Genomic DNA, 72,089 nt, shown 5'->3' with positions numbered 1-72,089 from the left:
CTCATTAAAAGTGTTTCCTGCTTAGTCATTTTGGCACTGTTAAGTTTCTCTTAGAACATACTTTCTGTGGTGCATTAACTTCATTGTAAGAGAAATGTTTTGAGTGTTTCTTTTTGTTGGAATGCATTGGTTTAATATTAGGAAATGCCAAAAGGTTAAAGGAGTAGTTTCACATTTAGGTATGGAGACGGAGCCAGCAGATGATAAGCTCAGTGTTGAACAAGAAGACTGGCTTTTCCCCAAGTTAAGAAATCCTGACTCGGTTATAAAACATGTCATATCTTGTTTGTTCAATTTGCTTTAATAAATCTGTGTAAAAATGGCTTCTGCAGTCAAGCTTTCCATTGAATGTAGACTTTAGTTCCTGATGCTGATGCTGAAAAGGTCGGTGGAAGTGTGTTTGTTCTCTGAGTGGCGGGGCGTGCAGCGACACAGAAGATGAAACCAAATTAATAAATGCGGTTTCCTCCCTTCAACACGGAGATCAGATTAAGTATAATTAACCTGCAGTTACAGCAGCAACATAATATTTGCAGCGTTGGTTTGGTGCTGCAGTGGTCGGGGTGAGTAACAGATGAAAGATGAAGACGAGCCAAGAAAACAATAAAAAACACGATGTTATGGAAGAGCGGTGACACAAGTCCACTCTCTGCAGAACTGTCATGGAGCTTAATCATTTGCTTCTCAGTTTCTACTTGCTTGGCTGTGGGGTGAAGCAGTGAAACCTCCTCCTGGTCTTGGATAGACTTATCAGCTGTTTGGATGCTATGGTGTTAAAGAGAAGCACTGTGTGGGCCAGCACATGTTTCCCCGGTGGCATCATCAAATCCCCGTGGCTGGACTCCCCACTCTGCTTAATATCCCTTGTCAACAACTGCTCTGGGTTCAGTTCTTGCCACTGGTATTCTAATCAGAGACTATTATGGGCTAAACAGCTCCACCGGCCCTGAGGCCAGCTGCTGGGCATGTTGGATGTGTTTGGATACATGCCTGCGTTGCAACGGCCTGCCAGCATGAGTCCAACAGTTTGATAGACCTGTGAAGAGCAGAGACACACACAGCGACATGACTGAAACCGCTACAACTTCCTGGGAATAAGTGGAAGCTTGGGATTAACTAAAACATTTTTAATTTATGTCGACGAGTGACGGCACCTTGATGTGGCTACGATCCCTGGAACGCACTCCAACTCTCCACACATCTGTCCTATGATTATACTTCACAGTTTCAACAGCTGGGTGATAATGTAAACTTTAATATACTGTTTATATGCTGCATTGGCTGACAACGGGGTAACAGCCAATCACATCGTAGAAATTCATCTGCTCCTGACCCAGCATATAGCAGACGTTTAGTAACCGACAGCCTTCTTCCCATAATAGGCTCGATGAGGCTGTTTGACTTGGCTAACTTTAACTATCCGCTCTTTGGGTGTTGGATATCAGGCGGACAGACGAGCGCTCTCCCTCTTAAAAAACTTTGTGCCAACAGTCACGCCGGCATTAAACATAAAGAGCTGTTGTGGATAATTGAGGTAAAAGTCGCTGGTGGTGTAATAAAGACCTGTTTGGTCACGTAGTGGACAGGACAGACTTCAGCCAGGTCAGTTCACCTCCTCTAACAGTCAGAAGACTAGAAACGACCAGGACGACTCTCAGAAACACCCTGCAACATACCGTAACATTAATAAGTGCTCTCCTCATGTAAATAAACACTTTACATGTTGTCGCTTTATAAGAGCTTTAAACACAGATTACTGAAGGTTAGGGAAGCAGGGATTTTAATGGATCTGTGATGATTTAGACTGACAAGACTGAAGATTTGTGTTGTTTTGTATTAAGTATTTAAATAGACTGTCTGTGGGCTACTTCTTTAATAATCATTTTGAAACCTACAGTGGCATTTTGGGACACATGAGGGCAGCAGAAACAAACTGTGAACTCAATTTTGACATAAAAACGTCTTTTATGCTGACGTGATGAACTTGTACTGTTTACGCATCCACCATGAACATTAGTATTTGTTGTGTTTCTGGCCACCGGATAGATTTTAAGTCCAACATTTGCTCTCTTTTAGCTCAGCTTTTGGTCTCTACCACTGTCCCTAACCGCTTACTCAGAGATAATCCAAGGGGAACTTTGGATTATTGGGTTCTCTGTTCTGAACTTGTAGCCCTTCACTTTACTGTGTTAACTGCTACGAGACGACATATGTTGTAAAAAATTTCATTCGTTTTTTTAACAGGCACCATGTACAGAGGAACATTAAACACAAAGAAAGGTAGATGTACCGTCCCAGATTATAGTCGTACTCGCTACTTTCCATCTGTTGTCTCTGGAGCAGGAAAGGGAGAAACTAGAAAAAGCAGAAGAAGCAGTACTCAGGCTGTGTGGCGGCTAAATGGTCCACTATGTTGAGCAGGTAGTTATTAGCTGTGTTCATCTGTTGTTTAGTTCTAAGTAGTGTACAGTAGGTTTACTAGATGCTAATTCTCTGTAGGGCCGCCTTCCACAAGCCATTCTTGTTGTATTGTGACTGCAAAAATACAGGAGGTCCTCGGTTTATGACGTCCTCGACTTACGGCGTTTCGCCCTTACGTCGGAACTGTTTCAGTGGAGCTAGTTGGCGAAGAGAGTGGATGAATACTGTATGTAGAGTCATCACGCGGCGCTGTCAGACGGCTTTGTTTACATTTGCCACCACATTGGATTATGCTACATTTGCTAACTTCATTATGGCTCCCAAGCGTCAGTCAGACTTACAGTTCACAGTTTTGCTGGCATTTTCCTTCCGAGTTGTGTTTCAGTGTGAGCTAATGACTGTTTTCGTCACTGTAGTTGTACAAATACGTAAACTGATCATATCGTAATGCACGTAACGGCTTGGTTTACATTTTCACCGGAGTCCTGACTTACAGTGAAAATCAACTTACATCAAACTGCAGGAATGGAACTCTGACATAAGTTGAGGACCCCCTGTATTGATTTTAGTGGCTTTACATTTTAGTTAATCTTGAAGTTTAGCAGAAATGACAAGAAAAGCACCCAGAGAGTGCAGTGCTCTGCCAAGGCTGTTCAGTCCTTCTGATGGGTAAGTCCTGATAAGTCCTCAGCGGTGGATCGCAATCATGTGATCGTCAGCAGGCAGCTGACTTAGTGTTCACTTGTTGTCGGTGACACTGTGCTGCTATCTGGCAATGATACAGAAATCTTTAACAAATCCATCAATCCAGATTATAAGCCACACTGTTTTCGTAATAAAGACAAAGTTTGCGACCGAGCTGCAATGTTGGTTCTGATTAAAATCCAGTAGCAGACATAGTCGATGCGTTTGTTTAGTCAGGGGCAGAATAGTTGGAGAAGAAGGTTGGAGCTGAACACCGGCTACTGGCCTCGAGTAAGCTGGCGATTTTCAGATGTGGCATGTTTACATGAGGGAAAAACTATCTAGTGGACACGAAGCATCACAGTGACGCTGTACAGCTATCTCACAACGATACAGAAATCTTTAACAAATCCGTGAATCCAGACTATAAACCACATCATTGGCAAAATCTAATCAGTTGGTCTGTTAGTCCGTTTTTGAGTAATGTTGCTAACAGACAGACAGTTTAACCCCTTAAGCTTCAGTGTACCGCCGGCGGTACACCTACTAATTTCCATAGGAATTTCAAGAATGTCCGAAGGCTGCAAACACGATTATACAAACACTATACGCCGATGGAAAGCTTAGATTCTCATGAATCCGCCGGTATAAACCACTTTCAGATGTGATTACCACAGCGGGTGAGAAAAATTTGTCCGACAAAAACAAATATTCATCCATCCGTTCTCTGTACACGGCTTCAACGCACACAGCGCGACTCACATTTCTGGGTTCATTATTACACACACAAAAAAAGATTCCATAAAAAACGGCCATAATCCAACCTTTTACATCCAGATGACACAAGCCAGTAAACTATTTTGTCCAAAACATGTCCTGAAGTCGGTATAAAATCCCCGAATCGGTCATTTTCAAGGAAATGCACCTCGCGATGCCCGTCCAATATTCCCTGTATTTTTCGTAATTTTTTTTTATTTAAAAATAGAATATTAGCGATTTTTTGTACTGAAAACGGCTGGAATTGACTGCAGCTTAAAGGGTTAACAGAAGGACAAACACGCCGATCGTCACATAACTCCGTAGTTGAATAATAACTTGATATTGGGATGTATGTAAGATTTTATGTTTCATTTTCTAACTTTAGAGCTCAACATTGGACAAGCACATGAGTTTCTGTTTCTTTGGTGTGTTGTTTGAGAGGCAGAAAGTGGTGGCAGAGGGCAGCGTGCCAGCCTCAGTGATAAGTGTTCCACTGCAGAGCTATGAGTGTGGAGAAACCTGATAGCAGGATGGCAGCTCTCAGCGTGTTAGAGGTGAGGGACAAAGGGAGGGAGGGCATTACACTGACAGCAGCTCTACTTTTAAGTGGACGGCTTGAAGATATTAACACAAGATGCTGTTTGACCGTGCGTGGTGTGTTAATGGCACATCAAGCAGAAGTGGTGCTGAGAGGAAATCTAACTAGACCAGTGAGTGAAGGTGAAACTCCATCACAGAGTCCCCGGCTTCCTTTTGTGCTTTGTGAGCTTTTTTTGTTTCAGATCCGGTGAAGTGTCTGAGAAAGCACAAGCGTTTGCAGCGTAGGTGGTGTATTTATCTCACAGTAACTGCAACGTCTTTAAAACCGCTCCTCACTTTGATCGGTAGGACTTAGAAACATCCTGTGGTGCTGCTTTAAAAGGTGTGTTTAACAGTTAGCATCCACTTAAATAAATACACACAGTAGTTAAAGAATCTCCGGCCTGTTCCAGACTTCTCAATCACCTCATACATTTGAATATTTTTATGAATGATTCAGAGGTCAGATAGTCTAAAAATGGCCGTTAGAAAAAGAAGTCAAGCCTTTGTGAGCAGGTTTGAAACAGCTCGATGCAGTGCAGGGAAGTCTTGCTTTCCTATATTAAAAACCACTACCACAAGCAGTCAAAATAAGTAGTGTCCTTTTATTGTGGGCAGTCTAAGGAACACCTGTGCACTAATCATGGTGTCTAATCAGCATCTTGATATGGCACACCTGTGAGGTGGGATGGATTATCTCAGCAAAGGAGAAGTGCTCACTGTCACAGATTTAGACAGATTTGTTAACAATATTTGAGAGAAATGGTGATATTGTGTATGTGGAAAAAGTTTTAGATCTTTGAGTTCATCTCATAAAAAATGGGAGCAAAAACAAAAGCGTTTCGTTTATATTTTTGTTGAGTGTATTTACACATGAACACTACTGCCATAGCAGTGTAGTCGCCGCCTGCGTGGACTCGAATATTATAGAGCTCTGAGATGATGAAAGTCCCATAATGTGGACCTTAGCAGACAGAACACATGACAATTCAATTCAGTTTCATTTATAGAGCACCAATTACAGTTCAGATTATCTCAAGACGCTTTACGGAACCCAAATGCCTGAACCCCCAGAGCAGCCCTAAGGCGACAGCGGAAAAAGAAAAGAAAATCTCCCTTTTAACAAGAAGAAAGCTTGAGCAGAACCCGGCTCATTTGGGGGGACTCATCTGCCACTGGCCGGGACTGTAGAGGTAGAGGGGATGGGGTGAAATACTTATAAAGTGAACAGAACCCTGAGGAACTCCATAATTAACTTTACCGTGCTCAGAAGAGTCATTGTTGACGTGCACAAACTGGAGCCTGACACTGGCCTCACTGTGTTTGAGGAGAGCTGCAGGTGAGCTGGTGTGCTTGAGCTGCAGCGTGAAGAAGGCAATGGTGTAGAATTCAATCGAAGACATTTTAAGGCAGGAAGCTTCAAGATAAACAAGTAAGTTTGATACACGTAGATCAGTTATTATGGGCTTTATCAATAGCTGGGTTTCCATTACCCTTAGATATGCGCAAAATGTAAACAGCGCAATAAAAAACTGGTAATGGAAACACCTGAATTTCGAAAAAGAACTAAAATATCACAAAAAAGTTTTTACGCTCTCATGAGGTGGTTTTTCAGACGCTTCGATATTGAAAAATATCGCAAAAGCGCAATGGAAACACTTTTTCCGCAATTATACGTCACCGGACGTGACGTACCTGGTCACATGACCAGTTCTCGGAGTAAACATGGCGCGGTACGTGTGGACAGAAGAGGAGACCGAGACTTTTCTTGTCATTATTCTTGAGAAAAACATCACTGCCATACTAGACAGCAAACAGCAGAGGAATGCAGAGTGTTAGAAGGAGATAGAAACAGGTTTTGGGCGTCCATCTTCCTGCAGTGAAATCTCGCGGGATGATTTTTTACGAGAGTTACGATGCTTCTGCCCAGAACAACCTTCAATGGAAACATGTTCAAAGCGCAAATATACTTTGTCGAAATTTTAGAAATATCACTTTTATTTTGCGAAAAACGGTAATGGAAACCCAGCTAATGACCAGTGAAGGGTTTTAAAATACTTTGCCGTGGGTTATGACCTCATTATCCAGATAGATGTCTGTCAGCTTAAACAAACAATGTTTTTCGGTTTCCATCCAACCTGCATTATCTGTAAACTTGCTTCAGTTTGCAGAAATGTTGCGGGGGGAATAGGTGAATCAGTTCAAAATAGGGTGACACAAAGTGGCTAACATGAAGATAATGTCAGACTAAAATGCCCTTTCAGTCTGAATCTGAAGCTGAAACAATCCGTCAGCACCACTGTAACTTTAATGTAATCCAATCAGTGATACTGTATTTCCTCATTCCAGCTCCTTGAAGACAGTATGATGGGTTCTGAATTTATTGCGGTGGGTGGAGCGGGGTAATTAGAGCTATTGATCTGGCTAAATGATAGCCTTCGCCTAGTGCTGAAGGGCATGTGCTCAGCAAGCCCGGTGTTATCTGATGACCCGTGAAATCAATGGCCTGGCTGCAATCTCCCAGGTGATTTACCTCATTCCATTTATCTCGCAGGGCTGAGTGGGTTCACGTGCACGAAAACAGCAAACAGGGCTGTGCATCGTATTGCACTCTTTCCAGAAGCATGCATAAAAACGACACAGCTCCCTCTGAGGCATACATGAGTGCAAACACCTCATCCTGCCTACAGTCCGCAGACACTGAGTGTAGGGGCTTGTTCCCTTGGAAACCACATTTAGCTCCGGTCCACAATGAACTCGGCTCTTCAGTAGCCTGCCGAGCAACTGATGGAGAAAAAAAAAAAGATCATTACATGGAGCAGACGTTCGAAATGTCACAAAGATGTCAGCCTGCTCTCACATACTCTGTACATCCCTTTATTCCTCCTCTCTAATCAAAAGTTTACATTGGAACAGAAAGACACATGATTGAGTGCAAACCTCAGCTAACGATGAACAACTTTCAGATAGACTAACCTTTACTTGTTTTTCTATTCAGAGAATATTAACAAAACTGAGTCAACAGGAGATGCAGTATAATAATGAAAAGACACCAATCATTTTTTTGAAGGAATATGTAATATATGTGTAAATGAGAAAATGGACTCTTGATGTTCTTCTCGAGCACTGAGGAGGCGTTTTTTCATAGTTTACGTAAATAACTTAAAGAGAAACGTGTCCAACATTCTCCAAGTACAGCACATATTTTAAAAAGTGGTCTCAAGTTGAAAAAACAAAATATGTTTGGGGTACCTGGGCGTGTTATATTAAAGTGTTTTCATTGACACTTATATGTTGGTTATCATAGTCAGGATGATCACAGACGAATTTAACGTCCATATATCTGTACACATGATAAATCCTAGTATCCCGGTTATTGATTACTGCATGCTACCTGTGCAGGCGTGTGTGATGTTTACATGTTTGGAATAGTTACTCTGACATTCAAGTCAACAATAATTTGACTGTGAGTATTGATGTGACTTGTGGCATGTCTTTGGATGGCTCTGGATTTTGGTGCTTTTTTCAAATTAAGGATGTTTCCAGCAGATCCTTTTGACGAGTTTTGATTCCAGGTGAATGTTAAATGCAAGAATAAAAGAAGTTCCACTTTGTGTTTGTGTGACTGTCATTTATTGCTGGGTGCATTAAACTAGTTGTTCTCCTGTAGTTCACAGTTGGGCCACAGTGCTGTCAAAATAGGTGCAAATGATGTGCAAATATGAATATTTGTTTTTCTGAAGGCCTAGTGTCACTTCAGCAGTTACTGCTGAAAGTCTCTAATGTTTATGTGAGTGCTTTGTAACAGGAAATGATGTTTCTGTACATCTAAACGACATTCTCAGTTACTTTTTGAGTGAAATGTTTTTTTTTTTTTTTTTTGACATGGTGTTAGAAAGGGCGACATTACGAGGTAGGAGGGGAGGATGGAAACATAAACCAGAAACCCAGACCAGAGTTTGTGTTCCGCGATGGATGAGAGACCGACAGTCTCAGACTTAAGTTTCATTATCTGTCATCGTTTACTCATTTACTTGGTTTAGACACAAAAACAACCATGTCAGGTTGAGGATATTATCCAGCTTTATTAGACACTTCTGCACGTTAGAAGGTTGGTTGAGGTTATGTACTTGAATTTCCCTCAGGATTTATAAAATGATCCACCTACATATCTACCGACCGACCTACCAACCTACCAGTCAACCTACCTACCAACCAACCAACCAACCAAAATTACTTGGTTAGAGAAAATGTCATGATTTGGGTTAAATTGCTCTTTCACTCCAAGTTTGAAGAATATTCTCCATTTTCTGGACTACCAGGGTGACAAGTCCTGCCTCAACTAATCCGTGATTTGTTGGCTAAATGAAATGTCAGTACAGCAGTCAAATAGGCAGCAAAAAGCAACAGCAAAGTGCATTTGTGACACATTACAAACAGAGTTAAGAAAATGTCACCCCCTAGAACTTAACTGAGATGCAGTTTAGTTCTGCGGGACTGTAATTTACTAAAATACCATTCAGGATGATCGATGTCACTCCATTCCCCTGTCTGTAGTTTTATTGTTGTGGTTGATTGTTGTTTACATGCAGCAGTATCCAAGGGCTTATCCAGGTTCTGGAATTGAACTATGATGCTAAACACAACCACAAAAACGGCATACTTCAAAAATCCGATGATAACTGCGACACTCATGTCTGCGTAAACATACTCAGTCACTTGGTGAAGGCAAAGCAGGCTTCGCTGTCATCACCAGGTTCTCTTTCACTCTCCAGCTGAAGGACAGGATAAGGTCAGTGTGTTGACCTGCTTTTTACAGCAGCCACTTGGACGGTAATCACAAAAAATAACACCAACCCACTAAAGAGCCTTCCACTGGGCCGGCCCGTAGACCGGGTCACAATGAGTGGCGACTAAATGAGCTTATTAATCACACACAGCACCAGAGGCAGAGCCATTCTGAATTCATTAATGCTCGGCAGAGCAGTCTGGAAAGGAAAAAAGAGGCTCAAACGTGTTTTCGGTATCAACAACTGTGAACTCATTTCAAATTGACACTGTGTGTTCAGCAAGCACTCAGACTGCAAGAGCGCTTAATATTACATTCTGGGGCAAAAGGTCCACAGAATACAGCAACACTTTACATTTACACAACTCTGCAATTAAATCAGATTTAGTCATGGTATTAAAAACCACCCGTTGTTTAAGCTGTTGTTAATATGCAGTATTATTTAAGTGCATTTGAAGCAGTTATCCGTTAAACTTCAGTGTCCCGCCAGCGGTACACCTACTAATTTGCATAGGAATTTAAAGAATGTCCGAAGGCTGCAAACACGATTATACAAACACTATACGCCGATGGAAAGCTTAGATTCTCATGAATCCGCCGGTATAAACCACTTTCAGATGTGATTACCACAGCGGGTGAGAAAAACACATTTGTCCGACAAACAACAAATATCCATCCATCCGTTCTCTGTACACGGCTTCAACGTACACAGCGCGACTCACATTTCCGGGTTCATTATTACACACAGATGAAAATATTCCACAAAAAACGGCCATAATCCAACCTTTTACATCCAGACAACACAAGCCAGTAAACTATTTTGTCCAAAACATGTCCTGAAGTCGGTATAAAATCCACGAATCGGTCGTTTTCAAGGAAATGCACCTCGCGATGCGCGTCCAATATTCCCTGTACTTCTCGTCATATTTTTTATTTACAAATAGAATATGAGCGATTTTTGGTACTAAAAATGGCTGGAATTGACTGCAGCTTAAAGGGTTATCAGTGATTTTGTGTCTGAGAAATACTGCGTTCCTCTAAAATGTGTCTGAATCTTCCCAGCCTGAAGAAGGCTGTCGTTCAGTTCTTAGTGTTAAGACCCTCAAGTCTCCTAAAAGACAAGAACAAAAGGAAAATTGGTCAAGGCACTTTGATGAGTCTGCTGTCTTTTCTCGCTCCTTCACACCTGTTTACCTTCAGTACCTGAACAAATTGTCCTGATAGACAGCTGTGTTTTCTAAAGCCTCACTCGTCACAGGTTTCCGTTGCAGAGAACAGGGGAACGCTTTCAAGGAGGGATTACCGCAAATCACCAGATAGGATTTTAAAACGAGAAATTCCTCAAGATCCGCTTTTGTGTATTTGAAATTCAGTTCTGTGTAACTCAGCTTACTGTTAATGAATTAAATATACTTTGGGGGATATTTTTACTCCTGTTTTCTGCTGCAATATCGCACCTTTTATTCACCCCTTTGGCTTCGACAAAACACTGTTCGCCTCCACTATCTCTTCTCCAAATGTGAATGTGTGCAGGTTTATATAGACACACATCACAAATACCCTGGCAATAGGACCAACTAATGTGCAGAAGCCTAAAAAAGCCTCCACCTTTTTTGATCAGAGGCTGCTCATGTCTGTGTTTGTCTCCTTTGATAAGGCGCTTTCATCTTGTTTGCATTGATTACAGGCTGACGAGTCACAGTGATACACTTAGGGGCCCTATTCATGTCTGCCCCCGCGACACACACTGGGCCCATTGTGGCGAGGAATGTCTCCTTTCAGGGCCTGAAGCCGCCTGTGAAAGCATGTCAATAATCCCGAGTCAGTGGGTGCTTCACAATGCCGCCGAGACCGTCCCACCGGCCGGACCACTGTGGAGACGGGCCCCAGCGCTGCTCTGCTCCGTGGAAAAGTGACCGGGACGGTTGAAAGAGGGGGCGGCTGAATGGATGAAGTAATTAATCTGGTGCATGCTGATAAATAAACAGCTCCACAAAGGTGAGACCACTCTCCCAAGAAGAAAGGAGCTAATCAGCGTTGGAGCTGTGTGCGATCTCTCTTCATTTATAACTCCACATACCACGCCGAATATCTGGAGAGCTGCTTTATTGCTTTGCACAGCCCCCCGTTGTTTTCACACCGCAGGCCTCCAAAAGGCGAGTGAACACGGTTTGTCCTCTCAGGAAGTATCAAGCTCCTGGTGTACAGCCGAGGCAGAAACCAGCATCGGTCCGCTATAGAAACTGTGGTTTTTGTGCCGAGTATTTGTTTGAGCAGAAAATGTGATATCATAAGCAGAATAAATGGGATTTGAGTCTTTAGTGGCCACTAAAGCCATTAAAAATATACATCAGTTGTATTTATTTTAGAGCTGGTGTGTTGGAGAGGGGAGGGGGGCAGAGGAGGCTGAAGGAATCCACTGGTGAAGCTCTTGTAGAGATGGGAGTGGAAAGAGCCAATCATTGCTCAGTAAAGAATTAAAACCACCTCTGCAAATAGCCTCAATATTTGTGCAGCGCCTCAGAGTGGGAGTTTCACAGCGTCTGGGTTTCCAGTGCAAATAAACAGTGCAGAGGTCTACAAGGGTGGACCGGCCCCCCTCATCCCAGAGGTGAAGCCCACTCCTTTGTTGCTGCTTAATCTAGGCCACTCTCTATTGAGTGGGATGAAAAGTGAATCTTTGTGTGGGTGTTTGTGTTTGTGTGCGAGTGTGCAACGAGCATTCACGGCCCTCGGCGTGTCAGATGAAGCCGTGCGATAGCGTCTGTTTGTATGTGGTTCTTGAATCAGAGGCTCGGGCCTGTGGAGACCACCAGAGTGTTTGCCAGTTCCCAGATAACCCACATCCTTACACTGGGCCTACACATACCGATCCCAGGATGCTCGGCGCAGAGCAAACTGACAAATATCAACACGACTGACCAGCGGTTCTACTTAAACCAACAGTGCGTGCCCACTTGAGTACAGATATGATGGATGGATGATGATGTTGATATTTTGGACCACTTTCACTTCTGCATAGACATCACAGGTCCACTCAGTTCCTACTTATCAAGATCCGACCAAGAACCTGGACTGGGAACGCGCTGAGTTATATTCAGTCTAACTAGCATCCATCCATCCACCCATCATCTATACACCGCTTAATCCTCATCAGGGTTGAGGGGGTTGCTGTCTGTCCCAGCTGACTTAGGGTGAAGGCAGGGGACACCTGGACAGGTAACAGTCTATCACCGGGCTACACACAGAGACAAGCAATCACATTCACACATATGGACAATTCAGAATCACCAATTAACCTCAGCATGTTTCTGGACTGTGGGAGGAAGTCGGAGGACCAGGAGAAAGTCCACACATGCACAGGGAGAGCATGCAAACTCCATGCAGACAGACTCCAGGCTCAAGTTCCTGTAGCCAAAACAGATAATAGAAATGTAGGTTTCTATGAAAAATATTATAAACTCCGAATATGTGACAATGAGAGCTACTCAGATGTAGGTAAGTTCCTCAAACTACAGGGGTTCTCGACTTACATCAGAGTTCCGTTCCTACGGTGTGACGTAAGTCAGTTTTCAATTCGGAACTCCAGTGAAAATGTAAACAAGCCGTTACATACATCACGATGTCAATCAGTTTACATATTTGTACAACTACAATAACAGCAAACAGTCATTAGCTCACACTGAAACACAACTTGGCAGGAAAATACCAGCAAAAATGTAAACAAACAAGCCGTTACATGTTCAAGTATCCGCTTTTTATCACCGATGATAGTCGAGACAGACTTAGTTCAAGCAACCGATCAATGTTCGTCAGTGTTTCACCCTGTTCTGCACATGATAGATAGATGGATAGATAGATGGATAGATGGATAGATAGATAGATAGATACGTTATTTATCCCAAGGGAAATTCAATTTATTCCATCGAGTTTCACTTCCATGGAGATGGCTTTCCTTTTACTTACGCTTGGGAGCCATAATGAAGTTAGCGAATGTAGAGTAATCCAATGTGGTGGCAGATGTAAACAAAGCTGTCTTATAGCACTGCATTACTACTGTAATACAGTATTCATCCGCTCTGTTCACCGCATGATGATGTATTCATCCGCTCCGCTCGCCAACTAGTTCCACTGAACCAGTTCTGACGTAACGATGAAACGTAAGTCGAGGACGTCGTAGGCCGAGGACTTTCTGTAAATTGATGTCATTTTCAAATGTGATGACAATGTAATAACGACGCTGAACCCGTAATTTCTTTATGTTATAAGAGGTTGCAGCATTTTCATTCCTCTTGAGCGGTTTGATCGAACAACTTTACAGAATCCTAAATGATTTATTACACATCATCATTTCAGAGTTCACAGTGATTAATACCAGGATGCAGAGGGCAGGCCTCCATGCTGAGATAGAGACACCTTCAGAGTCGTGCCTATGAGCAGCTCATACACCTGACTGGCATGTCTGTGGGATGTGGGAGGAAACTGGATCAAGCGGTGGAAATGCACACAAACAAACACACAGAAAGACCTTGTGAGGTGAAGTGAACCATTGATCCCCGGTGCCGTCGTGCTCTCAAACAAAATAACAGACGGTGCACAAAGTTGGAGGCTAAATTGCTCCTGAAAACCTGAATTCATTCATGTGCTCTTGTCTGAGTGCATTTTTTTCCCTCCTACATGCTGCCTGGAATGATACGAGCATGTGTGCTGAAGGTCGGAGGTCAAACGGTGAAGAAGCAGAGCGGAAATTACTTCAGTGGAATTTTTTGTTCTTTTGCAGAAAGATCAGTTGATGACAAGAATTTTTTCATAACTCAATAAAGAACTTCTCATACTTTTTATTAAAACATATCAAGCATATTAAAGGTTGAAGTTCTTCACCACATAATAGCTGAACTGATAGAATCAGCTTTAGTGCTGATCACCAGAACATCCTAGAAAGCTCCAACAACTTTCCATAAAGATGTACAACATTATTCATATATTGTGCATTTCAAAGGTGGTCAACATGTCATTTTAGCTGTAATCTAAGAAAAACTGTCTGCTGTTATCTTACATTTTTCCCTTTTTTGTTAATTACAGATAAAATTGCAGAAAGAAGGTGTGAATTTACGTGTCGGCTGTTAAAAAGCATGACCAAAATAGTAAATGTTATCCACATGTAAAATGTAATCTATCTAGAAATGAGATGTTTTTCAATATTAGCTGTAAAATTATACCATTTTACTGCATTTAAATGAACCAAAGATACCATTTTTCTAGAGATATATGCTCTCATTGAAATAAAAATGAAAGAAAAATGGTAAATTCAGCTGTCACTTTACAGGTTTTTACTTGTGTTGTTAAATTACAGATATTCATAAAATCAGCAAGGTGCCAGATTTTCTGTTTTTTTATTTTTTTTATTTTTTACAGTGAACACTTCAGTTCTAACCAACATTTACATCCACATTTATTACAACCAAAGGCACAGCTTGACAAAAACGGTAATTTCCAGTCCATCACGTGTGATTTTTATATGATAATAATAACAGCAGGAGGCCTTTCTACCTGTGAACGGCTGTTTTGTTAGTCAACATGTCAGTGTTACCGACAGTGTGCAGATCAGTGATCGTAAGCAGCTGAGAACTAACAAAGTTCCCTCAGGAAGCTTAGATTTTGGGGAAGTGCACAGTTTTTGTGTGTTGTTAAAAGTCTGTTCCTCGTCAGAGTTCACATTAACTGAGATAATTCATTAGGAGAAGTGTTGTGTGAAAACCTTCCTGAAAGTCTCCCAGTGAGTGTCGCTCACTGACATGCCCTCAGTACATGACTTATTATCCCAACTGATGTCGCCACATCTGCAGGAGGGATGCATTTGTTGCTAAGCAACAGCTAAACCTCGCAGCATGCTAGCTTCGCTTCAGTTTTGGTATACTTTTGACTTTTGTGCACTTTGCTGTGCTACAAATACCATAAAATGTTTTTAAAAACTGATTCTGAGATGTACAAAATGTACCTGAGTGGTTTTATCTGCACGATCCTTGAAGGAAACTTGCTGGTTGGTGACCTCAGTGAATTAATATGTAGGAAAATGAAGCAGAAACTGCATTTTTGAAGAAAAAACAACAGCTTATTATTCTATAGTGGAATATTTGGAGTAGTTATGAGCATTAAATGGTGTTAGTGACATCACGAGAGGGAAAGCTGCTATAAGTCCAGTTTAACAATAAGAAATATGGATCAGAACAGTAGTTTTGACACTGAGTGAGTTCAAAATGTGTATTCATACGCACATGAGAGACCACAGCTTTATAATTACAAGCCTGCTGAGTGTCACAGAAACCAGGAACAGACAAGGATGAAGAGAAATAACAGCCATCACAGGAACTAATTGGTGGTGTGAGGAGAGATTTTTCTATTATTGTGCAGCTCAATCACTGCAAAGTAATATTTAAGAATAATATCTTTTTTAAAATATCTGATTCGTTGCTTTTGTGTCATATTCATTTCATTTGGTAGTTCCCTTTTACATCTTCTTTTCATGTCTGTAAATGTGCCTTCCATGCTTTCACTTTAAAAATAGCTCCTTAAATGTTAATATTTTCTGTAGGACTGTCCCGAATAGTGGTTTCTGGCCTCCGAATATTCGGACCCTATTAAAGACGAATATCCGAATATTCGTTCCGCCCCCGGGCAGCGGCGGCGGCGGCTTGTGGTGGAGACGGCCCGAATATTCCCAAACAGCAGAGGTCTTCAGCATGTGTTTATGCAACGTTTTCGTCTGGGGGGAGGAGGGGGTGATCACATACACATATGTGTATATGTGTATGTGATCACAGGACGAGATGAGCCGATAAGTGCCAATGTGGGCCGAAGGCGGAGGGAATACAGTAACGCCACATATTCTTTCTGCCCGGTAATGTCCGAAGTGGGGGGGGCGGCAAATATTCGGATACCAAAATTAATATCTGGATACCACCGTAGCGAACAAATATTCGGATATTCGGGTCCAGCTCTAATTTTCTGGTTTCTTTGGTCCCTTATGACAGTGAACTAAATGTCTTTGGGTTGTGAGACATGTGAGGACATCATTTTGGGCTTTTCTACATTTTTCACCATTTTCAGGCCAATCAACCCGTCGATTAATGTACGAAATAACATGAGTTGCCACCCTGTTTTAAAATCATCTTCGCAGAGGGGTCTGTTTACTTCGAACACTGTTAAAATGACTCTTCCCACATGTTAAGACATTCAAGCTACTGCCCGCAACATTCACCAACACCCTAATAAATCAGTACAAACATTACAACCATTACATCTGAATGTGGAGGTGCCCAGTGGACAAGCAGATATTCAAATAAATGCGATTTTAGAGGAAATGAGGGCAGAAACAGATGAGTGAAAGGAGCCAATGTTTGAGCGAGGTAAAAGCTTTGTTTTGCAGCAAATGTTTTCATGGAGGAGGGGTTGAAGAGAGAGTGTGTGTGCGGTGGTGGTGGTGGGGGGGAATCAAACTGATATTTAGCCCCTACTGGCTTTTTTTTCCCTGCTTTTGTTTTATGCAGGGCTCTTTTTACCACATGGTAGTGACAGATTGTTTGAGCTGAAAGGAAAAGCCATTCGAAGCTAATTAAGCAGCCATTGCAGGCTCTGTTCGCAGGCAGGAGGGAGAGTAGCGCAGGCATTTGTCAGCGCCGCACCCAACGTGGGTTTAATTGACAACCGGGACTCCTGACTGACAGCTTTTCCAGCGCGCAGCCAATCGCGGGGCCGCGCAGGGAGACAGCCGAGACGCGATTGGACAAGAAGCGGGAGAGGGGGGAGCGGAGGACCCACGTGGGGCCGGGCATAGTGAGCAACACGTGATAGGCTGAGGCGCAGACGTGTTGCAGCCTACCCAGTGCTGCTGATAGCAGAGCTTGTAGATGCTTGAGGTCTCGTTAGAAATAGGTCGATCAATTCAAGTCACTCAAAGGACACTCTGCCGCAGATAAAGCGGCATTCACATCTTTCTGCGCAGTCTTGAATGAATTTCTATGAGCTCCTATTATTCTTGGCATAGTAACAGGATGTATTTCTTTTTCTTGGCATCTTCGCTTCTCGTTCAATTGAGAGCAGAAAGTGTGATTTTCCTGTTTGGGCCTTGTTCGGGGTCACACTGGCTTCTTTTATAATCACTTATAGGCGTAGATTCTTGAGAAACCGCCGTGATGTTTAGATTAGATATAACTTTATTGTTATTGGTCAGAACAGGAGCACTAGGACAACAGTTTAGCATCCAAATAATAGTGCAAAAGGTGCAATGACAGGGCAGTGCGATGCAAAATGTCTAAACTGCTTTAAGGGCAGTATGAATGTGCTTAGATGTAAACAGTGCATGGAAGTATGCAATATGTCTAAATATCCAAGATGAATAAATGCTGTGAAAGCTGTCGGAAATATAAAGATACGGCATGACTAACGATATAAAAGCGGGGATAAATGACAGCATGCTTTATGTAAACACAGTACATGAGTAAATACATAATACATAAATAGATGCAGAAAAGACAAAAACCAATGGATACAAATACACCAAAATGCAGAAAACTATGTGTATGATACAGTGCGAACATGCTAAATATGTAAATGTTTGCAAAATATAAGCTACACCGTATACACATGGTATATACCACTAATAGTGTTGTGTGTCGTCTGCACACTGAACATGTATACAGTTTGTGTGTATAGTTTATTCATTGTGGCTTAACATTGTGTTTCCCTTTACATAAATCGATGCAGAAAAGACACAAGTTTGCCAGAATGCAGGAAACTATGTGACTTAAGCTTGTGTCGTACAGTATGATACATATACACACGTGATAATATAAGTGTGCTCCATGAATACCAGTATAAAGACAGGTAAAATGGGCTCCTACGGAAAAAACAATGCACATGTCAGGTCTGGAAAATGAACTAATAAGTGGGATTACATGACATTAAAACACACAAACTACAACAGCAAAATCAGGCTTACCTCTCCTTCCGAATGCATGAACAAAAGCAGGGAGGTAAGGCGGGAAAATCATGTTTATATGATGCTGTGGGGCGGCTAAAAGTGCGTGTAGAGGTACAGGAGACCCTAGCAAAGGTTCCACACAACCACTGGGAGGCAGACCAAACTTTGTGTAAATATAACAAAGAAAGAATAAAAAAGTAAAATATATATGGTTATGGAATATTATTAATACCATAATTCATATATATTTAGCCCACAACCACTGCTGCACTACTGCTACATGTGCACAGAGTGAACAGAGTTCAAATGTAAATTCATTTTGGCCGAAATAGATGCGGAAAAGGTGCAAACAGACACCAGAATGTGTTTGATGCTCGTGTTGCACATTATGATATAGCATCAACATGATAAACATATAAATGTTGTAAAGTCTGAAGGTAACACAAGTGTGCTACATGAATAACAGTATAAATATAGGGTGTGGTGTGTGTTAACATTGACCTTACTTCATTTTCATTGCAGTTTGGGGTAAATAAAATAAAAATAAATCATAAAAATGCATTATTATTAAAAATTTAAGGTCTATAAACTAAATCTTTAATATAGATAAAACATAAAATTAATATATTATAAAATATATTATTTTTAACACTCTGGGTCCCTTATGGACACATAAATGCATTTATTTTTGTTGTTTTTTTAAAAATTGACAAACAGAAGTAACAAATGTATCTTATGTTATGCTTTATATACTCATTTTTGGCTGAATTGGTGCACATAAATCCTCAAGAGTGCAGGAAAACTTTGCGTTTGATGCTCAGACTTTCCTGCACTGTGTCAAACAAAACACAAACTCATTCTCATAATTGTTCTCACAATGCTTTCATTAAAATAACACACTCTGTCTCCTGGCTAGTTACTTTCCCACCAGCAGTGTGTGTGAGTTTTAAACGATGTAAGAAGTGGTGGGTTTATTGCGCTGCAGTGAGACCGGGTATAAATTATTACCTTTGTTTTGAACAAGTTGTTGAACGCGCTGAATGTCACTTCAAATCCAAGATGGCGAACATGTGAGGTCACACGTCGCGGCGGGCCAATCGGAACGCGTGTGTACGGGGACACCCCACGTGGGGGACAGAGAGCCGCGATTGGCCGGCGCCGCTAAACTCCTCCGGAGAAAGCCGATTGGTCGGCGGCGGCTCTCGGCAGTCGGGTCCTCGTGTCAGTGCACAGTCTGTGTGTGGTAGAGCGCGCGGCGGAGGAACTGGGAGCCCAACGGCAGGCTGGCGGTGTTGTTCACGACGGCCGACATTTTACGTTTTTTTTTTATTTTATTAAAAAACACTAAAAAATCAACCAGTTTACTCGGCCAACAATCGTCTGTGGACTTACCGGGAGAGATTCGCGCAACGCTGCTGGATCTAACACGGGCTTTCTTTGAAGTTGTCTGCGGTCAAACAACTCGTCCCAGTCGAGGAGGTTTCCAGCGTCCGGGCGACCGAGCGACGGAGCGAGAGGAACCGGGACGGAGACGCCGCTCTCCGCTTCGGGATCACCCGGGGTTTGAAAGCACTCAGAAGGGGGCCCAAAGAAGAAGCGACGACGGACATTTTCTGCTCTTATCAGTCAAGGATATTAAGCCGTTTTAGTGGATACTGTTTTTTTCTACCTGTGCAGAGGAGGGGAGGAATCAGTCGAGACAAAGGTAAAAAGGGCTTCATGGAGAGAGCCGCTAACAAGACGGCTGCTGGTGGAGGTGGTGGTGTGGCTGGTGTGGCTTCTTTATGGAAGCCGACTTTGAAAGCAGCAGCTCCCTGTTTTCTGATCTTCCCGGACCACCAGAAACAACCGTTGCGTGTGTTCTCGTTCCCTTTATGGAAGACAACTCGTTAGATTTACGAGAGAGAAAAAAAAACAGCAGCCGAACATCGCGTCAAAATCAAAAGTCTAAACTTTGGGATTTATTTGATTTGTGGGATCAAACACATTTCACTGCCTGTTCCCCGAACCTCATTGTAATGCAAATAGAGGCGACAGATTTAGATTTTATTATTATTTTTGGACAGAAAGTGGAAAATGTTTTAATCAGATCTTTTTTTATGCTACAGAAAACCCACTTACTTTTAATTTTTTATGTCATAGACAGTGGAGCAAGTTAACAAGGCTTTAATTGGTGGTGTTTTAGGTGCCGTGAACGTGAACCAGCTCCGTTTTCTGTTTGCTTAGGTACAAAGAAAGGGCCGGGGAGGTGATCCGTCCCGCGGTAGCAGTCCGACTGAGCGCCTCGGAGCCGAAAAAGAGGCTTTTTTGTCCGCCGCCATCCTGCGTCTGTACCGGGGGAGGGGTGGCGGTGATTCAGCGCACCTTCACCGGGATTAACGGAGGGAAAGAAAGGGAGAGAACACGCAGATTCCCCCCGAGGGAAAACACTCGACATGTATCCGCAAGGCCGGCATCCGGTAAGTAGCTGCCTTTGTCACTGTTTGTAAATTGATGCAAATGCACCTCCTTTCAGAAAAGAGTCTAATCAGCTGCTGATCCACACCTTACTATTCATGGTAGGTGCTTCTGTCTGCCAGGAGATGGTGTTTATTGAAGGTTTTTATCAGCTAAGTAAAGCAGATCATCACCCCCTTCCATAAACTGGCTGAGTTTCTCAGTAGTAGTTGCATTTATACAGCTCTGAAAGGTTAATTGTGCTCTGAAATCCCACAACTGCTGTGCATGATTTTTTTTTTTTTTTTATCATCCCGTGCATACTGTGTAACACCACTTTGCGGACAGATTAAGTGATCCACCTCTGTCATTGCACATGTTGTTGAGTCTCCTCCTCCAGTCAGAGCTCAGGGGAAATGAGAAGACAAACCATAAAGAGAGGGGAAAAAAAACACAGTTTACCAAGAAAAAAGGAGGAGGAAGTGGCAAAGGAGACATGAGAGCTGCAGATGATGTTATTTACACCTGTGGTTTCTTCTCAGGCACCTCACCAGCCAGGGCAGCCCGGCTTCAAGTTCACGGTGGCAGAGTCCTGTGATCGGATCAAAGACGAATTTCAGTTCCTGCAGGCCCAGTATCACAGGTAAGGACCGCTGTCAACGGCCAGGAACAATAGGAGGAGGAAGCTGCTGCTGTTTGGTTCCATTATTGGAACAAAACATGTTGTGCGTTTGTTTTGGTCTCGTGTGCAACGACATTATTTTCTCTCCCTCTTTTCTCTCTCCAGTCTCAAAGTGGAGTACGACAAGCTAGCCAATGAGAAGACGGAGATGCAGCGTCACTACGTCATGGTAAGAGCCGTAGCCGTGAAGCTGTGAGTCTGATTTAATGCCGTATCCTCCCTTTTGCCTCAGGTGAGCATTCACAGGTGGTGCAGCCCCAGACGGTTGACTCACGCCGGTGTTTTCATTGGATAAGAAGCTGCAGGGCGGGGGTGAGCCGAGGGGCAGTTGAAACTCTAGCTGGGGTCAAATGTCCGGCTATTGATTGTCGGGTGTGACGACCCCCCTCTAAGGCTCCGGGGTCCTCTTTATGACCCTCCACCACTCCTCCTTAACACACCCAACATGACCCACTGGGGGTTAATGACTGGTCTGCTGGCTTTGTGTATGAATTAGAGGCTTTCCTGTGGTCTTTTTTTTTTTTACTTCTCAGCTCTCCCAGGGTGAACCGTGGGGGTCACATCCAGGGGTTTCTCAGATATGGACAGACTTTGTGTGTTTTTCTTCAGCCGTAGTAGACTACCTGTTGGGACCAAACACTGTTGAAACGTTAACAAGAATACTTTCTTCGCAGACTTGTAGACAAAATCTGATCTAAATCAATTCAAAATGATATTCAGTGTAATGAGCTACGTGTTCTACTGCATTAGCCACAAAATCTGCACATATATGAAGCAGAAACAGCATCTATTTTGTTAATGGATGAATCGTTTAAGTGATTTTTTTCATGCAGAAGTGCTAAACATTTCTCCAGATGCTTTTGTTTGTCTTTTATGATTGCTAAGTAAATGTTTTTTAGATTTTGAACAAAAAAGTTGTCTCAGTGAAATAATCACCAGATTAGTTCATGACAATAATTTAAAAAATGTTAGTGCATTTTACGCTGAAAAACTGTCGAAATATGACGGTAAAAATCTGTAAACTCTACCACAGTTTGACGCAGTTTATTAACACTAAATCTTAATTAATCAGGAGGAAAGTGTGTTTTTTACATTTTTTTCTCTTGAAAAAATACTTTCGCTGACTCCTACAGAGTTTTTAATGGAAAAATGCGGGAATATGTATCACAAACTAAAAATGAAAAAAAGTACATTATTTCTCAGTTAAATTGTTGTATTGATAATGGAAACATGTTGTCATATTTATAACAAGTAACATGGCAATTCCTGCATTTATTACATGTAAAATACAGTTTTGTTGCAGTCAAATTGCTGTACTTTTGTGTTAATAACAAACATATGCTTTATATTTATGACAACATTAACCACAATTTTTGCTAAAAATACACATTTAATGTTAAATACACAAACTGTTGTGCAGATAATGGAAAGATGCTGTAATATTTACAATAAGTTACATAAACGTGACTTTATATGGTATTTTCATGTAAATTTTCACATTTGTAAAGGTTAAATCTATTTGTTTGTAGAGTAAAATATGGAATGAAGCACATTTTTAACCCTAAATCAACAATATCAACATATTTATTTACCGTAAATGTACAAAATGTTTTACTGTAGTTTTATGGTAGTGTTCTGGCGACTCCAGCTGCTGGAATTTTAATGTAAAAACATTTTTTTTACAGTGTAGTTGCACTCCTGAAAGAACTCTGAACCATTAATATTAAATAAGCTGTACTAGTTCCTAAACATTTTGAAGCAGTTTGGTGTTTTGCCTCGTTGCTGCACTTAAGAACTGAGAGTGATCGTTATCAAAGTTCTGTAAAGAGTTAAATGTAAGACAGTTTCAGGACTAAAATGAAATCATAGATCCCATCCACATGAAGACAAAACGAAGTCTAAACGCATAAGTTTCTTGCCGAATCTGCGTATCATCCACACGAACACGGCGTTTTGGGGGTCTGTAAACGATCGTTTTTGAAACCAGGTTCCAGAGTGGAAAGATTTTGAAACGCCGTATACGCAGCTCCGTGGTTACTGGCTCTCCGCTACTTTTCAGAAACGCTTGCGTCATAGTTTCGTATCTTCATTGACACGCATGCGCCACACGCGGCAACGACAACAACAATGGCGGTGTACAGTGTAGCAAATGTGCTGATGAAGCCGGTGACCCTACTATCCCTGTTGCAGCAAAATCTCCTTCTTCTCAATCACCACCGAGTTGAACAAACAATTATCGAGGACATATTACGGCACTTAGTGGATACACCCCGGAAAAGGACCCGCGCATGCCCACTGTTTTTTCTTCTGTTTGCGCGTGTTTCCGTCACATCGTTAGAGCGCCCCTAGAGGTCTGGCATGTGCTTTACAGCGTTTCCATGCGTATCGAGTGCATTCATGTAGACACACACATTTTCTGAGACGCCTTCGTCTTTATGGCGATCGTTTTTGAAACTGTTAAGCGTTTTGACTTCGGGTGCATGGGGCCTTAGAGACAAAGAAATCTGTGCGTCTTTAAGGACAACCAACACAAAGGTTCTTGCTAATACAGGAAAGGCTTCATTGTGTACATGGAAAAAGAACAATCTTTATCTGACAAGTGATGTAACTTAGACCTGTGTGTGTGTGTGTGTGTGTGTGTGTGTGTGTGTTTTTATCTTGTTTGTACATGAAAGGAATGACTTTAACCAAACGCAGCAGTGCGTTTGTTAAATATTATTTTCCCTGCGAGGAACCAGAAGGTGGTGGGAGTAGCTATAATAAATGGAAGCTGTTTGCTGTGTGTTTGATAAACAAGACAGACAAACTACCAGGCTTTAGTTTGTATCTGTTGGTGGGCTCACAAGCTTTTGGCAACCATCAGCAGATAATGTTGTTTTCAATAATAGTATTTGGCTCTCTGCTTTGGTTTCTGAAGCCGTAGACGGTGTTTGTGCTCAAAGACAGCCAGTGCCCAGTCGCCTGTCTGCTGCCACTGCAAAAACTACACGAAGTTGTCAACTTCTTTACTTAATGATGGGGTGTTTTTAATGGTTCAGCCGTGTTCTGCAACATGCATTCAACTTCTCTTTTATTGTTTGGATAGAGCACTGATAAAAGTGTCCGTAAACCACAGTTTCACAGCCTCGTTCCACAAACAAATGTTCTTTTTCTGTTTTCTAAAGAAATGTCGACTGCTTCTAGTTTGCTTGTAATTGCTTATTTGTATGAATGAGAAGTATTTTAAATGATGGTTTTAATGTTTTATCTCTCTGTTTTCCTTGACAGTACTATGAGATGTCCTATGGGCTCAACATTGAGATGCACAAACAGGTATGTAGCCCTATCAGAGATGGTCTGTGTACAGCCAAAACACGGCTGTTTTCCCCCCTAGTGACCGAGGAACATAAACACACGCACACATGCATACCTGACCTTAGTTTCTACCCTCATCCTTAAATGCCTTTAGGAGGCAGACACATACTGGCTTCCTGTAGTGAAAATGCTGACAGGCTAAACAACACGAAGGGCACGCTGCCTGATGGGGATGGTTTGATAAGATTAAAGTGAAGTATTTGGCAGACGGTCTAAGAGGATGTGTGTTTGTGTGGTTTGTCCTTCTGAGTGTGTGTGTGTGTGTGTGTGTGCACATACATGCCTGCATTATTCTGTCTGCCTCCCCAGTGCCAGCCGGGCTAAAAGCTCATTAGTTCAGCTGCCACCCAGCGCTGGGCATCATGCTGCAGTGGAAAGACTTTTACAGATGAACAGGGCAAAAATACCCACAGTTCCCTCTGCGCCACCCAAGGAGCCATTTCAGTAGAGCGGAGGAGAAACGGCATCTTTGTTAGTTTGCTTCCAGTTCATCTATCCAGAGAAGTATATTCAGGTTGCTTACAGACATCAGCCCTTACACTAAAACAACTTAAAGCTCAAACAAGATTGCACCCTCCTGAAGCGTCACTAGCTCCAGCTCTGCACTCCTGTTCCTCTGGACAGTAATAAGTGCTTTATTCTGAGACCTTGTTATGTGTTCTTTGTCTTTCGAGTGGCCTTAATTCCATCTTGGAAATGGGTGTCCTCACTTCAACTTGGACTCAGAGTGGGTTTTTATTTTGTAGTGTTGAAAAAAATAGCTTAATAAAATGTGTCAGGAACAGTTTGATCAGTCAGTAATCAAGAAAAATACCAGTTGTTAGCTCTATCGGTGTGTCATTTTGGACTGATTTGTTGAGCATTCTGCATTTGGCATTTTATCGACTAAACAATCAAGATTAACAGGATGATGAAAAGAAGCTGTTTGTTACAGGTGAGGGTTTGCTGATTGATTTAAAACATGTAAATACGCATCAGATTTCATCACGTAACGACAGCTGTTGTTTCATTAGCTGTTTTGCATACATGTGAGATGTCTGGGAGGGTTTTGAGCGCTTCAGATGAAGAGTCAGGTTCAGGAGCGTGCTTCTGCTTGGCTCAATAACATCTGCAGATCCCACACCGCAGTCCTAAATGCAAAATCACCTCTCCCTAAAATTCAAATGACACCTGTACACTCTGCCGTAAAACAACGCTGGTCAGCTGTAGATGTGACCCGAGGCCTTTTAGTCAGCCGTGTGACACCCACATCTGTGTAATGTGAAAAAAGGCAGGAGAGCAGATTAACGTTGTCTCCAAATGCCCCTTTTTTTTATCCTTCTGCACTTATATTTCCATTTTCTCCGATTCCGTCGTGCCGTCTGTTTCCCTCAGTCGCCTTTGCCTCCTCCATTCTCCTCTTCCACCTCCTCTTTCGTGCCCTTATGTCTTTTCATTGCTTTCCCCTCCTCTTTGTGCCCCGCCACCCCGACGATGCGATGTGAATGATGGCCCTTGTGTCATTAGCTGTGTGATATGATGTATGAGAGTGGGAGTCTGCCAGAGAGGGAGGAGGAGAGACGGAGAGAGGTGGGGTGGAAGCTTCATGGCCCTCAGATCCAGAAGGTTAATGGCATCAGTGGGAGGGTAGCCCAGTTGGAACAGCAGCACACTGCGCAATTCATCACACGGAGACTTTTTCATCTTTTTGAAGACGTGTGTGTGTGTGTGTGTGTGTGTACGTCCACGTCCTAACTAGGTGTGTTTTCTGTTTATCGAGGAGCTCAACCTGCCCACCCCCTCCGCATTCTTGAGCGTTTTCTGTCAGGCACTTATCGCCGTGCATGCGTGGGGGTGAGCTGGTTGTTGTGGGTGGGTGCTGGTCTTTGGTGGACAAAACAAGTGGGTAAAAAGGAGGGGGGGGGGAGATGTGTGGAGACAGGAGAGGAGCTGGAGGCCTCGGGGTAAATGGGTTAATCGACTTGTCCTCTTCGGTGCATCTCCTTTGTTTATCAATAAGCCCGGTGGAGTCGACGGAGCTCTCTGAATAATGCATGATTCCCGCCACCCCCCCCCCGCCTTCCTCCCATCCCTGGTGAACGAGTGTTTGTGATGACATCAGCGCGGGGTAAACAGACGGCCCTTAGCTGTCCCTGTTATTGGTATGAAGGGAGGCAGGCTGGATTATTGGATGCAGGCGGGCATGTTACTGCGCCCGTGTTGAAGATTTATTGCAGTGTGAAAACAGATGTGATAAACTCACTTTGTGTTGTTATCGCTCCAAAGCCGGATTGAAAAGAAAGGGGGACGTGCGCATATGAATGCATGTCTTTCTACATAAACGCGCTGTGGTTCAGGTTCCAGCAGACTTGCAGCTTCCCCTGCTGCTGCTGAATGGTTGCTATGAAAGGGATCTGTGTGGCTGCCGGGGGGTAATTTGTTTTGACAGTGTCTCTTATGATGGCAAAGAGTGCAGGGTGGAGGTAATCACCCTCGCTTGCTGTCAATAAGTGATTTTAATTAGCGCAGCTCATTAGGCTGCCTCAGCAACGTGCCCTGCTGACTCTGTGGTGTCGGTGTGGTGGGGGTTGCTTTGTTTTTCACTACCTCTGTTCCCTGTTGTGGTCCCTGTTTATCTCTCTTGTACGGTTGCCTACTTTTTTGATTTCAGTTCCTCCTTTGGTGAATTGAAAGCGACGCAAATAGACGAATTTCTCTACCTCGACTGTTCTTGACTTTAGTGCGCCAAAGGTAGCCATCTTGTGAATCTGCCCGTTTGTGCACTTGTTGGACGAGGGGGGGGGGGTGTGTGGTGGGGGTGGGGGTGGTGAAAGCGCTTCATCGGGGGGAGTCGTGTCCGTTTCCTGGAGGAAGAGGGTGAAAGGAGGAGCAGAGGGAGGGAGAAGGAGAGCTTGTGCAAATGAATAATTTATACAGGATTCCTGGAATTGTTTGCCAAGGTGATGATGGCCGATCTGTCTCAAAGCCAAAACAAACTGAGTACGAGAACACACACACACACACACACACACACACACACACACACACACACACACACACACACACAGAGTCTCTCAAGGGAGGTTGACGAGGTTACTGGAGGCTTTATTTTGATAGCCAGGCTAGAAGAGCTGGTAGAACAGTGTTACACAATTAGCGTTTGGGTGTATCTGTGTGTACTCAACCAGCTCATGATTACACTTTGTGTGTGTGTGTGTGTCTGTACATGTAGGCTGCATAATTTAAAATGAGGAGTATAAAAAAAAAACCGTCTACATGATGGCTTGAACTCTAACGAAATCCGATGTAATCTGTCGGAAAACGGCCCATTTCCATCCGCTCCCCTGCAGAAAAGGATGTCACTTCCTTTTTGTGTGTACGAGCTGAAAATAGAATGACATGCACATGCAAAACATTCTTCATGCATTTGTAATGAACAAGATACCTCTAAGTGCCTCTTTCTTCCTCTGCTCTGGCTGAGAAGATAATTCAGAAACAGCCATCTCTGCCCCCCCTCCCCCCTCCATCATATGCCACTTGTTTTCCTCGCCAATTGAATCCTCGTCAGAGACTCGGCTCTCCACTCGGGGGCTAATGCCTGCAGCGACAAACAGCCAAATGGCTTTCAACGCACCATTGACGGAGGCATGCGATGGAGAGAGAGCCTCTCCAAGCTCTGGTGCTACTAGACAACCCTGAGTACCTGTAATTGTGGAGCTGCAGTGAAAAGCTTCTGCTGGCTCAAAGGCTTCTGTTTTCAGTGGCTTTAAGTGACAATAAACTCTTTCCAGTGCCCGTCTCTGCCACTAAAAGCACTGTGGAAAATAGTGGCTCCAAAGTAAAGTGGGAGTCGTTATGAGTGCTGCGAGTCATTGGATGTGTTATCAGTGTTTTTCCCCTTAAAAATGGCTGTCAAAAAGTCGTACAAATATGCCGTGTGCCCATTTGCCCCCCTTAACATGTGTGAACTCTGTCTGAACAGAGTGGAGTGACTGAATTTGAAAAGGAAGGATGAGATGTAGCTGATAATGACAGCGCCTCAGTTGAGGGGTTTGCAGCGGGTTTGTCAGGTTGACATGTGAGTCACATTCCCTGAAATTGTACCCGAGATATGAAGCTGCAATAAATGGGCCACAAAAAGGAAAACAAGAATGGATGCAAAGGAAGTCTGGCCCATTGTTTTATTTCCTAATATTTCAACTTACGGGTAAATTTCAGAGGAAGTCACGGATTCTGAAACATTGAACTTTGGGGAAAAAAATACGCAGCTCGGCGTGATCTCGGCTCTCGGAGCACCTGGCGCTCCAACTCGCCTTTCAGGACGAATCGTTGAGAGAAACCTGTGTTTTTAGCACAGCGCGCTAAACAATTCAACTAAAAAGGCAGAGTGCACCTGAATTCCATGAATGTTTTTGGCTTCAAATGGCGGCTCTGAAGTGGTGATTTGCTTCGAACAAATGGATGCCTTTCTGTGTGAGTGAGGGTTTGTAATGCAGTTGCTCTAATAGCTGAGTGTATCAGCACACCGCTGTTTCTACAAGCCCCATGTTGCTCCCCTTGCAGCCATTTCCAGAGAAGTGGTGTGATGCTGAAACACTCTTACCCTACCATGTGTCATTGTATCCAGCCCCCGCTAATGATGATGGTTTATGAGTCTCCGAAGAGCTCCCTCCCTCCCTCTCTTTCTCGCGCCGCCTCCCCCCAGTGCAGCCCCTTCCCCTCCTCCCCACTCCCAGTTATCCCTCATTAATTTCCCGTGCCGATCAGATCGACAGGCCGAAAATTCAATTTAATGACCTGCCTCTGTGCTGCGCCTAATATGATTTTACAGGCTGTTCTGGTCAGAGCCCCAGCCCAATTTACATAACGATCAGCCGTGCCAGATAGCGTTGCCCCAGCAACAGAAGAGGGGGAAGATGAGAGAGGAAGAGGAAGGAGGGGAGGGGAGGGCACGGAGGAGAGGAGTGGAGATTAGCGTGAAGGGGTGTGAAGAAGCGTTTGGGGGAGGAGGGAGAGTAGAAAGCACAGAGCGTCTGAGGTCAGACGGGGGTTGTGAGATAATTCCTGACAGGCCAGCAAAGGTCTGCCCCCCCCTCCCTTCTCCTCCTCCCTTCCTGCTTCCCCTCCTCCAAAATGAAGAGTGGCAGAGGTTGTGCAGAAAGCTACCGGCACCTCCTGTGTCCCCCTTTCCTCCATTCTTTCTCCTCCCGTCTCCTTTTCACAGTCAAACAAGGTTAAGGGAGAAAATGAGTGGAATGCGGCAGCGTCTAAAACGGCGGGAAGGACCTCTTCAACCCACACACACCTGCTGGGCCTCCACCCCTAATCTCTCAGAATCAATTAGTTCTCCTCCCCCGGTTCAGTCAAACCACATTACCTTAGTGTCAAATCAGAGGGCTTCACTTCGCCATTCACCACCCCACCCCTCCGCTTTTATTCTGCCGTCCACTTTTGTGTTCCTCTCCTCCTCATCTTCCTTGTCCGTCCGTGGAAAGTGCAGATTTTAAAAAAAGGAAATGGGCTCGGGCGAAATGTCTTGGGACCTTCAAGTGCGGTGGGCGGGCAGCGCGGCACATCCATTTGTCCAAATGCAGCGCTGCAAAGTGCTCTATGTACGAGGAGCCCTGGGGTATCATCTTACTCTGCCAGCTAATATTCTGTGGTCGATACCAAAGATGCCTCTGATAGATAGGGCCTGAGAGTTAACCTGTCTGCTTCAGCGTGCCCTGCCCCCCCCCCCCCCCCTGCATGAGCCGTAATTATGAAGTATGGACCTCATTAGGCTCTCTCCAGCCAGATGGTATTAGCATATTTCAGCCTCCTAATGAAATAAGGCCTGAGCCTAATGGAGGCAGGAGAGAGGGGGAAGTAAATTTGTTCGAAGGCGGTCCCAGTTTAGTTAAGAAATACATGGTCTGTCCTGATGGATGCTGCAGACATTAGTGCTGCTTTATAGGTAATTTAACTGCTTAATTCCTCCATTGCCCGTGGCACGCCGTACACTGAGAGCATGTCAATCTAATATTTTCTTCCTCTTCTCCTGCAGACTGAGATTGCCAAACGCCTCAATGCAATTCTGGCGCAGATCATGCCATTCTTGTCACAAGAGGTGAGTCAACCCAGCTAGCAGCGTTTCAAGGATAAGAATGAGTCTCATTCCTTTCACAATGAACTGGAACTGTGCAGGAAATTGTGAGGGTGGCTACTGTGCAGAGACATGAATTCACTGCATGTAGAAATACAGATTTTATTATTTAAATGATGAATCGTTTGTCAAATGAGGATGTATTTGAATTAGAAATTAAACAAAAACATTATTTCTCTTTGTTCTCCAGCAAGAACAAATAGCCAAAGAAAAACAGAACAGTAGACGTCAGAGTTCTGCAGAACTTAAAGGTTTTTCTCAAGAACAATAAAGAAGGAAATTAAAAGTGTGTCTCAACCTTCTGACAACTAATTTTAGATTTACTGGTTTTGATTCATTCCGGGTAGTGTCTTTCTGCATGGAGTTTGCATGTTCTCTCTGTGCATTAGTGGGTTTTCTCTGCTTCCCCCCAAAGTCCAAAAATATGCTGAGGTAAATTGGTGATTCTAAATTGTCCGTGGTGTGACAGTTTGTCTCTATATGTAGCCCTGTGATCGACCGTTACCTGTACAGGTGTCTCCTATCTTCACTCTAAGGCTGGGATAGGCTCCAGCTCCCCTAATCAGGATTAACCGATGTATAGATGATGGATGGATGCTTTTGAGTCACTCTGAGCTGCATTTTTATTTTGCACAGTTTTACCAGCTGTTCATTCACACGATTAGTCCATCTGCTGAACGAGGATTTAAGTGAGGGATTCCCAAACACTGTTGCACCAACTTTTACTGGTTAATATGTACTAGATTAAATTCTTAGTAGTGATTCATCTTTGCTTTATCATTGATCGTCTTTGTTCTTATAAATCGATACCTACTGCTAGATTCTCAGTCATGTACAGCCCTACAGATGCTGGATGTATTTATTGGGCTTGGATTAAAGGACTGCTGTGCGTTATGGAGTGTTTGTAAACTTGTATTTGAACCATCAGCAGGCCGGGATGCTTTCTCTTTGAATGGATTTGTCTCCATCTCAGATCTAATGGTTGTGTTTGTGTGTGTTTGTGTGTCCTGCAGCATCAACAGCAGGTGGCTCAGGCTGTTGAGCGAGCCAAGCAGGTGACGATGACCGAGCTGAATGCTATCATCGGGGTACGTGGACTTCCCAATCTGCCTCTCACTGTGTGTATACCCCCTTTTTTTCTTACTTCATTTGACCTGAGGCCAGGGACAAACCTGCACGCTCAGAGGAGGACCAGCGCTCTGAAACACAGATATAAGCTATGCAAGCGTGCTGCATTACGCTTTATTTCACCTTTCTGCGCTTCAGCTGAAGTGTCGCATGTCGAGGATAACCTGGGAAAGGGCAATAGATTCAGGAGGAAAATGGGGGTGAAAAGGGGATAAAGGTAGCTTAATGTATTAATCTGCAGCCGTTTTCCTCCTCCTGTCTGTGGCATTTGAATGTTCAGACTGAATACGAACCAGTGGTGCCGTGTCCTCTTCTCTTGTGCAGACTTGTCCCTGTCTCGAGAGGTTTAATGTTTTTATTTGAGTTCACAATGTTTGCAATGCTCTGTCAGTACTGTGTTCACTGCTGTAGTTTCACTGCTGTAGTTTCACTCCTTGCTGGTTAACCATGACCTGTAAGCACACAGAGAGCACCACCTAAAGCTCTGCTCTGATTTCCCCCTGTTGGGCAGAGTCAAAGAACGTCTGATATATTAGCAGACTGAGATCAGATGGTGGCGTTTCTCAAGTTTCACTTTGGCTGCACTTTAATTAGATAAAAGGTTCCAGCCAACAGGCTTAGCCCTACCTCTGACCCAATAGCAGGTGGAATTAGAGTGGTCAGGTCAGGACAAGCGTTGTGATTGCAGCAGAGATTACAGCAGTACTAACCTAGCAGGTACTGAACATTTGTAAGGTGAAGTGAATGAAAGATTTAGGCTGCATTTAATTACTGTTGGCCCAATGGAGACAGCACGAGAATCTCCTGTTATTCCACCTTTGTGTTTAGCCTGATGGTTAGCACAGCTGCTAGCTTCAAGTAGCATCATTTAGCTAGCGTAAACGAACCATTTCTTGTTGTGTTTTGTGTTGTTAGTGCTTTGTTAAGAAGTAAAAGCAGACACTAACTAAAACATCAGATATTATTTCTTTTAAATCAGCCAGATTCAATCTGTTATTGTTGTTACTGGATTTTATTCACATGCAGCTGCCATCAGTGGTGGATTTGCTGTTATTTTGTTTGTTGACTGTAACAAGATGTCGTAGCTATCAGAAACCACAGCTTGTTGTAAAAAAGTTTTTCTCACTCAGCTGATCATAAATGTGCATGTGGCGATATGCTTTCATCACTATATTTTCTCACAATGTTTCTGTGTTTTGGACGTTTGTTGACCTCAGAGTTTTATTTTCATCATAGTTCAAAGTTTTATTTCAAACTATCTGCAGCTGTCCAGCCTTTAAGTGCACTTCAAAAAAACCTGTAATTGGCCTTTTAATTGTTTCCACAACCCAAAGCACAAGTCCACTCTGGACAAATAGGCTATTTAGTGATTTGGTCTCCCATCTGTTTTTATTTAGAAACTAAAAACCGAGCTGCTTTTTAATAGCCGGCATGCACTCTAATGGATAACTGACCTTATTTGATTAGCCCTCTGTAGCAGAGGTTAGTCAGCGGTTAGCTCGGCCCAGTGGTGGGGGGTCAAGTCCAATGAGAGGCGGATATCGAAATTCGATTAAGGTAAATGAGCCAGGAGCACAACCCCCAGTTCTAAAGGTAATTACTTGCTGTTTCCTTTTTTTTCCCCCGACCATCTCATTGAGAATGTCCACAACGGGAGTGACCCTGCCTTCATTAAGAGTGGGCCGGGCCAGACTGAACACACATTAACACACACAGGAAAACAGGCTTTAATTATTGTAGCAGACATGACAGGTGATCAATCTGCACGCCCCTGCAGTGTGAGCAAAGTGCTGCTGCTGTGGTGTCATCAGAGCCTCAGATGGACTCAGGCAGCTTTCTAGATCACAAACTAGATTGGAGTTCAGACACACAAACACACTCATGAGATAAGTGTTTGCCATGCAGAGACCCCCTGGAGGGCTCAGTGTTTATACAGTCAAGCCTGAAATTATTCATACACCTAGGAAATTCTGACTTAAAGTTACTTTTATTTAACCAGCAAGTTTGTTTTTTTTGATTGGAAATGACACAGGTGTTTCCCAAAAGGTAGTAAGACGATGTAGCAGAGGCATCATTGTGGAAAAAATAATTTCTCAGTTTTTATTTATGTTTAAAAGCAACTTTAAGTTAGGGCTGGGCGATGAATCGAATTAATTCTATTAATTCGCCTTTTTAAAACCTGACGATTTGAAAATTTGCCAAATCCTAAAATCGAGGCGAGCTTAAATATATAACAATACAGATTCTTCTTCTGTCTTTCACGACTTGTGCACTGGCGTTTGCTTCCGCCTCTCATCTCCTTCCACCAAAACACTCACACCCCCGTCATGGCGGACAGAACAGCAGACGAAGAGTTGGTCGCGAGAAAAGGGCCTCATGTTACATCGATTATATGGAAGTGGTTCGACTTTGACAAGACTGACACAGAGCAAACTACAGTCATGTGCAAGGTTTGCAAAAGTACTGTGAAAGCGAAGAGTAGCAGCACAACTAACCTCTTTCGGCACCTCCTGCAGAGGCATCCTAAAGAATGGGAAGAGTGCTGCAGCTACAGGAGTGCGGCATGGCTAGCACTAGCCATAGCAAACAGACCGCAAAGAAACAACAAACATCCATTAAAATCGTAATCGTCCAAGATGACTAAAAAAATTGAGATTTTATTTTTTGGCCATATCGCCCAGCCCTACTTTAAGCTATAATTTGATAGGGGTTTGAATAATTTCGGGCTTGACTGTATATACTTATCTGCCGCTTTATTAGGTACAGGGCTAAAATCCAGTGGAGTCATCAAAAAGGTACGACAGTATGACAGCTGCTTGGACCAGGACATGTGAAAACCTGTAAATTGTTTAGTTTTTTTTTTTAAATGTCGGACTAGTACTTAACAGTGTGATTTTATTTTTTTAAATGACGAATATAAACACCTTGATCCCATAATATTAAACAAAACCACGAGGCTGCACTGTGTAAGAAGCTGAGACAAAGACACAGACTGGTCTCCACTGTTTTACATAAGCTCCGGCCAGAGGCGACGTGTGATTGAGGCTGATTTGACGAGTGTCAGCGGTGCCGGCTCATTTCCATGCTCCTACCCTCATTTCCATGATTTCGACACAGGGCGAGATTGTAGCTGGATAATGGTTAACGAGTCGGTTACGGACGGTGTGCTGCTTATCACGTATCATGTAAATGCTAATCTGTGGAACGCAACATAAACTTTCTGGTTTCCTGTTTGATGTCGCTGCTGTTCATTTGTGATCTCCTCTTGTTTGCGTGCTTCATTTGGGTATTCATATTTACCGTACGACAGAATAAGATTGCTCACATTGACCCATGGATGAACTTGTTGACGTTTTGCCACAGGCTGTTCACTGAGGTTTTAGTCTAAGTTTCAAAAATACCACCCCTTTATGACTTATTTATTTTATGTTGCCTATAAATAAAATACTATCTTAGTGTTTTCACTCCCTCTCCAGCCTCGTAGATGTGAATATTAGATGGATTGTTTTACTTTGTTCTAGGGTTGGCCCGAATAGTGGTTTCTGGCCTCCGAATATTCGGGCTCTATTAAAGACGAATATCCGAATATTCGTTCCGCCCCGTAACGTCCCACGGGGGAGGGGGGGCTGCTGCTTGTGGCGGAGACACCCTGAATATTCGGATCCATTCGTCTGGTCTCCCTGGTTCAAATTCTGCCTTCGTTTTGTCTGCAGTTAAAGTGAAGAATTCCCAAACAGCGGAGGTCTTCAGCATCTTGTCTTGTGTTTATGCAATGAAGTGAAGCGTGACGTCGGAGTCGACAGCCACCCGGCCATTGGGGTGGTGGTAACAAGCAGGAATGGATGAGCCGAGATAAGCGAATATTCAGATATCAAAATAAATAATCCGGATACCGCCCGAGCAAACGAATATTCGGATATTCGGGTCCAACCCTACTTTGTTCACTAGTAACTGAATATCTTTTGGACCATAGACTGGACAAACAATTCGCATTTGTTGCCCAGAACTCTTTCTACAGACCTAAAGATCAATGAAAAACATCTGCAGATAAATGTCTCATGAATATAATTTAGTGTTTCCTTGTTGATCATTTCTGGCTGAATCTCTCGTCTCCCTTCCTCTTCTGACCCAGCAGCAGCAGCAGCAGCCGCCTCATAGCATCTTCCCAGCCTTCATGGTCAGTGTTCAGAGGAAGAGTGTTGTGAACTGCTTGCTTGCCGTCTAACATCTGTTTTCGTGAAGAGTGTTGTTGCCTTCGATGGCACAACTCTGGTGTGTGTGTGAGTATTTTTGGCGTCCCGTCTTCTGCCTGCCTCACTCAGGTGCCGCAGATCCGACAGAACTTTGTCTTCAATCGACGACTAACCTCAAGAATGTTTAGCATGTCTCCGTCTTATTTCACTGCTGTTTTGTTGTCTCTCTTATTTTTAAATGTAGGTTGCAGTCTAATCTTTGTCACGCCGACAGCAAAATATGATGAGCTACAGAAACCGCTGTAAAGCACAAAATAAGTGGGTAATGTGGCGATCATTGCCAGACTTATTAAGCCGGTCTGCCAGCTGGTTTGTGCTGGTGCTGTTGATGCTTGTTCCACCTGACAGTACTGTTCTGCAGGGAGCCAGTTTCGCCTAGTTAACTTTAATTGCCTGTTTCCTGTGGAAGTTGCCTGAGCTGCTGCGGCATTTACACATAATGAAAAAAGATAAGTGTGAAAGGAAGCCAGCTCTTTATCCATGAATATTGAATTGGAAGCAATTTATTTTCTGAATTTTTTCCCCCTCTTCTCTCCCTCTCTCTCGCCTTCCCTCGTCTCTCCTCTCCTCAGCCATAGCTCGCTAATGAGGCTTCTTGATAATGATCCCTGCACGCTTTTCCTCATTAGGCACACTCAATAGGGACGTCCCTGCCTCAATCCCTCGCTCACTCTCTCTTTCATTCTCTCGTTATTTTCTGATTCTGCCTCTCCCTCCTTTTCTTGTTCTGGCTGCCCCTTTTCTCTCTTTTCGCTCGCTTTTCCTCTCTCACGACAAATGGGCTGCTTGGCACACCGGTACCATATCGATTAACAGCGCCGGCCCTCGGTTGCTTATATCCGTCGTACGGCTTCAGGTCCGGCTCGACATAATGAGCTGACTGAATAATGGCCAGCTGCTAAATAAACCTTTAAATGCGGCGAGCCACTAGATATCCCCTCGTCTGGTTTCTCCGTTTTATATAATGAATGTATGGATGAAGTTATTGAAGTTCTATCTCCAAGCGGAATAGCAATCGTGTTTTTTTTTTTTTCTTTTTGGAGAGGCAGTTGATGGATGTGCTAAGTGTTATTTAACCTTGTTTTAAAGCACTTGCTTCCCTCTTGGCTGAGTGGCTATTTAACTCCTGTCTATCCACTCTCTCCTCTGCGGCTGCCGCTCTCTCACAGACATCCACGGCCTCTTGGGAGGTGTGTGTGTGAGTGTGTGTTCTCTGCTGTGTCTGTGCTTAACAGTGTTTTGCTGAAGGAGGGCATGCTTGCTTGGTTTTCCAGGGTGTTGAAAGGTTTTGAGGTTTTCAAGTGTGGACTTATCGATTTTTTATTTTTTTTTTAACTGTCCCGACTATGATTGAAGCACGGCGGTTTGGGTCGAACGGCGGTGTTGATCTGAACGCAGCTGTGGGATAAAGGTCACGTAGCATCAGAAGGAAACGATGAGCAGCAGCGGTGATGAGTGTAGCCGTGCTGTAATAAGTGTAGAAACCTGTGGAGTAAAAATGGAGGCGATTCTTTCTGTCCAAACCTTTGCACAGATTCAACTTTAACTGTAATCAGCAGCAGGTTTGATAATCACATGAAATTTTCTTGCAGCTTTGAAAATGTTTGAATTTTGCACTGAACAAAATCAGCCATTTGAAGACACAGCTATGGGCATTTTACACTATTTTCCATTATTATACAGAGTGCAATTGATTACTCAGAGGCTGGAAATGACAGTAACTCCGAGTAGTTTGCGTCATACTGTATAACTGCTGTCTTCACACGCTCAAAATGAAAGAAAAGCTTATTTTAAATTCTCCTAATGTGTGACTTCGCTTCCTCAAAGTCACAAATAATACGTCAGGGGTGTCAAACTCATTCTAGTCCAGGTTCCACATTCAGCCCAATATGATTTCAAGTGAGCACCCGCAAAAGCACAGCTTAATAACCTATAAACAACCACAACTCTGAATTTTTCCTTTGTTTTAGTGTACAAATATTCACATTTAAGGAACTATCTTTTTACAAAACATTGTGAACAACCTGAATTTTCTTAAGAAAATAAATTCAGTTTCATCAACATTCATCCTCAGTTTATCATTTCTACATTACAACTTCCAGATCACAGTGTCTACTAAGAAACACATTTAGTCATAGACATCTATATAGTGTTTTACTTTATGATCAAACGACAAAAGTCAGACAAAAAAAGACATGAAAACAACAAGACAAAAATTACAAAAATAAGATACAAAGTGACAAAAAATGCGCCAAATGAGACAAAACAAAATAAAATAGATACAAAAGATTGGACAAAATAGTTACGAAGTGACAAAAAAATGAACATAGGACAAAAACGAGACAAAAAATGACAAAAGTGAGAAACAAAACAACAAAAAACAGACTAAGCACAAGCGAGACGAAAAAACACAAAATGACAAACGATCAATAAAGCGTAGCACAAAATGACAAAAATAAGACGAAAAACACAAGGGAGACAAAAAGCAAACGCAAAATGACAAAAACGAGAAACAAAACAACAGAAGTATGAGACAAAGTCAGAACATAAAGAAAACAACAAAAGAACAATGAACAATCCAGTATTTCACTTTATGAGCCAAACAACTTGTCATGGTCTAGAAATGATTTTAAATTTATAGTTTTACTAATTTACAATCTACAGTTAATGTCTTCTCTGTGATTTTTACACTTTGAGGACCGGATTGGACCCTCTGGAGGACCACTTTTGGCCCACGGGCCTCATGTTTGACACCTCTGTTTTACATTAATAATGTTTAGTGCTGAAGCCCTTGAGAATCTGTAATTCCTTCCTAAACAGATAGAAATGTTTAATGTGTTCTGCCGTTTCATTCATCATCCAGATGATTTGTAAACTGTCCATCCACAGCTATGAGCAGAGTGTGTGTGTTTTTTTTTTTCCATCAGACAGTGAATGAGCTGGATCAGCTTGCTGGCAGTGACTGTCAGTCTGCTATTATGCATAAACGGTTTGGCCTTGAACTCGGCGCTGTCAGAGCCAGCTCTGATGCACGAGTAGAGTGCGGTCATTCATGGATTCACTTCCCAGCCGACCCACTTGTCCTCTGTCTTGTCTCTGTGCGTTTGTTTACAGCAGCAGCAGCTCCAGGCTCAGCACCTCTCCCACGCTGCCCACGGCCCCCCGGTGCAGCCGCCCCCTCACCTTTCGGGCCTGCAGCCGCCCGGCCTCCCCCCGGTGACGGGCGCTGGCTCCGGCCTGCTGGCTCTGGGCGCTCTTGGCAGCCAGGCCCACCTGCCTGTAAAGGATGAGAAGAACCACCACGACCTGGAGCACCGAGGTGAGGAGCACAGCCTGCCACACACTCTGCCTGCAGCGTTTTACTGCTGATGGGTAATTGTACCTGCCAAGAGCAGGCCCTACCAGCCAAATGTATTTATCACAGAAACACGTCAATGTATGATTTTAAATATTTATGTACAGAACTACTGTGCATGGAAATATTTATGCAGGTTTCAGCATAACTCTCTTGGCCTCACGCGTGATGTACTTTGACGTGAAAATAGTTTGTGCTAACATTAGAAAACTGGAAAGAAGGAGATTGTACAAGTGTGAAGAGCAGTGCTTGTGTGGAGGATCAACATGTTTTCACTCTTGGTGGCAAATGAGTCATTTATCAGAAATATGTTGGTCTAATGTAGATCTGTTTATTTAAACATTAACATACCACTTTATAAAGAGTCAGCTTATAAGTTAGAACTCTTGGCTTCGCTAATTGTTAATTTATTTACTGATGCTTCATTGATCAGATTTTGGGCTCCCAGGCTGTGAAATGGTCGTTGATGATTAGTCTTAAATAAAACCATCCAGAACACTTTACAATCTGGCAGCTTAAATCCTGTTATACTCGATACTGGATTGTAAATTCTTTATAAAGCGTCGCTAAATGATTAATTAAGCATGAATGAAGCTATTAATTCTCTTTAAAGTCACCTTTTTAGCAAGTGGTCTCAAAATGCAGTCAGTGGACTAATCTTTGTCCTAACAGCGGTTTTATTACGGCTCTCTGATTGCACCCATACTAATTTGTGTTTTGCTTTTCTCTCTCCTGGCCCCTCATCTTTTCACTCGCCTCTGGCCATTCCTCTGAAAGAACGCGAGTCGAGCACGGTACGTTGACTCTCCAGCTCTCCGTCTCCTGTGTGTCTCTTGACTTTGCCGGTCTCTGGCTCTCTGCGTTTGGTGATTAGGTGTACTTTACATAGACTTAATCCCACTGTTCAATAGGAACTCATGCTCTCTGTGTAAGAACACACACATTTTTGTACTCAGGGGGTATAAGCTGACTGAAATCAAATAATGACGTCTGGCTAAATAAGCCAGTGCCATCTAATCCAGGTGGAAAATGACTCCAATCACTGGACGAGGATTAGTAGGCTGCTGCCTCCTTTAATTTCAGCACAATTAAAAAGGACTTTGACTCTCCTTCTCTTCTTCCCTGACCACTGTAGAGGATTTACTGTTGCATGTGTCCAATATCTGACTTCCTTTCATCCCCTTTAATCTACCTTTCTCCTGTTCTTTTGCATACACTTTGATTTTCTGCTCTGTCCTCTTATCTCAGTCATTTACTCCCCCCCTCCTTTCTGTCCTTATGTCTCTCTTCCTTCTCATGTTAAAGTCCTTGTTTATTGGACTGGCTTAAAGCTCTCAGTTAGCTGGAGCGTAACGCTCTGTTGGATCTGCTCGGCCAGATTGAGTTCCCATTGACTGGCCGTCCTGAATGGGCCCACTCATGTCTGAAGGGAACCCAAACTCTTCCCCCTTCTCATATGGTGACAAGCGGCTGCCAATACCACCTTACCTGATCTCACCGCCACCCTCTCCTCCCTCTCTTTTCCAGTGCGCACACACACACAGCGTCTTCCTGTCCTCTTGTCTCAGGTCATCTGATACCAGAGTTGGAGGCAAATGCAGGGTTATTGAGACTAAGCAATCCTTGAAAAGGTCTCGGATACGCAGACAGCCCGCAGTGCCAGAGGAGATTTTTGTCTGTCAGACAGTATCTTTGCACCAAGCCAGACTAAAACTCTTAGTGGCTTTCTTTTCCACAACAGTAGCTGAACAAATTTCCATATTTTGACCTGACAACGAGGCAGAAAGCTGAAACAGCCAGGAAAAGTCTGACTCTTTGTGTGGTGGCCAAAAAAGGGCACTTTGTGACGGGGGTGCCGTAAGTGTGTGCCATTAACTGTTTTTTCATCATCAGTCTCCGCTCTGTTCGGCTCAGGAGGCCTTCTTTTTTAATGTCATCCTTTTCACTGAGCTGTTACCTTTGTCTACTGTTCTTCTTTCTCTTCCTGTCATTCGCAGCCAACATGTCAGACATCTTCCTCTTTCACCACGTCTTTCTCTGTCTGATGAAGGCAGGGATTTGTTGAGCCGCCTGATAGTGTGGGCCGGCTTCAGGGTTTGCTCGCCTCCCCCCCCCCCCCCCCCCCCCCCCTCCCTGCCTGCCTTTCGGCCTGTTTGGCAGCGCCACCCCACCACACCAGCGCCCAGACTACAAAAACCCTGTTTGCAGCTTCTGAGAGAGTGCCAGCCTGTCCGGGCATTCCCACTAGTGGGGAGAACTCATTGCCACACTGCTACGCTCTCATTGCTTGCCAAGTTCCTTTCCTGTTTTGCTCTCTTGTCTTTCTACCTCTTTTTTCCCCCTCATTTTCTCACTCTGCCTCTTTCATGGCTCCTTTCTCTGCTGGCACCACCCTCTTTGTCTCTTCACATTGCTCTCTTGCCCAGGTTCACTCAATACTCTCTTTCTTTCCTCCTTCTTTTTCGATGTGGCTGATTTTTCATGAACTTGCCGTCGTTTTTTTTTTTTTTTTTCCTGTTTTGTCATTAACATGGGTTTTACAGTAACACACTGAGAGATTCTGGTCACTTTTGTTTTTTATTTACGTGTACATGTGTGTTAAAGTGCAGTCAGGACTGTTAATGTAGCCTTAAGCATGTACCGTACAAGAGGATTGCACGTCAGGTTGTGTCTGTGTCTGTATTTCACGTTGTTGGCCGCTTAGTGCTTTTGTCTTCCAGAGGTGTTTGTGGGTTCACTCCGCTGCCTCGACTCTTTCCTCTCAGCTCCGTTGCTTTTTGCAGCAGCAGATCTGAGCCGTCCCCGAATCCTCTCTGCCTCTTCTGCCCCAAATCAGTCCAGTGCAGTTGTGCGTTTAGCTTCACAGTCAATGTTGTAGCTGTTCTGACGAAAGAAAAAGGCTCCAGAGTCACGTCTGGCCATAAACGCACCATTTGGTGGTTTCTGAAGGTTTGACTGAAGGGCACACAGACCCGAGCTGACTCCAAATCAGACTCCCGACCACACAAAGAGGTCCATTTATTGGGAACAGTCGCACACAGTTTGTCACGATGGCTTCAGATGGAGCAACACCAGCCTGTTTCATATCACATTTAGTTCTTGTTGATGCGGTGTGGTTCGGTGTGTTCTATACTGACTGACAGTTAGAGGACGCTCAGAATCGGATGCATCGTGGGCTGATGATGTTTGTGTGCTCGTTGTTGTTGTTGTTGTTGGCAGAATAACTCGGTGTCGCCATCAGACAGCCTGCGGGCAGCGAGTGAGAAGCACCGCGGTTCTTCAGACTACGGCCTCGACTCAAAGAAACGCAAAGTGGACGACAAAGACAGCATGAGCAGATACGTAAGTGTTTGTACTTTAACTCTGATGGAGGAGGTCACTGGTTATAAAATCTCACTCTTCTGGTCAGAATAAGACCAGAAATAGAGGGATGTAATAGACCCTGTGCATGACAGCATGTGCTAGTTCCCGTTGAAAAACTCCGGGTGCTACAGTTACTTCCGGTCCCGCTTACAACGCTGTCAAAATGCAAGAAGCCAGCAGTACACTTTACTTTTCCAGATGCCTAGGCAACTTGCCTAAAATTTCTGTTGACGATGTTTATCGTCTCGTTGATGATTTTTCGTCAGCTCCTCAAAGCAAACGGGAAAAGGGATTCAAATTTTTTATATCCCAGTACATATATAACTTTGAAGGTAAGTGGCATCGCATCCTACATAACTAGCGCTAGCTTAACTGTAGGACTTGCCAAACATGTACCTTATCATTTTATTTTCTAGTATTTATACATTACTATTTTTTGCTTAGTTAGTTACTGGAATCCACTTTACACTTTAGTCTTTGGTACTTAGTTGAGTTCAGCAGGACATTTTATATTTGTAGTTTTGTTTGAACAAAATGACAAATAAATGCTTGGATTTCCTCTATATTTGATTAGGTGTCAAAACGGAATAACAAATGATTGAAGCGTGCACGGATTGCTGTTATAGTTTATCAGATATTTGCTGTTTGATCAGTGACTATGCACTAATATTCCCGATCCTCAGCTCAGTGTGAAACTTTTTTTTTTCGTCTAATTTTGGCAATCCACTGAGCACGCAAATGCCGGTCTTTTGGAAAACGGTGAAGGCTTACAGAACCGTGATAAACACCAGAAGCCGAACATAATGGTACACTACAGTACCTCCCATATCGACCTTGAACACGCTGAAATCTGTTTTTTGTTTTGCCGAGAAAACAGTGTTTTTCTTTTTTGATTCCATTTTATCCATGCTGCGAAACAGCCTCTGGAAGGACCTGTAAGCCCTCCCGGTCAGAACCCGGAAGTTAGCATTTTGACGTGCACAGGGTCTATTAACAACCTCTTCCTATCCTCTTATTTGATTACTTAACCACCACAGTTTTGGTATTGCTTTATTTAATGGGTCCGTTAAGTTCTCATGATTTCCTCGGAGCATCCTGAAAAGGTGGATCTAAACTGTAAATGAAGCAGAGACAGCCTTTACCTGCTACGCTTCCAATTAATTAGTTCCAATCAAACAGTAATCCTTATTATCCTTGAATCTTTTAATCAGCGCATCAGTTAAGCATGCGATTTATCTGCGCTCTGGATTAGAATACAGTTTGATATATGAAAAATAAAGCCTTTAACGATGAATTCATATGAGTTTACCGGGGTTTTAGTGGACAAGTTCCCTCAGAGGAGTGTCTGTAAATCAACAGGTCACTATTCAATCAGAATTAATGCGACGTTAAACACTTCTCTGCAAGCTTTCAAGAAAATGTAATAATTGTGAATTAATGGACCTGTAAAATGACGTGTTAGCAGTTGCTATGTACATGTGGCAAACAAACAAATCCTACCGTTGACTCATTATTACTCCACACACCTGAGCGGTTCTGGCTTACGCTGACTAATTCTACCGCTTTTCCTTCATTTCAGGACAGCGACGGAGACAAAAGTGACGACCTGGTGGTGGATGTTTCCAACGAGGTGAGGCGGCGTTTGAACTTAGCTGCTCTGCCACATTCTTCAGTGCGATGGCTGCACACAAACCAAACACAGCTCCCTTTTGTCTTTTGTCTGGAGAAGCCCAAACACCTTTCACAGTGTTGCCAAAAAGTCTGTCATAATATTGGTTGTGTGCGATGAGTGTGTGTGCTCACTTGCTGTATTTCTTTTGCCATTCATGCGGAAAGTAAGACAAAGAACACAAAGAGAAAAGGGTGTGACAGGTGAATGAAAAGTGCGTGCATGTGTGTGAGGGAGAGTACGAGCATGCATGAGTATATTTATCTGTGTTTGCACATGAGGCCCCGGTTTGTTTGCCCTACATGTACATGCCAGTGGCTTTCCTCCGCTCTGTTTGCTCAGTCTTGCTCTCTGTCTGTCTCGTTTTAACTCTGTAGGATCCGGCCACCCCTCGAGTCAGCCCGGCTCACTCTCCTCCTGAGAACGGCCTGGATAAATCACGAGTCCTGAAGAAGGATGCTGCCCCCAACAGCCCCGCCTCTGTCGCCTCCTCGGGCAGCACGCCGTCCTCCAAAGCAAAGGACCACGCCCATGTGAGTGAGAGCGACGCAGCAAGGCTAGAACAAAGATGAAATAAGGCTACGGTGGAGGGGGGGAAGGCTGAGCTGACACACTAAAGGGTGTTTGTCAAGTGAAGTGGATGTCTGTGTGGAAGACTAATACGCTGGCTTAGCGGTTGGCTGCTATGCGAGGCTTGAGGGGGCAGAGGGTAGATGCACTCTCAGGAAATCAAACCCTATGGCTCAGTCCTCTCAATCTCCTTTATGGCTTACCCAATAAATGGTCATTTCTCCGTCAGCCCGAGGCTGTAAATAACCCAGAGACACGGCGGCGGGGGGGAACTGCTGTCTCCCTCTTTTCCTGCTTCTTCTCATCTTCTCCACTTCACATGTTCTCTAATACTGAAGGCTCACCAACCAGGCAACAGCATTAGTTTTAAGAAAAAACCATTTCACCAAGAAAGAGGATAGATTAGTAGTCCACATTACTTCCATCCACCTTTGACTCCCAGCTGCTGTCCGCCTCTCATTAGTGTGTGTCAGCAGTTTCTAACCCAATTGGCAAAGAAAGGACAAGACAGATTAATTATGAGAGGAGTGTTTGGGCCACTTCTAACAAGCTTGACTTGTAAGCAAAGGTTTATCCCCCCCCTCACACACACACACCATGGCTGTAATGAAGTGTCAGAGTTAGATTGGATTACCTCGAGCCGTCCACTCAGATTGTCACTTAGGATTTCCCTGCCAGTGGGGGTATTTTTGACTCTCAGGGGGATTTTGAACTCCACTATGGATGCTGTTTTATTTGTGTGTAAGGGTACCAGTAAGTAAACTAACAGGAAGAGGATAGAAAACTACCTGACATTAAAGAGTTTCTCTGTTTTAGAACGATAAGTCGTCCACACCGAGCCTGAAGTCCAACACGCCTACACCGAGGAACGAGGCGCCGACACCAGGAACCAGCACCACTCCGGGACTACGGCCTCCAACGATGGGAAAACCCCTGGGCATGGAGGCAATAGGTAGCAACCAGCAATTTTTTTTTGTCTTTTTCAAGCAAAAATACCAGACATTTTGGCTTCAGTTTCACTATTTTCAGAATATGCTGCTTTTCTTATGAAGATTTTGTAGATTTTGGGAGCAAAAATCATTTTTATTACATTAATTTGGGGTTTAAGAGATTCTGATGGGTAATTTTCACTAGTGACATTTTACAGACAAGCCAATTAAGCAAGAACATAACATTTTTTTAAAAATGAAATTTTCTGGAGGCTGAAAATAAATTTTTACCTTGGTACAAAAAAATAGGTAACAGTGTCACCACATGATCCATTAATGGCTGTAGCTCAGTTTTTATCATATCAGACCTTCTTCCTCAGCAAAGAGAATTAACATGAAGCTGAATCAGTCCTGCACTACAGCCATGGCCATAAGTTTGGACACAAGTACCATGACGCTTGTGAATCTTAGAAAATACCACAAAATTGTCACTTACAATACAGTACACAACTCCTGAGAACTATATTAAGTTTCATATTTAAAAAAACATCAAAAGAGTTTGGTGTCATTTTGTTATTCTTACCAAATTCGGTTGTGAAAGTACTGCATTTTTTTGTTATTTTCTTCTAATATTATGTTTTGGGAACAAAGTTGTTCCAATTGTTGGAATTTATTGATAATATTATATCCCTTGTTGATTTGTTGACTAATTAAACTGGTGCTGTCAAAAAATATTAGTTATGTTCTGTAATAGACATCAAAACAGACACAGGAAGTCATGCTGTGTCCAAACTCATGGCTGTAGCTTCAATGACTTGTAGTTCAGTGTTTCCAGAACTAACTGAAGTGTTTCCTGTCCCTCAGCTGCCCCGGCCCTGCGTACCCCTCTGTCCATCGCAGGTTCTTACGCCACCCCGTTTGCCATGATGGGCCACCATGAGATGAACGGATCCCTGACGAGCCCCAGCGTCTATCCGGGTCTCATTTCACCTCAGATGACCGCTGCAGCCGCTGCCGCCTACGGACGCTCACCGATTGTAATTATTCCAGCTTTTTTTTTTTTTTTTCAGAATTTATCAGTCACATCTAACTGAATGAGGTTCCTTTTCTTCACACACATCCAGCCCTCACTAGCGCCTCCATGAATTATCTGCTGCAGCTGTAGGTTACGGAGTCTGTTTGCAAAATGACTTGGAGACACTTAAGCATTCCTCCTGTATTTCCATAACTCATTGTGAATGTTTCTGCTCGGCTGGCTGCAGCTTGTTGTGTGTACATAATGAGAAAGTACAAAGACGGCCCGGCTCCTTCACTTTGATGTTAGCTAGTTAGCATTCTAAAGGCTTAAAAAAAGGCTCGCCCCCAAAATGCAGCTCCGTGTTTGAAAATCTCCCAGGCTTTCATTAGCATTAGCAAGTGGGATGTCGTAGCCTTGTGTAAAGCTCCTCTGTATGCAGCGCAGCTCAATCTGTGTCTTTCAAGGGATTTGCCTGGAAACGATGGTACGAGAGATGCTCCAGGCGTTAGCACCCAAAGCTAGTCATAAACTGCACTTTGAATATTAGCTTGGTCTAATTTATCTTTGTCGGCTAATGGTTGTTTGTTAACCGCTCCCTGTTTTTGCAGGCGGGGTTTGACCCTCATCCTCACATGAGAGCTCCAGGCCTGCCAGCCAGCCTCACGTCTATTTCTGGAGGAAAACCGTGCGTGTTTGTGTTTCAGTTTGCATTCAGAGTTTTCTGTTAACAGTTTGCATGACTTTGTAGCTCAGACTGACTGCCTTTCTCCTCTTCCGTCTTCCACAGAGCTTATTCTTTTCACGTAAGTGCTGACGGTCAGATGCAGCCCGTGCCCTTCCCTCCGGATGCGCTGATAGGCCCGGGCATCCCACGCCACGCTCGCCAAATCAACACGCTGAGCCACGGGGAGGTGGTCTGCGCCGTCACCATCAGCAACCCCACGCGTCACGTCTACACCGGCGGCAAGGGGTGTGTCAAGATCTGGGACATCAGCCAGCCGGGCAGCAAGAGCCCAGTGTCCCAGCTCGACTGTCTGGTAACTAAATGACTGCTGATGTTTGTTAAAATCAGGAGGGGATGTGTTGGTTCAGGTGATTTGCGTTTGTCTTATTACTGTGGACGTTTCAAGGCTTCAGACCAGACCAGCGACATCGTGCGCTCGTGTTTCATGAGGTCTCTGTGATTGGTCGCTTCATTAAGAGTTTTCCTGAGCATCAAATGTAGCCTCACTCCGTGTCCCATAGTAGCTTTCCCCCAGATCCCAACAGACAAAGATGTGAATAATTCAGCAAAGTGTCTCACTGCTGTGCTGAAATAATCCTCAGTGAGAAAAAAAAAAAAAAAGCCTGCTGAGTAATGATGTTCTGATTGGCCAACCCTGTCTGCCATTACCCAGCTCATTACTTCCTCCCAACTGCCTCCCGTTTCTCATTCTGATGCTGTGGCTTCACGCCGTTCGGCTCAGATGGCCTCCAACACCCTTAAGGTGCGTCCAGAGTGCAATTGGGTCTTATGAAGCCATCAGGGTGCTGTTTTAATTCGACCAAGAGCTTCCACAGTCCTATTGATCTGCGTCTCCCTGCTCTCTTGGAGCCTGGCCAGCAGCTGCAGACCCACTTTTTCTCTGCGTCTCTTGTTAAAGCTGACATCCACATCTTCACTGTAACATGAAAGAGTCGGCTGCAGTCTGAAAAACATCCCTTGTCAAAAAAAAAAAAAAAAAAAAACACAACTCCTCTTGAGCTCTAAGTGGAGCCGGTCTGAAATAATCTTTGTTGTAATAAAGTTTTTTCTGAGCTTCCAATTATCTTATTTAAATGTAGATAATTCATGTGTACAAAAAAAAAATGCGACCAATTTCTTTCAGTCATCAAGATTGTGACGATGCTCTGCCTTTGTTTCCGCTCCAGAACAGGGACAATTACATCCGCTCCTGCAAGCTGTTGCCTGACGGCCGCACCCTCATCGTGGGTGGTGAGGCCAGCACGCTGACCATCTGGGACCTGGCCTCTCAGACGCCCCGCATAAAGGCCGAGCTCACTTCCTCTGCTCCTGCCTGCTACGCTCTGGCCATCAGCCCTGACGCCAAGGTCTGCTTCTCCTGCTGCTCCGATGGAAACATCGCCGTGTGGGACCTCCACAACCAGACCCTCGTCAGGTCAGCGCTTTGGCCACGAATTCAAGGAATCTTTGTCTGTGTGTGTCCGTCTCCTCACTGTCCCTGACATCAGATTGGCTTTAGACTTAGTGGGTGTGTTGCCGGGGAACCAGTGAAATCCAGTGTCAGTTGATGACTCTGAAACAACCCTATCATCAGTCTGTCACAGAGACGGCTGCACCTGGTCAGAGCATGGACTCTGGCTGTGTCCGAAATGACATCCTAACGTACTACTTATAGTAAGTGTGAGGTCAAAATAAGTATGTAGTGCGTTCACATTAGATAGTATGAAAAGACTGAGTACGCGAGAAATACCCGGATGTATACTATATCCGGAAAATTTTTAAGTATGTGCGGTGACCACACTAGTCATACTCAACCGCCCCATAATGCTTTGCGAGCTATCCACCGAAATGCAAGCCTCCGCGGGATCTGTGGCCGGACCGCGGCGATTTTTATTTTATTTTATGTGGTTAAGTAGTCATCCTAATCACCCCACAGATTTGAGAAATAGGCGTTTTCTGACCAACGTTTTAAATTTGTCAGACGCCTCACAACGTGCTACTGAATGCTAGCAGCTAGTTGCAGCAGCTCGCTTTGCATACAGAACAAGTAGCAGCTACCTCCAGTAGCCTGCAGCTACAATTGAAACGATTCGCATAATCTGGCTAATAACTGCATGAGGAGTGCCGGCTTGAAATTGCCACATTAATTATGCGACTGTTTGTTAGCGTAAAATCGACCTGAAGCCGGCATTCATTCATATTTGATAGCCGTACTTCCGGTTTTTGTCGTCGGAGGTTTGAAATGCATTATGGGAAACGTAGTAGTATACTACAGTGTGAACGGTCGGCATTCTAATCATACTTATAGTACGTAGTATACAGTATATACTCATTGAGAATGTAGTATGTAGTACGTTAGTATGCGATTTCAGACACAGCCACTGTTTAGGGATAGAATTAGCTGAATTTTTGTTAATCTGCCATTTTAGATACCGTGTTTACTTTAACAGCCTTGTGTGAGTCAGAAAATGTCTGAAACTAATGTTACACACAGTTATCTATCTGAATATTACTCACTAGTGAAGTGAATCAGTGTTGGAACTTTTTAAAGTCGAGCACTAAAATGATGACATTCATTTGTGTCATCTTGAAGTCCTGATTTTTCTGCTCAGGCATCTGACAAATAGGGTCTATTATTAGTATTAATGTTATTAAACAGCAGAGACGTGGATGCTTTCTAATGATTAGATGACTCATCAGTGTAGGCAGAGGGTTAGGGCTGACTCTCTCCTCAGATGTGCGGTTATACCTTCAGGATATCAGCTGTTTTGACAACCCAGCTTTTGTTCTTGTTCCGCTGTGAACAGACGCTGCACCAGTTCTCCAAGCATTCTTTAATACACAGATCAGTATGTTTAGTGAAACAGATTATTGTTAACAGTCGGGAGAGCTTTTCTCCTCACTCGTTGTTTGGCGTCTCGTGTTGTTGCAGGCAGTTCCAGGGCCACACAGACGGAGCCAGCTGCATCGACATCTCCCACGACGGGACCAAGCTGTGGACCGGAGGCCTGGACAACACCGTGCGCTCCTGGGACCTGAGAGAGGGCCGACAGCTCCAGCAGCACGACTTCACCTCACAGGTAGCAAGAAGCTGCAAACAGCATGGTGTCTTCCAGGTTGTAAAAGGAGCGTCTTCTAAAGTGTCTGTTGTCCTGGTTCCAGATCTTCTCGTTGGGCTACTGTCCCACTGGGGAGTGGCTGGCTGTGGGAATGGAGAGCAGCAACGTGGAGGTCCTCCACCACACCAAGCCTGACAAGTACCAGCTGCACCTGCATGAAAGCTGCGTCCTCTCGCTCAAGTTCGCCTACTGTGGTGAGTAACAGACCGAACGACGCGCTGATGGCTGTTCAGTACAGAGAAAGCCAAACTAAAGTCTTTCAGGGAGATTTAACTTCTAGCAGTTCAACATACAGATGAGGAAAAACGTTTTACACAATCTTAAATATCATCATGAAGTATTTGTGGAAAAGTCTTTTTGTATTTCAAAAGGTGTGGCTGCATTAGACAAACACTTACAAATGATATTTCTTGTTTAAATTCTTTCAAAATGATCTAACACTCAAAATTTCTCATTATGGAACCAATCAATTTTAAAATTTGAATGTTTTTTTTAGGATTTGTTTATTATTTTGGCTGTGATTCTACTAAAAGAAATTACACTTGAAGACCTAAGAGTGATCACAGCGCTCGATTTAAGGCCGAGAGGTCCGGTCGCCCAAATGACATTTTTTGGGCCACCAACATACGTCAATTTAGACATTTTTAGGAGCCAAAATCAACTTTTAGTGGCCAAAAAATTAATCCTACTTTTTTTTTTTGTGGGGTGGGGTGGGGGGATCCAGTTCCTCCTCCACGTCAACTTGTTAGCTGGAGCCGCCGAGCTATCGCTGGTCGCTGGGCAAAGTGTGCCTTAAAACCCCCCACGGCCGTGAAAAGTCACCCACGAATGAGCAGTGCATTGTCCAGAGCTCCTAGCGGGCGACTGGGACGTTGACAGCCGGAACAGGTGCGGTTTGTCCCGGGCAGATGAGCGGCGAGGAGCGGCAGGTGTTAGCCGAGCAGCTAGCGGGGGATAGCTAGCCAGCCGGGGAGTCTGAGCATTCTGTGACCGGGGAGAGCAGCCGGCGGACCCGCCGAGTTAAAAATGGCAGCTCCGGTGGCTTGGTGCTTTCCGTTCGCGGTGCTCAGGCTCAGTTGGTGCTGTCCTCCGGATGCCGCCACCACATTCTGGGCTGGTTCTGGATCCGACGGAGTCTTGCGGACTCCCGCAAGATGTTAACGACGTTACCATCAGCGACAATAAAGTGTTCAAATTTGAAATTAAATCGGCGGAAATCCGTGGATCCGCGGAAAATTCCCATCCCTGAAACTTGGATTTGGAGGTCAGTAGCCCAAATCAAAATATTTGTGCCCCTAACCAGCGTGGTTTTGTCATTTTTGGTCGCCAAAATCGGTTTTTAGTCACAAATGGCGACCTGGCGACCGTCTAAATCGAGCGCTGAATACATGTAGTATGGGGTGTTGGAAAGCTTTTTCCCATCACTTTATATACTGACATTTTTCTACAAGAGCTCAAATTAATAGATGTAAGAACCAAAATGCATCATGAAGGTTTTTGAAAACTCAACATTTCCATTTAGGTTTTTACAGGCGTATGTAAACTTTTGTTCAGAACTGTTCTGGTTAACAGTTGCAGGGAAGACATGCAAAAAGTTGTTTGCCATTGATAGCTGATAAAATAGAACTAGACGACATTCATCACGTTAATAGAACTTTAAAACCTTCAGCTGTAGAGCTGGGAGAGTCTCCATCTGAGCAGCAGAAAGACATGACATTTAGGGTTGTTGTGTAATTTGTTTTTGTAGCTTTCATAATGTATTTGTGGTCATTTTGTTGTTTCTGTGGTTCTTCTCAGAGAATATCAAAGTCCTGAGCTAAAATGCCAGCGACTGCCCTGCTCTTAAATGTGGGGATTTTTCTCGTTTTTTTACACTTGTCAGGCCAGAAACCACATGTTCACTGCAGCTTGTTAATGGAGCTACAAATGAGGAAACAAACATTTCTGTGGATGTTGAGATGATTCAGTGAATAAAATGCTGTTTACTTCTTGTTTGTAGGAATTACAGTAAAGAAGCTGTTACTTTATAAATGAGGTCATTAATGAAAGTCGAGCTTTTTGTGCCTGTTGGCAGACCAGCTGGTTTCAAGTTCAGGCCGAGACAAATGAGCTTTTACTCTTGCTTCACTTTTTCTGCCAGAAATGTCGGCGTTCATTTGGCCTCAGCAGATCCCCCACAGCACACACTCCTATCGCTGCTGCTTCATTCAGAGCTCTCACTGTCACTAATTAAATCATTAGCCAACTAGTCAGTTGGGTAATTAATCAGAGGGTGATTTAAATAATTATCTGAGAGGAAGTGGGGCGAGTCTCCTTCATTATGAGCGTTTTATGATTGCTGATGTTCTGCTATTTTCCTCTGTCAGGTTTTATGGCTATCGATGAGGTTATTGCAGAGTCTCCTGCCAGCTGTGGAGTAAATCTCTGTTGTAAACACGCCTACCTTTGTTCTGTTTGCAGGTAAATGGTTTGTGAGCACAGGGAAGGACAACCTGCTGAACGCGTGGAGGACTCCTTATGGTGCCAGCATATTCCAGGTAACCTGAAGAAACACAGCATCCTATAGGTCACATTATTTCTTGGAAAGACATAAAAATTCTCCTGTGCAGATCGTTTAGACGTGGGAGTCTGTGGGAGGATCAAAAAGAAACACTGGCTGTGTTCAGTCCTCCAACTTACAGACCGTCAGATCAGCAGAAACACAGTCTTAACCAGCATTATAAAATCTGTAGTCCGAGCCTCCCTTTTGTCTTTTCAAGCAAAATACGTCTGAGAAGTTGCAGTGTGTACTTTAGAGTAACGATCGGCTGATTAATCAACAGTAAAAGAACTGTTAGCTGGTGCTCTGCTCTTAAATGTGAAGTAAATGAAGAATTATTTACCTTAAATTGGTAACTTTTATGTGATTTTCACTCAGTTTTCAGTCTAAATAAAGTGTCAGTACATGACATCATCGTGTTTATTCTAGCCCTGATTTGTTTTCACTCACTCTTTGTGATTTTTAGTAAAATGAAACGCTCTCAGAACCTGTTTGAAGCTTCTAGGTTACCACGGCAACGAGTCCATCTAATAGTTGGCTGAAAAGGAGCAACAGTTAAATGACAAAAGGATGTAGATGGAAATGAGGATGGAGTGTCGTTGAATAGGAACACAATTAGATGCTAAGTCAACAGAAGTACACTAAATTATTGTTATGTGTTCTACCTTTGCCTCTACTTGTTAAATGATTGGGCGGAACAACAAAAGGCCTCAGACATACTGACTCTGCTTGAGGATTTCTCGGTATTCACTTTTGGTGTCGTTTCCCTCCACAGTCGAAGGAGTCGTCCTCCGTCCTGAGCTGCGACATCTCGGCGGACGATAAATACATCGTGACCGGATCCGGGGACAAGAAGGCCACCGTCTACGAGGTCATCTACTGAGGCCACTCCTCCTCCGACCAACCATCTGTGGACTACAGCGGATTTCTCAACCTGTTTTCACGGACAGCGGAGCTCTCTGCCTGAGGAATCTTATTCTGGAACATAGTTAACTTTTTTGTCCTTTATTGTGGAGGGTTTGTTTTTGGGTTGCACATTTTTGTGACTTCAGAATTTTTTGTTCTTTCTGGAATATTTGGGTGAAACCCGGTGAAGCGGCGCTTCATTTCTGAGGAACTCGTTGCCCAGACGTCTTGTGCAAAGTGTACATACTGGATTAAATAAGACATTTTATATATATTATAAAAATATATATATTTTCATGTCCTGGGTGTACTTGTGATGATTTTTTTGGCCCACTCGGTCTTATGACCACGATATACGAGCGGGAGATCAGAACATAGATTAGAACTTTTTAACAGTTTTACTCTTTGATTTTCTTAAAGCACATTCTGCGGCTCATCTTTTCAGAAATCAAACTTGAGGAGCACGAAATTTGTAAACAAGGACGCTTTGTGGAGATTTGAAATGGCCTTTTGTCTCAGTGCTCTTACCGGAGGATGTGGAACTCGGAGATTCCAGCTGCGATTCAGGAAGAGAGATGGATGTAAATTTAATTCATATATATATAAAAGAAAACATTTAAAGTGTACTAAGTGGTCTGTCTGTGCTATCTTTCTCCCTGTTTGTTTTACCTTGTTAGATTCTGGGAGATGGGGAACGTTTAGCCTAACCCTTGGACCTCAGTTGGCAGCAGAAGCAACGGACTGAATGACGATGTGCTTCTTGCTATTTAACATGGATTTTGAATCACTTCATTGATTTCTTGGCTACAGACTCAAACAGACCAATCTGCACTATTGGAACCCCTCTGCCCGTTGTATCTTATCAATATTCCTGGAACATGTGGCTGGCCGTGACGCTGATGCAGACAGACGTTTGACCTGATTGACGGCACACATCGGTGTTTCTCTGCAGAAATGTTGGGTGCCTGCAAACGCCTGAGAGGACGACGAATGGCACTTAGATGTAAACACAAGAAGAAATACTCCATTTAGAAAATCAGACGTGAAGACAGTGAATAATTGTGGTTTTACACTGTGCTCCTGATGCTGTCAGCATTTCCCACCAGAAAACAAAAGGGGTGAAATGCACCAGTCCCTCTGAATCACACCAAAGTATGTAGCAAAAGCTGTCAGCACTGAAAAAAATGTACAGTTGTTAATAAATCAATAAAACTGTTTTTCTAGAATTCCTTGTGTTCCATCAGGGTAATCCATCCGTTCATGAGGGAGTATTTTGCTTTCTGGACGTCACTTTCCAGTAGACGGTTAGCTTAGCATGCGGACAGATTGGAAAGAGGTAAACACAGTGAGCTTGTTTGAAGGTAATGAACCCGCCTTGTTTATTTAATCAGCACGAGTTTAAACATGAAGAATCTGCTGTGAGGTTTTGGACTGGAGGTTATTTTCAGGCAGACACAGGTGAGCCAGAATGTTGAGTTATTCCTTTACAGAACATACATGACACAGAAGTATATTTAGATTCACGTTTGAAAAAAACGTCAGTTTAGCACGTCGTCCAAAAATGCCGTTTTTCAACATGTAAAAACATGCCATATGATGAAATAATGCAAATTAGGCCGTGGAAAACATAAGACAACACTTTTCTTTGAAAAAAAAAATCATGAATTTTGTTCAACATGTTGTACAAACATACCAAATGAGGGCGCCAGTATAGCTCAACGGGTTAAGCAGGCGACCCGTGTACAAGGGCTGGTCTTAGACGGAGTGGCCCGGGTTCAATCCTTGTTCACGGCCTTTGCTGCAGGTCTTTCACCAACTCTTCTTCGTCCCTGTTGCCTGTCTATCTTCACTACCACTATCAAAAAAGGCAAAAATAAAATACTTCTAAAAAAGAACATGCCATATGATGAAATAGTGTAAAGTAGACTGTGAAAACATCAAGCAGTTTTCTTTGAAAAACAATCATCATGAATTTTGTCCAAAAAAACGCCATAGTATAGTATGTCGAAAAAAATGACATTTTTTAAACATGTCATAAAAACATACCATATGATGAAATAATGCAAATTAGGCCGTGAAAAACACGATACAGCATTTTTCTTTGAAAAACAATCATCATGAATTTTGTTCAACATGTTGTACAAACATATCATATGAGTGCGCCCGTATAGCTCAACGGGTTAAGCGGGCAACCCATGTACAGGGGCTGGTCTCTGATATAGCTGCCTGGGTTCGATCCTTGCTGTGTGTCTTCCCTTCAGCCCCGTTGCCTGTCCATCTTCACTGTTGAAAAAGGCAAAATAAAATGTTTTAAAAACATGCCATATGATGAAATAATGCAAATTAGGCCGTGAAAAACACTATAGAGCAGTTTTCTTTGAATAAAAAATCATCATGAATTTTGTCCAAAAAAAAACGCCATAGTATAGTATGTCGAAAAATTGCCATTTTTCCGATATGTCATAAAAAAATGCCATATGATGAAATAATGCAAATTAGGCCATGAAAAACACCGTAGAGCGGTTTTCTTTTTTAAAAAAAATCATCATGAATTTTGTCCAAAAAAACGCCATAGTATAGTATGTCGAAAAAATGACATTTTTTCAACATGTCGTAAAAACATGCCATATGATGAAATAATGCAAATTAGGCCGTGGAAAACACAAGACAACACTTTTCTTTGAAAAAAAAAAAATCATGAATTTTGTTCAACATGTTGTACAAACATATCAAATGAGGGCGCCAGTATAGCTCAACGGGTTAAGCAGGCGACCCGTGTACAAGGGCTGGTCTTAGACGGAGTGGCCCGGGTTCAATCCTTGTTCACGACCTTTGCTGCAGGTCTTTCACCAACTCTTCTTCGTCCCTGTTGCCTGTCTATCTTCACTACCACTATCAAAAAGGCAAAAATAAAATACTTCTAAAAAAGAACATGCCATATGATGAAATAGTGTAGACTGTGAAAACATCAAGCAGTTTTCTTTGAAAAAATACTATTTTATCAACATGTCGTAAAAAATGCCATATGATGAAATAATGCAAATTCGGCCATGCAAACACTATACAGCACTTATCTTTGAAAAATCATCATGAATTTTGTTCAACATGTTGTACAAACATATCATATGAGGGCGCCCATATAGCTCAACGGGTTAAGCGGGCGACCCATGTACAGGGGCTGGTCTCTGATGTAGCTGCCTGGGTTCGATCCTTGCTGTGTGTCTTCCCTTCAGCCCCGTTGCCTGTCCATCTTCACTGTCGAAAAAGGCAAAAATAAAACTTTTTAAAAACATGCCATATGATGAAATAATGCAAATTAGGCCATGAAAAACACCGTAGAGCGGTTTTCTTTAAAAAAAAAAAAATCACCATGAATTTTGTCCAAAAAACGCCATAGTATAGTATGTCGAAAAAAATGACATTTTTTCAACATGTCGTAAAAACATGCCATATGATGAAATAATGCAAATAAGGCTGTGAAAACACTATACAGCACTTTTCTTTGAAAACAATCATCATGAATTTTGTCCAAAAAAAACGCCATAGTATAGTATGTTGAAAAAATGACATTTTTTCAACATGTCGTAAAACATGCCATATGATGAAATAATGCAAATTTGGCCATGAAAACACCATAGAGCAGTTTTCTTTTTTTTAAAAAAATCATCATGAATTTTGTCCAAAAAAAACGCCATAGTATAGTATGTCGAAAAAAATGACATTTTTCAACATGTCATAAAAACATGCCATATGATGAAATAATGCAATTAGGCCGTGAAAAACACCATAGAGCAGTTTTCTTTGAAAAACAATCATCATGAATTTTGTTCAACATGTTGTACAAACATATCATACGAGGGCGCCCGTATAGCTCAACGGGTTAAGCGGCGACCCATGTACAGGGGCTGGTCTCTGATATAGCTGCCTGGGTTCGATCCTTGCTGTGTGTCTTCCCTTCAGCCCATTGCCTGTCCATCTTCACTGTTGAAAAGGCAAAAATAAAATGTTTTTAAAACATGCCATATGATGAATAATGCAAATTAGGCCATGAAAAACCACCATAGAGCAGTTTTCTTGTTTTTTAAAAAAATCATCATGAATTTTGTCCAAAAAAAACGCCATAGTATAGTATGTCGAAAAAAATGACATTTTTTTCAACATGTCGTAAAAACATGCCATATGATGAAATAATGCAAATTAGGCCGTGAAAAACACTATACAGCACTTTTCTTTGAAAACAATCATCATGAATTTGTTCAACATGTCGTAAAAACACGCCATATGAGGACGCCCGTATAGCTCAACGGGTTAAGCGGGCAACCCATGTACAGAGGCTGGTCTCTGATGGAGCTGCCCGGGATCGATGCACACTCATTGCCTTTGCCACGTGTCTTTCATTCACTCTTCTTTCAGCCCTGTTGTCTGTCTATCTTCACAGCCACTGTCTAACAAGAGTTGAAAAATGCAAAGATAAAATATTTTTAAAAAACATGCCATATGATGAAATAATGCAAATTTGGCGTGAAAAACACTGTACAGCACTTTTCTTTGAAAAACAAAATCATCATGAATTTTGTCCAAAAAAACGCCATAGTATAGTATGTCGAAAAAAATGACATTTTTTCAACATGTCGTAAAAACATGCCATATGATGAAATAATGCAAATTAGGCTGTGAAAACACTATAGAGCAGTTTTCTTTTAAAAAAAAAATCATCATGAATTTTGTCCAAAAAAACGCCATAGTATAGTAAAAACATGCCATATGATGAAATAATGCAAATTAGGCCGTGAAAAACACCGTAGAGCGGTTTTCTTTTTTTAAAAAAAATCATCATGAATTTTGTCCAAAAAAACGCCATAGTATAGTATGTCGAAAAAATTTGCCATTTTCCGATATGTCATAAAAAAATGCCATATGATGAAATAATGCAAATTAGGCCATGAAAAACACCGTAGAGCGGTTTTCTTTTTTAAAAAAAATCATCATGAATTTTGTCCAAAAAAACGCCATAGTATAGTATGTCGAAAAAATGACATTTTTTCAACATGTCGTAAAAACATGCCATATGATGAAATAATGCAAATTAGGCCGTGGAAAACACAAAGACAACACTTTTCTTTGAAAAAAAAAATCATGAATTTTGTTCAACATGTGTACAAACATATCAAATGAGGGCGCCAGTATAGCTCAACGGGTTAAGCAGGCGACCCGTGTACAAGGGCTGGTCTTAGACGGAGTGGCCCGGGTTCAATCCTTGTTCACGACCTTTGCTGCAGGTCTTTCACCAACTCTTCTTCGTCCCTGTTGCCTGTCTATCTTCACTACCACTATCAAAAAAGGCAAAAATAAAATACTTCTAAAAAAGAACATGCCATATGATGAAATAGTGTAGACTGTGAAAACATCAAGCAGTTTTCTTTGAAAAAATACTATTTTATCAACATGTCGTAAAAAATGCCATATGATGAAATAATGCAAATTCGGCCATGCAAAACACTATACAGCACTTATCTTGAAAAAATCATCATGAATTTGTTCAACATGTTGTACAAACATATCATATGAGGGCGCCCATATAGCTCAACGGTTAAGCGGGCGACCCATGTACAGGGCTGGTCTCTGATGTAGCTGCCTGGGTTCGATCCTTGCTGTGTGTCTTCCCTTCAGCCCCGTTGCCTGTCCATCTTCACTGTCAAAAAAGGCAAAAAATAAAAACTTTTTAAAAACATGCCATATGATGAAATATGCAAATTAGGCATGAAAAACACCGTAGAGCGTTTTCTTAAAAAAAAAAAAATCACCATGAATTTGTCCAAAAAAACGCCATAGTATTAGTATGTCGAAAAAATGACATTTTTTTCAACATGTCGTAAAAACATGCCATATGATGAAATAATGCAAATAAGGCTGTGAAAAACACTATACAGCACTTTTCTTTGAAAAACAATCATCATGAATTTTGTCCAAAAAAAACGCCATAGTATAGTATGTTGAAAAAATGACATTTTTTCAACATGTCGTAAAAACATGCCATATGATGAAATAATGCAAATTTGGCCATGAAAAACACCATAGAGCAGTTTTCTTTTTTTAAAAAAATCATCATGAATTTTGTCCAAAAAAAACGCCATAGTATAGTATGTCGAAAAAAATGACATTTTTTCAACATGTCATAAAAACATGCCATATGATGAAATAATGCAAATTAGGCCGTGAAAAACACCATAGAGCAGTTTTCTTTGAAAAACAATCATCATGAATTTTGTTCAACATGTTGTACAAACATATCATACGAGGGCGCCCGTATAGCTCAACGGGTTAAGCGGGCGACCCATGTACAGGGGCTGGTCTCTGATATAGCTGCCTGGGTTCGATCCTTGCTGTGTGTCTTCCCTTCAGCCCCATTGCCTGTCCATCTTCACTGTTGAAAAAGGCAAAAATAAAATGTTTTTAAAACATGCCATATGATGAAATAATGCAAATTAGGCCATGAAAAACACCATAGAGCAGTTTTCTTGTTTTTTAAAAAAAATCATCATGAATTTTGTCCAAAAAAAACGCCATAGTATAGTATGTCGAAAAAATGACATTTTTTCAACATGTCGTAAAAAACATGCCATATGATGAAATAATGCAATTAGGCCGTGAAAACACTATACAGCACTTTTCTTTGAAAACAATCATCATGAATTTTGTTCAACATGTCGTAAAAACACGCCATATGAGGACGCCCGTATAGCTCAACGGGTTAGCGGGCAACCCATGTACAGAGGCTGGTCTCTGATGGAGCTGCCCGGGATCGATGCACACTCATTGCCTTTGCCACGTGTCTTTCATTCACTCTTCTTCAGCCCTGTTGTCTGTCTATCTTCACAGCCACTGTCTAACAAGAGTTGAAAATGCAAAGATAAAATATTTTTTAAAAAACATGCCATATGATGAAATAATGCAAATTTGGCCGTGAAAACACTGTACAGCACTTTCTTTGAAAAACAAAATCATCATGAATTTTGTCCAAAAAAACGCCATAGTATAGTATGTCGAAAAAAATGACATTTTTTCAACATGTCGTAAAAACATGCCATATGATGAAATAATGCAAATTAGGCTGTGAAAAAACACTATAGAGCAGTTTTCTTTTAAAAAAAAAATCATCATGAATTTTGTCCAAAAAAAACGCCATAGTATAGTAAAAACATGCCATATGATGAAATAATGCAAATTAGGCCGTGAAAAACACCGTAGAGCGGTTTTCTTTTTTAAAAAAAAATCATCATGAATTTTGTCCAAAAAAACGCCATAGTATAGTATGTCGAAAAAATGACATTTTTTCAACATGTCATAAAAACATACCATATGATGAAATAATGCAAATTAGGCCGTGAAAAACACGATACAGCATTTTTCTTTGAAAAACAATCATCATGAATTTTGTTCAACATGTTGTACAAACATATCATATGAGGGCGCCCGTATAGCTCAACGGGTTAAGCGGGCAACCCATGTACAGGGGCTGGTCTCTGATGTAGCTGCCTGGGTTCGATCCTTGCTGTGTGTCTTCCCTTCAGCCCCGTTGCCTGTCCATCTTCACTGTTGAAAAAGTCAAAAATAAAATGTTTTAAAAACATGCCATATGATGAAATAATGCAAATTAGGCCGTGAAAAACACTATAGAGCAGTTTTCTTTGAATAAAAAATCATCATGAATTTTGTCCAAAAAAAAACGCCATAGTATAGTATGTCGAAAAAATTTGCCATTTTTCCGATATGTCATAAAAAAATGCCATATGATGAAATAATGCAAATTAGGCCATGAAAACACCGTAGAGCGGTTTTCTTTTTTAAAAAAAAATCATCATGAATTTTGTCCAAAAAAACACCATAGTATAGTATGTCGAAAAAATGACATTTTTTCAACATGTCGTAAAAACATGCCATATGATGAAATAATGCAAATTAGGCCGTGGAAAACACAAGACAACACTTTTCTTTGAAAAAAAAAAATCATGAATTTTGTTCAACATGTTGTACAAACATATCAAATGAGGGCGCCAGTATAGCTCAACGGGTTAAGCGGGCGACCCATGTACAGGGGCTGGTCTCTGATGTAGCTGCCTGGGTTCGATCCTTGCTGTGTGTCTTCCCTTCAGCCCCGTTGCCTGTCCATCTTCACTGTCGAAAAAGGCAAAAATAAAATGTTTTTAAAAACATGCCATATGATGAAATAATGCAAATTCGGCCATGCAAAACACTATACAGCACTTATCTTTGAAAAAATCATCATGAATTTTGTTCAACATGTTGTACAAACATATCATATGAGGGCGCCCATATAGCTCAACGGGTTAAGCGGGCGACCCATGTACAGGGGCTGGTCTCTGATGTAGCTGCCTGGGTTCGATCCTTGCTGTGTGTCTTCCCTTCAGCCCCGTTGCCTGTCCATCTTCACTGTCGAAAAAGGCAAAAATAAAACTTTTTAAAAACATGCCATATGATGAAATAATGCAAATTAGGCCATGAAAAACACCGTAGAGCGGTTTTCTTTAAAAAAAAAAAAATCACCATGAATTTTGTCCAAAAAAACGCCATAGTATAGTATGTCGAAAAAAATGACATTTTTTCAACATGTCGTAAAAACATGCCATATGATGAAATAATGCAAATAAGGCTGTGAAAAACACTATACAGCACTTTTCTTTGAAAAACAATCATCATGAATTTGTCCAAAAAAAACGCCATAGTATAGTATGTTGAAAAAATGACATTTTTTCAACATGTCGTAAAAACATGCCATATGATGAAATAATGCAAATTTGGCCATGAAAAACACCATAGAGCAGTTTTCTTTTTTTTTAAAAAATCATCATGAATTTTGTCCAAAAAAACGCCATAGTATAGTATGTCGAAAAAATGACATTTTTTCAACATGTCATAAAAACATGCCATATGATGAAATAATGCAAATTAGGCCGTGAAAAACACCATAGAGCAGTTTTCTTTGAAAAACAATCATCATGAATTTTGTTCAACATGTTGTACAAACATATCATACGAGGGCGCCCGTATAGCTCAACGGGTTAAGCGGGCGACCCATGTACAGGGGCTGGTCTCTGATATAGCTGCCTGGGTTCGATCCTTGCTGTGTGTCTTCCCTTCAGCCCCGTTGCCTGTCCATCTTCACTGTTGAAAAAGGCAAAAATAAAATGTTTTTAAAACATGCCATATGATGAAATAATGCAAATTAGGCCATGAAAAACACCATAGAGCAGTTTTCTTGTTTTTTAAAAAAATCATCATGAATTTTGTCCAAAAAAAACGCCATAGTATAGTATGTCGAAAAAAATGACATTTTTTTCAACATGTCGTAAAAACATGCCATATGATGAAATAATGCAAATTAGGCCGTGAAAAACAATATACAGCACTTTTCTTTGAAAACAATCATCATGAATTTTGTTCAACATGTCGTAAAAACACGCCATATGAGGACGCCCGTATAGCTCAACGGGTTAAGCGGGCAACCCATGTACAGAGGCTGGTCTCTGATGGAGCTGCCCGGGATCGATGCACGCTCATTGCCTTTGCCACGTGTCTTTCATTCACTCTTCTTCAGCCCTGTTGTCTATCTTCACAGCCACTGTCTAACAAGAGTTGAAAAATGGAAAGATAAAATATTTTTTAAAAAACATGCCATATGATGAAATAATGCAAATTTGGCCGTGAAAAACACTGTACAGCACTTTTTCTTTGAAAAACAAAATCATCATGAATTTTGTCCAAAAAAACGCCATAGTATAGTATGTCGAAAAAAATGACATTTTTTCAACATGTCGTAAAAACATGCCATATGATGAAATAATGCAAATTAGGCTGTGAAAAACACTATAGAGCAGTTTTCTTTTAAAAAAAAAAATCATCATGAATTTTTGTCCAAAAAAAACGCCATAGTATAGTAAAAACATGCCATATGATGAAATAATGCAAATTAGGCCGTGAAAAACACCGTAGAGCGGTTTTCTTTTTTAAAAAAAAATCATCATGAATTTTGTCCAAAAAAACGCCATAGTATAGTATGTCGAAAAAATTTGCCATTTTTCCGATATGTCATAAAAAAATACCATATGATGAAATAATGCAAATTAGGCCATGAAAAACACCGTAGAGCGGTTTTCTTTTTTAAAAAAAAATCATCATGAATTTTGTCCAAAAAAACGCCATAGTATAGTATGTCGAAAAAATGACATTTTTTCAACATGTCATAAAAACATGCCATATGATGAAATAATGCAAATTAGGCCGTGAAAACACTGTAGAGTGGTTTTCTTTGAAAAACAATCATCATGAATTTTGTCCAAAAAAAACGCCATAGTATAGTATGTCGAAAAAAATGACATTTTTTCAACATGTCATAAAAACATGTTATGTGATGAAATAATGCAAATTAGACTGTGAAAAACACCATAGAGCGGTTTTCTTTAAAAAAAAACATTATCATGAATTTTGTCCAAAAAAACGCCATAGTATAGTATGTCAAAAAAAATGACATTTTTTCAACATGTCGTATAAACATGCCATATGATGAAATAATGCAAATTAGGCCGTGAAAAACACCGTAGAGCGGTTTTCTTTTTTAAAAAAATCATCATGAATTGTGTCAAAAAAGAAACACCATAGTATAGTATGTCGAAAAAAATGCCATTTTTTCAACATGTCACAAAAACATGCCATATGATGAAATAATGCAAATTAGGCCGTGAAAAACACCATAGAGCAGTTGAATTTTGAAAAACAATTTTGTCCAAAAAAAAATAATTTGGAAGCATTAAATGTCGGATATCTAATGTATTTGTCAGCACACACACACACACTCTGACAGGAAACAAGTGGAGTGTGACGGCGAGGAGGTTTTAACCGAAGTAAAGAACTAAAGGGTGTGGGAGAGACAGAGACGCCTGTTGTGACTTCATGGCTTTGTTTCCAGACAAGATGGTTTGTGGTTTCAGGCCTGCTGACAGGAGGAACTCACACACACGCACACACACACACACACACACACACACACACACGCATACACACACACACACACACACACGTTTGTACTAGCTTCGTGAGGACATCCATAGGCGTAATGCATTTCCTAGAGCCTTACCCTAACCTTAACCATCACAACTGATTGCCTAAACTTAATCCTTACCCTAACCCTAACCAAACCTCAATTCATACCTGTTCTCTAAAAAACAAGTCTTCACCCTCAAACATGGCTGTTTCAAAGTGAGGACCGGCCAAAATGTCCTCACTTTGTAAAAATGTCCTCACTTTGATAGTTAAATGCAGAAAGTGGTACTCACCATGTAGCAATTACAAGTACACACTCACACACACACACACACACACACACACACACACACACGTGTGTGTCTTGCTATCATTGTGGGGACATACCATTGACTCCCATTCATATCTTACCCCTAACCTTTACCCTAACCCTAACCAACACAATGGCTAACCCTAAAGAAACGTTTTTGCACTTTTACTTTTTTCAGTAACAACAAAATAGCCAAGAAAACACTGTTTAAACTTGTGGGGACCGAAATGAGGTCCCCACAAGTGACATAGTTTTCGGTTTTCCTACAGTTGTGGGGACATTTGGTCCCCACAATATAGCAAAAACATGGGCACACACACACACACACACACACACACACACACACACACACACACACACACACACACACACACACACACACACACTGTTGCTTCACTTGAATCACAGCAGAGACACATTCGGTCGCATTTCACACACTCCCACACACACCTCAGAAAAAGAGGAGCTACTTTGGGAATCCGAGGCTTTGTGCTAATATCAGAGATGATCGTCAAACTGGATCTGTGGATGAAATGAGTCACCAATGAAAACCAAACAGCATACGACTACATGACCCAAACTTCTGGCTGCTCCTCTTTAGTGCAGATTAACCAGATTATTCACCGTTTATACTCTTCAGCTCCTGAACCTCCTGGGTGTTTTCTTAAGCTCCCGTCACATTTTTAGTCACTGTTTATTTTTCACTGCAGTATAAAATCCCACGCCTCTATAGAAACAGCACAACCGGCTACAGGTGCAAAGAAGTCACACGTCTAATGTGCAGAACAACAACATTATAACGCAATAAATCATGAAGAAAAAAACATGAAGTGGATTTTCTTTTTAAATTTGCTTTACAAGAATTTTTTAAAAAGCTGGAATTGTGTACAATATTTGTCCAAGTGCCAAAAGTGTTGCAGATACTAGGAAAAACAAACATTTTAACTTTCATTTCTAACGTGTCCATTTTTGTCTCCTATCTACACTGCATTTACACAACCTGCAGTGCAGCCGAAAAGCCCCTGAAATTTTAGAATCTTTTTTAAATGACAAGAACCAAAGGATTTAGATGAAATATGTATAAACACTGCCTGCAGTTCAGCTGAAAAGTCTCTGAATTTTGTTTATCTTTTGTTTTTTTGCAGAATCCGATAACAACAAATGTTTTATTTTTTAGCAAATGTCTAAATGAGGAATGTATAATGGAATTATTTTGGTGGAATATCTAAATTCTAAGCTCAGTTCTGGTTTCACGACAGTAATGGCAGGTCACAGACGAGCAGCTGAAACACCGTCATTAGGCTGAAAATCTAACAATTATCTCAGTTTTTGCCATTTCTGGCTCTGACAAATGGTGTAATTTTGACAGGTTTGTAAAGATAAAACGTCTTTCAAACCCACTGGTGGGTTTCAGAAGGTTAAAGGGTTACTTTGGCTTTTTCGAATAGGGTTTGCATGAGTTATGACAGAGAGCAGTTTTGCTTTTCCAGCCCATTCTGTAGAAATAACGGCCTGAATGCACCCCGATATCATTCTACTGTAGAGGAATAAAACACTCTTTATTTCTAAAAAAACAATCGCAGTCGTGGGCAGAGCTAAGCAGCATCAATTTTCCTCAAAATAGTGACGAGTGGAATAGTTTCAGTGGAACGTTTGCATGTAGGAAGGCGAATGTGTGATTAAAATGGATCATCCACTGCGTAAACTCGCAGCTCTGTCTGACTGGACGATCCAAACATTCTGCAAAACTTGAATTTTTCAATGTAGCTGGCTGTTGATGTTTGACGTAGAATAAGAAAATGGTGGAAAGCAGAAGGAAGGTCATGAGCGGGTCCTACATCCAGTGAGTCAGACAGAAGATCAATCAATACCATTTCAATGTTAAGAAGCTGACAGGATGGAATCAAAACTACACAGTGAACCACCAAGTTATATATTAATTACCTAAATATAGGTTATATTCAGAATATTTTCCCTCACTGCATGCTCACACACACTGACCCAAGACTCAAAGCCACTCTAAGACATAATAACATCATGTGAAGAACATGAAACTGACAAAAATACATCAGACTGGAGACACACAGCTACCCAAACTAAAGTAATGATACCACATGACTACAGAAGTAGACTATAGCTAACACATATGACCATGATAATAGACACAAACCTACACATAAGTCATAACAGGGAGGGATTCTCTCTGTACCTGGGACCGACCGATTGGCGAGAGACTAAGAACAAGCCTAACCACTCATGAGTGCGAGACAAGTCTAAACCCGCCTCCATCAGTTGTTGGCCAATAAGATTGCACTGAATACCTCGTCCATTACTGGGGAGACGCCTTCAGATTAACACCTTTGTTAGCTCCAGTCCTTCGAACAGTAACGGTTCTTGATCAAACTGCTTGTTGCAGAATAAACAGCTTTAACTGAGAGAAGTTGTGTGTCTCCTGTCTCAAAAAACAAACACATTCAACAGTTTGTGGCTACCAGATAGCCCTTTATGACGGGAAATAAAGCCACCCCATCCATCTGTACCTCCTTCAAAACTATCAGACTCCTTAGAAAAAAAAACTAATGTAACTCACAGAACATGAGAGTTACTGATCTCACTGCCGTCCTGCTGGTTTGTGTGATTGTGTGACTCCAGTGTCTCACACAGACTCACTTCCACTAATCTGAGCGAAGCCTGAATCTTGTCGCAGCGAGTCCGAGCCAGGAACAGTCGCCACGTCTTTGCCTTCTCTCCTCTTTCTTCCTCTCCCACTCTCTTGTTCTCTGCCACCACAGGTGGTGAGTACATTCATTTTCACTTTTGTGGGGGTGCTGGCTGCAACGCTGTGATTTCTGACTGTGCATGTGAGAGCGGGGGAGGTGGGGGAGGTGGGGATGCAATATGGGGTGATTTCAGTGCGTGGGCTGCAGGCTGTGCATATGGCCAGGCGATGCATGCATACGTGGACATATTTTGTTCGACTACCAGCTCGAGGAGCCGGCGTTGACCTCGTGTAACCTCGTCTGCTGGAAGTTCTGTTTGGATTTTACTGAACAGTTTTTGCTAATATGTTTTGGAGGAAACACGGCTGCTGTGTGGGTTATGTTTGCGATCAATATTGTGTCCAGTCTGCTGTGGTGTTTCTGAGTACCAGGAGGGACTGCGGCGACTCAAAACCAGGACTTTAACTCCAGAGAACAACATTTACAGTCAGCTTAAGCAGCTAGTAGTGGTTATAATACAGTGGGAGTTGTAGCCAAGCAGAAACCTCCAGGGCTGAAAAATGAAGCTAACGCACAAGTGTGAAAGTGACAAAGTTGTTGGAGCAGTCCCCAAAGATGTCCAACTTTACAGCAGAAATAAAGACGTTCCCAGCCTGGTTCCAGCTAGCTAGTTTCACACAGATGAACCTGAACAACATCTTTAAATGTCAAATTCACAGATCGGATGTAGATGCTAAAACAGAGCTGCCTGTATGATGGATGTAGCGACTGTGACGCCACCTGCGACTGTTGTGAAGCCTTGAGTTACACATTTGGCCATCTTGGTTGTTTTTAAAAACCATATGTTATCAAGCTGTGGATCTAAATTACAACTTGAGAAGAGTATGCACATCGATAAAGCCTACTTTGTTGTCTCTTTTACTATAAATGGAGCGAGAATTTACAAAATAAACATCATGCTGAATTCAAAAAGTCTTGAAACAACTGACTGAGACCCTAAATTCATTAGGAAATTGTTTCCTGAGATAACAGAAGAAGAAAGAAGCGGCATCATTTTCCCATAGACTTCTATGCATTCTGAATACTTGTTGAAACCAGTTGAGTCGCCTCCTGCTGGCTGTTAGAAGGAATGCAGGTTTAAGTCACTACTGGGTCATAAACTGCAGATATTCAAAATGGTGCAGTATGTCTTTTTCTGTCTGACTTCAATCATTTGTCTCACGTTTGTGCCGTTTTGTGTTTCCTTTTTGTCCAGCTTGTGTTTTTTGTCTCGTTTTTGTCATTTTGTGTTTTGCTTTATTCATTATTTTGTGTCATGTTTTTGTCATTTTGTCTCATGTGTGTCGTTTGTCCATTTTTTTTTGTCATTTTGTAACTTTTTTACATAAGTTTTTGTCTCTAATTTTGCTTCGTGTTGTGTACATGTCTCATTTTTTTGTCGTTTTGTTTCTCGCTTTTGTCGTCTCATTTTTGTTGTTTTTTGTCTTTTTAAAAATAGAATACTATATCATTGAATTCCAGATACGTGTGACTAAATGTGTTCCTTTGTAGACACTCTCTGATCTGGAAGTTGTAATGTGGAAATGATAAACTGAGGCTGAATGTTGATGAAACTGAACTTATTTTTCTTAACAAATTTCAGGATGTTTGTACTGTTTTGTACAAAGAGAATTCCTTAAATGTGAACATTTTCAGAATTTTTTTTGCACTAAAACAAAGGAAACGTGGAGTTGTGGTTATTTATAGGTTATTATGCTCTGATTTTCACTGGAGATCAAACTGGGCTGAACTAAATGAGGTTGACACCCCTGATCTATAGTCTGCAATAATGTTTAGGTGGACGTTAATATCAGGACCTAAAGTTTGATCATCATCAGTGGTTTTAATGTTGTGGCTGATGGAGCAGAAGAGAACACAGTGCAGCCAACATATCTTCCTGTTTTCTTTGTGTTTTGGCATAAATTTGGACGTCTCACCAAAAAAAAAAAAAACTCACTCAATTCCTCACAAAAGGCACTTTCCCCCCCAGCGTCTGCTAAAAGCTGCCTGTGCTCCGGTAAAGGCCTCTAACCGCCGTGAAAGGCTCCGTCGGTAAAGTCCTGATACGAGCTGTTTTTGTTCTCTTGACAGTCGAGAGCTTTTCCTGTGAAGGAGAACCGATGCAGGTCGCTCTGCCTCTCTCCTCTCCATTTCTCTCCTCGGTCCATTTCAGCGGGGAGGCAAAGGTTTTTTACTCCCCCCTTTTACCTGACAGCCTCCTGATTTCATCTCTCTTTTATAGCACAGCGAGATGAAATGGAGAGCAGAATGATGAGCCTTTTCTCTCCTTTTCCATCTCTCTTTTCTCGCAGCGACAGCCTTTTATGTTTTCATCTTCCACTTCTGCCGCCTCCCCCTCCTCACCCCCATCTCTTTCAGCCGTTACATCCATCCACGGTGGTTTTTCTTCCTGCATATTTGCACCTCTCTGGCTCCTGTGAGCGCATCGATTGGACAGAAGCAGCGAGTAGCCCCAAGATAAACTCAAAGACAACAGATAAAAACAAGGGCCTCTCCTTTCTCTCCTCTCTCGCTGGATAACCAAGTGGTTGGGGAGAGCGGAGGGAGATTAAAGGGCAGGTTGTAGAGCGTCGGTGCTTCAGCTCCCAGAGGTCATTTGGGTCCCTTTGAAAGCATTCAGGCCTCGCTCTATCTTCTGACCTGTCCTTAAGATGAGAAGCTTTCATCAGTCTCTGCAGGACACAAGAGCCCACTCAGGATCAGCGTCTCAAATTAGAGAAGGGCTTTGTGTGTGTGTGTGTGTGTGTGTGTGTGTGTGTGTGTGTGTGTGTGTGTGTGTGTGTGTGTGCGCGCGCGCGCTAACTTTTCATATTGTTATGTATAATTCAGTGCTTTTACTGCTACAAAAGCCTTTCCCTTGATCTTTGATCACACAGAGCAATACTTGAACTGGATTTTCTAAATTTTTCGTCTGGGAGCGACTGGAGGGGGGATTTAAAAAGCTTCCCAGGTAAAAAGGAAAACATCACATGGAGGAGGCTGTCCTGTAGCATCCTAACTGTAGGCTGAATATAAAGTGTGAGAGAATTGACTGAAGGTACAAAGCTGGAATAACAGAAATCTGACAGAATAATCCAACCAGGCGTAAACTAACCGTGACGTCACCCGTTGGTTTCAACGCAGAGAAAATGAAGCCCGGATTTTGCTACTTCCTGGTCGCCGTTTTGGATTTTTTGGAGCCAGTGACGTAAAAAGCGTCATCAAACAGGCTGGACCGGAGAGCAACTAGGGGCAGGATTGGCTGAAGACTCTCTTATCCCGCCCACATTTTACCACAGAGGCTTCTGTTGCTGTCAATCAAGTATAGCCACGCCCCCTGGCTCCGCCAACTTTCACGATTTATTTAAAATTCAGTATTGATTTATTTTAAGATCGGCCACCTGATCTCTCATTTTGACCATGAAAACTAACGGGAAAAAAATCCTGAGCTGTAGAACATCAGTCTATCAAATTTTATTTTCTCCAAAAATGAATTGGGGTCTATGGAGCAAAAGCTTCTTGGAGCCAACCCTAGCGGACGGCGTGATATTGCAAGTTTTTTGACACTTCCGGGTGGGCTT

At 42.3% G+C, this 72,089-nt stretch overlaps 1 protein-coding gene and 1 long non-coding RNA gene across 10 annotated transcripts; one reads left to right on the top strand and one right to left on the bottom strand.

Moving 5' to 3' along the window:
• The first annotated feature begins 19,429 nt into the window (after positions 1 to 19,429).
• On the top strand, positions 19,430 to 55,607 carry LOC110948499 (transducin-like enhancer protein 3-B). Of its 7 annotated transcripts, none has more exons than XM_051936665.1 (21): positions 19,430 to 19,917; positions 20,439 to 20,671; positions 21,191 to 21,291; positions 21,436 to 21,499; positions 24,598 to 24,642; positions 30,710 to 30,772; positions 31,822 to 31,896; positions 39,307 to 39,508; positions 40,322 to 40,338; positions 42,764 to 42,886; positions 44,487 to 44,537; positions 44,954 to 45,109; positions 45,963 to 46,098; positions 46,940 to 47,112; positions 47,702 to 47,778; positions 47,881 to 48,130; positions 49,005 to 49,252; positions 50,750 to 50,897; positions 50,980 to 51,130; positions 53,397 to 53,473; positions 54,251 to 55,607. In XM_051936665.1, exons 2-21 carry the CDS (start codon positions 20,648 to 20,650, stop codon positions 54,356 to 54,358), a joined length of 2,289 nt encoding a protein of 762 aa, XP_051792625.1. In that variant the 5' UTR covers positions 19,430 to 19,917; positions 20,439 to 20,647; the 3' UTR covers positions 54,359 to 55,607. The 7 variants fall into 7 exon arrangements, with proteins under 7 accessions (XP_051792625.1, XP_051792614.1, XP_051792612.1 ...); XM_051936654.1 differs by having other exon boundaries at positions 39,307 to 39,509; positions 40,281 to 40,338; XM_051936652.1 differs by having other exon boundaries at positions 39,304 to 39,509; positions 40,281 to 40,338.
• Positions 55,608 to 55,756: 149 nt separating this feature from the next.
• LOC127530377 (uncharacterized) lies at positions 55,757 to 64,283 on the bottom strand. 3 transcript variants are annotated; one of them, XR_007936993.1, is made up of 5 exons: positions 63,428 to 64,283; positions 62,696 to 62,832; positions 61,838 to 61,974; positions 60,669 to 60,805; positions 55,757 to 56,664 (listed from the first exon to the last, which is right to left on the bottom strand). It is a non-coding gene; the product is annotated as an uncharacterized LOC127530377 (long non-coding RNA). The 3 variants fall into 3 exon arrangements; XR_007936991.1 differs by lacking the exon at positions 55,757 to 56,664 and adding an exon at positions 57,476 to 57,636; XR_007936995.1 differs by lacking the exons at positions 55,757 to 56,664; positions 62,696 to 62,832 and adding an exon at positions 57,476 to 57,636.
• Positions 64,284 to 72,089: the final 7,806 nt, after the last annotated feature.

The sequence above is a fragment of the Acanthochromis polyacanthus genome, chromosome 2 (genome assembly GCF_021347895.1).
Source record: "Acanthochromis polyacanthus isolate Apoly-LR-REF ecotype Palm Island chromosome 2, KAUST_Apoly_ChrSc, whole genome shotgun sequence".
NCBI lineage: Eukaryota > Metazoa > Chordata > Actinopteri > Pomacentridae > Acanthochromis > Acanthochromis polyacanthus.
This window is presented reverse-complemented; position numbering and strand designations above follow the sequence as displayed.

Coding starts and splice junctions, on each gene's coding strand:
- LOC110948499 (XM_051936648.1), top strand. CDS start 20,648: ATGTATCCGCAAGGCCGGCATCCG. Junction 30,773..31,821: donor TGCCATTCTTGTCACAAGAG/GTGAGTCAACCC, acceptor TGTGTCCTGCAG/CATCAACAGCAGGTGGCTCA. Junction 47,779..47,880: donor TCTATTTCTGGAGGAAAACC/GTGCGTGTTTGT, acceptor CGTCTTCCACAG/AGCTTATTCTTTTCACGTAA.